Below are 72089 nucleotides of genomic sequence, written 5' to 3'. Positions count from 1 at the left end.
TAGCTGGGACTACCAGGAACCTGTGATTTCATTGTTGTTGTTGTTGTTGTTGCTGCTACTGCTTGCTGAACTCCTTATTACACTAAGACAAAATAAAAGAAACTAGACTAAGCTATGATCTATGAATTACAAGAATCCTATCTATATCTTCAAACTTGATCTTGCAGTTTCTGCTACCCTGCTGATTTGTACTTTCCAGGTGAGTTTCCTTTGTTGCTGATTTGAATTGTATTCTGAAGTGAATTCCTTTATTCTTCAGATGGCTCCTGATTGCCAGAATTTAAACTGTATTCCCTTGTTCTCTAGGCGGGCACCTGATTTACCAAACTTGAATTGTATTTGCTTTGTTACCTTAAACTGTGTTCCCTTGAAACCTGTGCTCTCTTCCTTTGAAACTTGAACTGCTTTCCTTATTCTCCAGGTGGGCTCCTAATTGCCAAAACTTTAACTGTATTTTCCTTTCTCTCTAGGTAGGTGCCTGATTGCCAAAACTTTAACTGTATTCCCTTGCTCTCCAAGTGGGCGCTTGATTGCCAAAAGTTTAACTATATTCCCTTGCTCTCCAGGTGGGCGCCTATTGCCAAAACTTTAACTGTATTCTCTTGCTCTCCAGGTGAGCGCCTGATTGCCAAAACTTGAACTATATTCTCTTGCTCTCCAGGTGGGCGCCTGATTGCCAAAATTTTAATCGTATACCCTTGCTCTCCAGGTGGGCGCCTGATTGCCAAAAATTGAATTGTTTTTCCCTCGAAACTTACACTTGTTTTCCCTTGTTCTCCAGGTGGGCTCCTGATTTCCAACACCTGCACTGCTTTTCTTTGAAACTTGACTTGCTTTCCCTTGAAATTTGAACTGTCTCCCCTTGTTCTCTAGGTGGGCGCCTGACTGCTGAACTTGAACTGCTTTCCCTTGAAACTTGAACTGTCTTACCTTGTTCTCCAGGTGAGTGCCTGATTGCTGAAACTCGAACTGCTTTTCCCTGAAACTTGAACTGTCTTCCCTTGTTCTCCAGGTGAGCGCCTGATTGCTAAGCTTGAACTACTTCCTTTTGTGACTCCTTTTCCTTTGAACTGTCTTCCCTTGTTTCTCCAGGTGGGTGCTTGATTGCTTGAACCTGAACTGCTTTCTATTCTTGAAACTCGTGTTGGTTTTCCTTGCTCTCTAGGTGGGTGCCTGATTACAACAGAATAGACAAAACAAAGAAAATTTTCTGCCCCAGTTTGGTAGCTGGGCACATCTGTGAGTGTTAATTGAATCATGTTACCCAATATCTCTAAGAATTCAAAAGCTAGATCCCGTTATCCAGGAGGGGCCTCAAAATTAAAATCTCATCTCATCTTGAGGGTGAAAACTTCAAAGCTAAATTCAACTTCCTAAAGGTAAAACTTATGCTAAATCTCATCATCTAATAGAGGTCTTAAAACTAAGTCCCATTATTCAGGAGGGTCCTGAAAATTTTAAATTGAATCTCATCCTAAGAAAAGAAAACTTTGAAGCCAACTTATATTTCCTCAAGGTAGAACTTATGCTAGATCTTGTTACTTGTGAATGTTTTGATTTTTAACTAGGTCCCATTATCTAGGAGGGACCTCAGAACTTTGAATTAAATTTAATTATCCAGGCGGCCCCTGAGAATTTAGGATCGAACCTGTCCGGTACATGCTTTCCTTACGACGGGTTTCTCCGAAACAAACGAAATTTTCTGCGCCTGTTTCAGTCAAAGAAAGGTCTTGTTAGTTTGAAAATGTAGTGGTTAGTTTGCAGCATTCTTGCTGAAGGTGGCCCTTTCGCTGCTGTGCTTTGCTTTGACTGGCCGTCTCGAATTGGCCAAGAATTGTTTGCCTTTCTGACTGAATTTCAAGCACATGACCCTGAATGACCCGAATGCTCTACACCCAACCCGTTGCTTTACATTGCTGTCCATACAATTTGAACCTCCGTGTCTTCCACAAAATTCACAAACCACTCGACCGCTTGAACTTTCACTAACACCTTATTTTTTGCTTTTGCATCATGCTATTTCTGGTATGCTTTGGCCGCACTTTGCTTTGTGCAATTTTGGAAGTTGGTAGTAAGCTTTGAAATCCTTTGTTACTTGCTTAAACAAGGCTGACATTGGAAAAGCCTTGGAGAGATAAACCCAAAAGAAATGAAATGCAATGACTTCGAGGGTAAAAAAATAAATAAAAGAAACTGAAACAGGATAACTGTTTGAGGGAGAAAATGAAAAGGAACTTATCTGAGTGAGGCAGCTGACACCAATGATCATGACATGCATTTCGAATTAATCAGCCCGGCCCGTTCAACCAATCACCTTTTAGTTGTCATACTTTGTGCCCCAGGATCTCCATAACCTAATTTCTTCGCCAACTCACTGACCTTGTTCGGCCTGCGGTGCCCTGGAGGGTTTTCACCAACAAACCTCTCTCATTTGTTCATCTCTCAACTCACTGTCTCCTTACGGTGCCCGTGAGGGTTTTCACCAATAAGACTCTCTCATTTTAATTTCTCTCATATTTCCATCGCCTTACGGTGTCCGTGAGGGTTTTCACCAATAAGACTCTCTTATTTTTCATTTTTCCTGCTTAAACTGGAGTGTTGCCCCTAATATGAATCACACCTCTACTTGCTTGATTTGGCATCTCTCGAAGACTAATCGGAAGGTCTTTCTTTGGACCGTAATGTGAGATTTTGGATAGGGTTAGAAAGAAAGGATATCACAAAGACTCAAAACAGCTTGAATGAGTTCAAAATTACAACTTTTGGAATCAGATCTATTACAACAACCACAACTTTCTGCCCCAGTTTCTTTGCTTGGGGACTTTTGGATTTTATTTTGATGGGACCGAACCGTGAGGCTGCCTACGTATCCTTAAAAGAAATCTAGTCGAACGTAGTTCATGACATAGGAATTGCTTTGTTGTTGCCTTTCCTTTTTTCTTTTTCTTTCTCTTTTTCTTCTTCTTTTTTCTTCTTCTTTTTTTTCATTCTTTTCTATCTCTCTTTTATCTTTTTTATTTTCTTTTTCCTTTTTTTCTTTACTTACCTTTTGCGTTCGTGTTTCCGAGTTTTGCTACTGATTCCAAAAGAGGGGTATGAAAGGAAATAAATAAGGCTCAAAGGGGTAATAAAGGATAAAATGTTTAGATAACCGAATAAAATGCCTTCGTCATTCCAATCTTCAAAATATACCAAGTACAAACAACAATTTAGACAAACGAAAGAAACCATACATAATATCTTTTGACTGCATCGGAATTGATAGCCATATCTACACATTTTCCTTCTATATCTGTTAAATATAAAGCATCATTAGACAATACTCTCGTTACGATGAATGACCCCTGCCAATTTGGGGCGAACGTGCCTTTCGCTTCAGCCTGATGTGGAAGGATGTATTTCAATACTTGCTGACCCACTTCAAATTTTCGCGGGCGCACCTTCTTGTTGTATGCTCTTGTCATTCTCTTTTGATACAACTGGCCATGACACACTGCTGCCAATCTTTTCTCATCAATCAAACTCAATTTCTCCAAACGGGTTTTGACCCACTCATCATCATCAATTTTGGCCTCAGCAATAATCCGAAGGTATGAGGTTTCAACTTCCGCGGGTATCACTACTTCAGTTCCATATACCAACAAATAAGGAGTTGCACCTATTGAAGTGTGAACAGTAGTGCGATAACCCAACAGAGCAAAGGGCAACTTCTCATGCCATTGCTTGAAACCTTGCACCATTTTCCGCAGTATCTTCTTTATGTTCTTGTTGGCTGCCTCGGCTGCTCCATTCGCCTTGGGGCAGTATGGGGTGGAATTTCGATGCGTAATCTTAAACTGTTGACATGTTTTCTTTATCATATGACTATTAAGATTAGCACCATTGTCTGTGATGATTACCTTTGGGATTCCGAACAGACAACAAAGTTGACCACCACCTTCTTGGTCACAGATTTGAAAGTTTTAGCTTCAACTCACTTAGTGACCACCAGAATGAACCTATGCCCATTGGATGCTGCTGGCTCAATTGGTCTGATAACATCTATACCCAAGCAACAAAGGGCCATGGTGCGGACATTGTGTGCAATGCAGATGGCAGATAATGAATCAAATCTCCGTGTACTTGGCATTGATGACACTTGCGCAGAAAACTGATGCAATCTCGCTCCATGGTGAGCCAATAATAACCTGCTCGGAGAATTTTTTTTGCCAGAACATATCCACTCATATGCGGTTCGCAGACTCCGGAATGTACTTCGGTCATGATAGTCGTGGCTTGCTTTGCATTGATGCACCTCAACAGCCCAAGATCTGGAGTTCTTTTGTACAAGACTCCCCCGCTCAAGAAAAATCCACTAGCCAAACGCCGAATCATTCTCTTTTGAGCACCTGTGGCTTGTACCGGATATACCCCCATCCTGATATACTTCCTGATGTCATGGAACCACGGTTCACCATCGAGTTCTTCCTCAACCACATTATAGTAGGCATGCTGATCACGAACTTGAATATGCAGAGGGTCAACATAAGCTTTGTCCGGATGGTGCAACATTGACGCAAAAGTAGCCAAAGCATCGACAACCTCATTATGGATCCCTGGAACATGCCTAAATTCTATTGATCGAAACTGTTGATAAAGATTATGCAGACATTGTCGATACGGTATAAGTTTTTAATCCTGTGTCTCCCATTCTCCTTGAATCTAGTGTACCAGAAGGTCCGAGTCTCCCAAGACCAAAACTTCCTGGATTCCCATATCTACTGTGAGCACGTGATTTTTGCCCTATGAGAACTACTCCCACAAAAATTCAAAATAAAATGGTTTTGTGTCGTTTGTGATTTATTTGTATTTTTTGTCTGTGCATGTTTATTTTTACTTTAATTACGAAAAATACAAAAATATGTGTTGCATGCGCATTTAGGATTTAATTTTACAATTTAGGAATTAATTAAACAAGTTTGTTTTACAAAAAATGGAAAATCACCAAAAAATATGTACTTTGCATTTAATGTCCGAATTGAGTGATTTCATCTTTATTTGATGATTAATTTCATGTGATAGCTATTATTAAGAATTAACATTTTAGCTAATTGTCAATTTTATAATTAGGATTTTTAGTTGGTAATTAGGAATTAAAAGAAAATAGAAAAAGGAAGAAATAAAGAGAAAGTTGGATTGGGCCAGTTTTGAATTAAATAGACGAGGCCCAAACCAAAATAACCCCTTTGCAGCCCAGTCCAAACATCCCTTTTTCCCGGACACCCAAACGGCATTGTTTTGGGGACGCCCTGATCAGGGCCGTTGATCTCACTGGATCAACGGTCCAGATCACTCCGCCCTTACCCATTCCCTGGCCCGACCCACTTGCACCCGGATCGACCCCGCCCTATTAATACTCCAAAACAACGCCATGTCTATTAAATGAATTGATCCAGGCCGTTGGTCGGGCTTGATCCAACGGCCAGGATTAAAACACCCCCTCCGTATATAAGTCCAATCCCTTACCCCACGCCCCCAAAGCCATACCCCCCTCACCTCTTCGTCTCTGAGCTTCAGAGACCAAACAGATCTGCCGCCTCAACCACCGTGCACTGCCCATCGAAAATTGCCTCACGGCAGTTCCGATGGTCCAAACGGCCCAAAATTACACCATAGAACCCCCTCACCCTCCTTTTTCCGAATCCCCACTCCATCGCCTTCGAATCATCCCTGAATTCTTCGAATCTTAGATTGAAGAACTGCCCCCTAACCCTAGTTTACCCAATCGCCTCCAGCTTCACACCACAGCTCTGCCCTGACCTCTTCTCCCCAAATCCACCCTCCCCTTCCTTCGAATCTAACCCCAGTCACTCGAATCTTAATTTTGAGCCAAGAACCCTAGAGCCGCCACAAGATCCCCTGGTGGCGCCGCCAAGCCTAAGCCAACCTAAACCTACACACATTGGACACTAGCCCACCCTCAACCCAAATCCCATGTTAGTCCTACTCAAATCATGCCGGAGCTGGACGAATCTCAAATCGAACCCCCAAGAACCCTAGAAGACCAAAGGCTGAAACCTGTCCCAAATTAAAGGATGATTTGGGGTCTAATTGACTTTAGTCGAAGTGTTCTCAGTTGAGAACACTCGGTTAAGGTCCGTTCGACCTCGAAAATGGTCCGAGTCAGGGTCCAAGTCAGGATCGTCCATGTTTCCAAGTTCTGGAGGTATTTTCCTTCCATTGTTTGTTCCGTTTTTGGGTTTGATTATTCTGTTTACTTTGTTGAGTGTAGTTTTATTGGTTTTTCAATTGTTGTCGATTGATTCTATCCTTCTCCACCAAGCCTTTTATTTGGTCCAATTCTATCATTGCTTTTATTTGCTGTAATTGTTATGTGTTATAATTTGTGTAATCGATCAAATAAGTGTCGTCGATTAGTCTGGGACGCTTGAATGTTAGATTAGCATGATAATAGTCTAAGTTGTGGTTCATTCCTGTCTGTTTCCCTCCTGCCTCGTTCATGTTCTAAAGTTGTACTAAAATGAGCTCGTTGTTATATTTGAACTTAGAATTGAGCCTGTTGGTATATTCATTTCATTGAACTGAAGTTATTGGTCATTGGCTATCCTAAATCATTGTTCTTATATTGATGCCATTTGATCTGATTTAAATCCTAGTTTGAATGGTCATTTGAATTCAATTTGAATTGGTTATAGCTGTTGTAGTTAATTGGATTCAGTTAGTGGGTGGATTCGAATAGGTTAGAGAGGTTCAATGTAAGGTGAAAGGGAGTGGATAGGGCAGTAATTTCAAGACTTTCAGGGGTAATTTGGGAATTGAAAACAGGGAGAAATGGGTGGTTTGAGTGTTCTGTTCACTAAGTATTAAAATACCATTAAACTAATGAATTGATTAGTATTAGTGGGGAACAAAACATAAGAGCATGGGGGATTAATGGACTATTATAAGCTGCCCATGCCTTTGGGAACAAAACACGTGATAATGGCTTGTAAGAGAATATCATGGGCAAAAGGATGGTGGTGATATTAGTTTAATTGCTTTTGAGAAGGGGGAAGGTCTGTTTTTTTGGTTATAAATAGAGCAAGGTTTAGTCATTGTGAGGGGACTTTTTTTTTTAGGGGAGAGGTTCTTTTTGGACAGAGAGAGGAATTGTTTTTGAGCAGAAAATCAATTCTATTTCAAGTTTTGAGTTTGGTCTAGTTGTTCTTAGAGGCAGATTTTAGAAAAAGAGAGAGCTTAAGAACTGGGGGAGGGTAACAAGAAACAAATACAACTGCTGTGCTCAAGTGTGTTCTGGGCTGAACAGGTTGGGCTCGTGGCTATTTGAACTCCAAGTTTACTGTCCTGTTTGCTGTTTGCTATTGCTGTTCCTTCTTCATTGTTGTGAATCCCAGTTTTGAATTAGAATGCAGTCCCTTAATCTATTTGCTTTGAGTCTGTGGGTTCGAGTTAGTGGATAGATCAGCTGACTGCTTATATTTCAGTCCCTGATTCATTCTTGGGTTTTGGCATTGTTTGAGTTTGGTCTTTCAACTCTGTTGGGTTTTCATACTGTTCTGGGCTTCGAACTTGGGTGACTTGCTGCTGATAAGTTGTTGTTTGATTGTTGGAATTGTTACCCGTTGCTGACCTCCTTCTCTTCTTCTTGTATTGCCATTTCCAGGTACACAACTGTAACCTTGGTCATTTGTAAGCTGAAAACATAAGCATGAATATACATGAAGATTTGAAGCTTTAAGTTTGATCTAGCTTTTCTACTGATTTGTATATTAGGATATCTCACTCATTAATATCATGTACATGCCCTCGGGATGTATAACTGGATAGTTCTTGTAATAATTTAATTTGTGAACTTTCAAACGAACTTTATATCATGTATCTGCCCTTGTCCATTTCGAATGTATAGCTGTAGTCTATAATATTTGGTTTGCTTTAGCTTGATTATTAGGTAGTGTATTTCGAATGCATGTCCGTTAGAATCCGGCCTAATAGACTATTTAATTAATACAACACTCTAATTGTAATATCAATGGCTTGAGTTTAGGATTAGGAATAGACATCTAAATTACCTCTTTCTAACTACTGTTCTTCTAAAACCTGTAGTAATATACCTAATTAGATATAATCACTTCACCTTTCTGCGTGGCAAATTATAGAAAATGTGTAGAATAGCTTAAGTAAGTTTCATTAAGTGTTTAGTTCATTTAAAATCGGAAGAGTGATGGTTTTGTCGAAAGAGATCGACTGCTCGTATTTAAGCGGATTGGGCCTCCGCACTTGAATAAGGTGGCCCAGGTTGATGAATAGCCATGCCCGTCGGTGTACTTAGGTTCTGATTTTAAACAGGTGGTGTTCATGACCCAATTATAATAGCTCTTAAACCATATAATTAACTAGGACTCCTCCTTTTATTTTAGAAACGAACTAAGTAGAACACTATAGATTACTTTAGGTTTGCCCTTTAAAGATAGTAAAAATGAGATGAGCCTCGCTGAATAAACACATAAATGGCGGGGCCCTCGTTAAATGTATACATTAAATACTTAGATTCCGGGACGGGCCGTCTAGCGAATTTCACGGCTCCGTCCAAAATAACAACGTGTTAGTCTCTTTAGGTGCGTATTTTAATAAAATTGCCTTCATAAACTCGGGTGCACATTTATGTGACCCAAATCCAAATCTCAACGAAAGCCGAAATGTGTCGCTAACCACGGGTACATTGATTGTGACGTGGTTCGAGGTGCATTTCCACGACGTTGCAAATTCCTTTTAAAAAAATAATGAATGGGACGAGCCTCGACAAACAAAAATACATAAGCTACGAGGCCCTCTATACGTGTTGGTAAAATTACTTAGACTTCGGGATGGGCCGTTTAGCAAAATTTTACGGCCTTACCCAAAATAATGATACGCTAGTCGCTTTAGGCGCATATTTAATAATGTTATCGTTTTAAACTCGGGTGCACATTTATGTGACCCAAATCCAAATCTCAACAGGGTTGAAATGTGTCAATAACCACGAGTGCATTGATGTGACGTGGTTTGAGATGTATTTTCACGATGTTGCAATTCTCAGTAAAAATAATAATAATAAAAGCGGTACACAGTTAAAATCTGCACATAGAGTCAACATGTATTAAAAATCAGATAAATAAGCCGAATATGATAGTTGAGCGACCGTGCTAGAACCACTGAACTTGGGAATGCCTAACACCTTCTCCCGGGTTAACAGAATTCCTTACTTGGATTTCTGGTTCGCGGACTGTAATATAGAGTTAATATTTTCCTCGATTCAGGATTCAATCGGTGACTTGGGACACCATAAATCTCCCAAGTGGCGACTCTGAATCTTTAAATAAAATCCTGTTTCGATTGTCCTTTAATTGGAAAAACTCTCTTCCGCGCCCCTTTGCGGTGGCGCGGGTAAAAAAGGAGGTGTGACAGCCCTGGCGACTCTGCTGGGGACCGAACCCAAAATCTCTGGTTCAGGGTTCAAAATTCGAGCTTAGATAAATTGTTATATTTGGCTTTATCTGATTTTGTTACATGTTTGGGCCTAATGTGCTAAATGATGCTTTTACCGCTTTGATATTGTCCGAACTGTATATAAACTGTGCCGAAACCCTTCTCTTCTTACCTCCGGGGAGGAGCTCGCTGGTCAAGACTCCCTATTCTGTTAGTATCATACCTTGAAATAAGAAAGAGGTCGGACAAGTTACAAAGCCGGACGATCCCGCGGGTCCCCGGTACGTAGCCCCCTCCTCGACTCGAGTTGTCTGCTCGGGTACACAGTCTAGAACAAATACCCAGGTTACGAACCTAGAATAACTTAGTTTCATGTCGGATCCCTAGTAGGAACGTTTGTTTGCATCACGTGCATTTGACTTTGGAGGCTCAACACAGGGGTTGAGTCTGTCTAGGACAGGTGTACCAAAAATGAAAATGACCATCCTCATGCATCCAACTTGCTACCTATGCATTTGTTGTTTCGAATTTGCATGCTGACCGGTTTTTGAATACTTTGAGGAAAGAGAGATAGAGATGGTTAACCGCCTGTTTTGAAAAAAAATCAATGTTCAAATGGCGTTGAAACTCTGTCGAATTTTGAGAATGAAAAAAAAAATGAAAAAGGGTTTTGTTTATGAAAAATGGTTTTATTTGCCGTTGAAAAGAGTCTTATTTTCAAAAGAAGTTTTATCTACCCGAACTACGCCGATTTGATTCTCATAAGGTGCGGGATACGTAGGCAACCCTCATCAGGTCCAACCTCCCCTTTTACAAAAATAGCCAAAAAATGTCAAATTTTAATTGTCAACACAAATAAGTCGGGTGATGCCGTTTTTGACAGGAATAGCCGAATGTTCCCGAAAGGGACGCCGGAATGCTAACTTTGCATAAACGACCACTTTTAGTCATTTTTTGGATTTTTGACCGGTTGACTCACCCAGCTTTAAAATCTTCGTTCCCGAAGTGCTGAAAAGCCGTGTACGGAACCAGTTCTTCCTCTTAATCTGTGAAAAATTAAAAATAGTCAATTTGTTGAGTCAAATAAATTTTATTTCTTAATCACCTAAATAAATGTGCAGGATGAGCACGATGCAAAATGAACCTTTTTCAATAATGACCAAAATCCCTTTCAAGTTGTGGTTGTGGTGGGATGATTTAGGCGGTGAAGGGCAAGACGAGGTCAGGAAATATCTGAAGGGTCTTACGGGTTTATTGGAAATCCAGCCTCGGGGGGATATCATAAGAGTTTTGGTCACCTACTGGGACCCGACGCACAATGTCTTCCACTTCTCTGATTTTGAACTCACCTCGACTTTGGAGGAAATAGCAGGGTACATCGAAAATGCTGAAGTTCCGTTGAGGCAAAAATACCTGGTTGCTCCAAGAGCTGTCACTGTGCATCGGTTCTTAGATTCGTTGAAAATACCTAGGACGGTCCACAACCCAGATTTGGCCGTAGGTTTTTGTAATCCGCACTTCATATACGACAGATACGGTCATGTCGGAGGATTCAACAACCCAGATAACAAGTTATGCAGCAAGAGTAACCGTCAGAAGTGGGACGAGCATAAACGAGTGGCTTTTATGATAACCTTTTTGGGCCTTTTGGTATTCCCAAGGAAAGACAGAAACATTGATCTGAAAATAGCCGGAGTCGTCAGTACTTTGCTCATTCAAGACAAAAGCACTCTTGCGCCTATGATAGTATCCGATATCTTCAGAGCTCTCACAGCCTGCAAAGCCAGAGGGAGTTTCTTCGAGGGGTGTAACTTGTTGCTACAAATATGGATGACTGAGCATCTCTGCCACCGTTCCCAGCTCTTGAGTTATGGTTCCTCGAAGAAAACTTGCATAGAAAAGTTCTACACAAGAATCAAGGGGGCCAGTCTACCCGAGGGAGTTACCGCATAGACATTATTCTTTCGGACCCTCACCGCCAGCCAAATATAGTGGACACTAGGATGGTTGCCCGTGGACGAGGTCATCCATATGCCGACAGCTAGGGCCCACTTTCTATTGATGGGGATCAAGAGCATTCATCCTTACGTGCCATATCGGGTTTTGAGACAACTCGGGAGATGCCAAACAGTGCCTCAGGAGGAAGATCTTAGTGCTCAAGTGATTGAGATTAGCCCTGACGGACAATTCCCTGAAGCAAGAGCCCGTCAGATCTGGAGTGAATGCCAATATCTAAAAGCAGATACTTGCGTGCAGGATCAGGCCAAAGGCGAAGTGGCGCCAGGATACCTTGCTTGGTACATGAGAGAACTTGAGCACGAAAGGCCGGCTAAAAGGCCCCATCTCTAGGAGTTCGTCCAGACGTCGCAAGAACAGTGGGGTTGGTTGGCTAAAGAAGAGAGCTACAGGGCAGAAATAGGCAAGTTGAGGCAACAGATCGGAGACCTGGAATTTAAAAACAACCTACAAGTTGATGCTGACCGGGGAGAAAAGAGCAAATTGACCCAAGAAAATGAAGCGCTGAAAGCCCAAATTCGACAGATGAGGAGAGATACCGACAAACAACAAAGGAGTCGGTCGGATGAGAGGCTAATAAAAGGGTTAAAAAGGGAAATCGGTAAGTGCCGGGATGATTTGAAGCAGTCTGAGGATACCATAGCATAACTCCGAACACAATGGGTAAATAAAGCAAGTAAAGATCATGAAAAGACTGTGGTCGGTCTAAAAAGGAAGGTGACCACCCTAGAGAGCAAGGCGGCTAAACAAGCCAAGGCTTTTGAAACAAAGAGTAAACACTGCTGTAATCTGATGGCCTCAATGGAAGGTGAAATACAGCAGTTACAGAAACAACATCTGCATGATTCTCGGGTTTTGAAGGCTAGAGGGGATCAGATAGAACGCCTACTCCTAGAGAAAAATCAAACCAGGAACAAGATTCTGACTATTGCTCATGCTATCACCAGGAAATGTCGAGAGTGTGAAGACATGACCCGCACTACCTTCATGTCAGCAGTAATGATTTTCGTCAAACGGACAATGTACGAACTGGAGCAACTTGAAAGGGATCTCGCACCTAAGCCCGCGGCAAGGCCGAACGATGCCTCGCGAGCACCAACTTTTGGATCTTTAATGTATTTATAGTTCGAGTCAGTGTTTTCATTTTTAGAGTCTGTTGTCTGTCTGTATATTCTCTCTTTCATCAAAATGTGTTAGTAGTTTTTTTTAGTCCGTAATTGGTTTTACTTCAGGTTTGTTCTCCTTTTCAAAAATTGTTTAGTTTGTATTATAAAGTTTAAGTAAAGAAAAAAGAAAATTCCCAAAATTTGCTTTCACATTTATGTGGCAGAACTACGCCCGGTCTGATTCATGCGGGGACATGATACGTAGGCAATCCACATAAGATTCGACCACCACTAAAAGGAAAAGAAAAGGCAAGGTGAATAAAAGAAAAAAGAGGGACATAAAAAGAGAGATAAAGAAAGTAAGCCGAAATGACGCATGCAATCAAAGCAAAGACATGTTAGAAATGGTTAAACTTCCTAGGAATGTTACACTCGCCAACGTAAAATTGCAATATGTGTTAAACTCTAACTCTAACAAGTTTGTTGTTTACCAGATAAAGATTTCGAAACAGTTAGCTCGTTAGAACGTTCTGGCAGATTACCATTTCCACACAAGATCTAAAGGGCCCATTCCGGAAAGTATGTCTGGTTCGGACAAAAGTGTTGAGGAGGAAAAAACAAAGATGCAGATGATGAAGGAGGAAGTAGACAGGTTGAGACAAGAGATAGCTGGGATGCACCTAGCCTGGGCTAGGGGACAAACATCACCAACCCTTCCCCATACTCCTACCCTCTCACCGGCTCGGACTCCGGAGCACCCTCCCACTGGTCCATCAACGAGCTTCCCCATTGCCCAATACTATCAAGGGGAAACTTCCTATAATCCCCAAGCTCCACCACCCAAACAAAACCCTCCTCCGCTAACTGTTCCTGTTTTCGTGGCACCTCCACCAGCCACGCTGCAAAGATCATCCAGCGAGCCGTTGTTTCAGGCTCACGATAACCAGTATTACCCCCCTGAACTCACCTTCAAAGCACCTGATCCATACACTTACACCCCTCACCTTCAACTCCCGGTAGAAACTGAGAGGCCGGCTAAGAATCCAGAGCAGGACGAAGTGATTCGTAAAGTAAAAAGCCTGGAGCAATCCTTCAGGAATATGCATGGATTGGGCAGCCAAGTTAGTGTGGCCTACAAAGATCTGTGTCCCTTCCCCGATGTTCAATTGCCGGCAAGTTTTAAGATGCCAAAGTTTGATCTATATGAAGGACATGGTGATCCCATGACACATCTACGAGGTTTCTGTAGTAAGATGAGAGGGACATGTGGAAAGGATGAGCTGCTGATAGCTTATTTTGGTCAAAGTTTAAGCGGGTCCGCACTGGAATGGTACACGAGGCAGGATCCTAGCAGGTGGTTTACCTGGGACGATTTAGCACAAGCATTTGCAGGTTATTTCTAGTATAACCTTGAGATCGTCCCCGACCGTCTCACACTGTTAAAACTTGAGAAAAAGCCTGGAGAGAGCTTTAGGGAATTCGAATTCCGTTGGAGAGACAAGCAGCAAGAGTCGATCCACCAATGAGGGAAAGTGAAATGGTGGACTACTTCTTACAAACTTTGGAGCCAACTTACTTTGGTCACCTGGTAACGTCAGTTGGTAAATCTTTCAACGAAGTAGTAAAAATGGGTAGTATGGTTGAAGAGGGACTCAGGTCCAACAAGATAATGAGCTATTCGGCAATTAAGGCCACAACTCAGGCTATCCAAAGCGACACGGGAGGTGTGCTTGGGAAAAAGAAGAGAGAGGAGGTCGCAACAGTCGAAGCAGGTGCTTGGTCTAGATCCAGAGGTCCTTCCCCTCGCTACCAACCCAGACCCCATTACCCAAATTATCTACACACTCCATACAACCCTCCACAACCCTATTATCCACCACAAGAGCCACATTTCTCCATCCATCACGCCCAAACTTTCACCCAGCCTCCGGCTCGCCCGCAATGGCGTGCACTGGCTCCCCAACATACATATCCACCTCCACAAAACACATATCCACCACCGAGGGACTACAGGAATCCTTCAGAGCCAAGCTTCCGCGGAAATCAGGCTTTCAGGAATGAAAGGGTGCAGAGGCCGAGAACATTCACTCCACTGGGAGAAACCTATACTACTCTGTTCCACAAATTGAGGCTGTTAGGCCTATTAAGTCCTGTTGAGCCCAAATTGCCAAATCCCCTTCCCAAAAATCTGGAACACTCAGTAAGCTGTGAATATTGTTCGGGGGCTCCCGGGCATGATACTGAGAAGTGTTGGAAGTTGAAGACTGCCGTACAAGATCTTATTGACACAAATAGGATCGAGATTTAGGCACTAGAGGCACCCAACATCAATGATAACCCGTTATTGGTGCACCATGAGGCCCACATGATCGAACTAGTGCACGAAGGAGGGAAGCCCAAGAAACCCTCACAAACGGTAATGATGATTCGTGCCAGTCCAAGCGAAAAACTGACCAGTGGAAAGGCAGTGGTACAGTTGGGAAGGGTAGATGACAAGCCAGTTGTGGTAATAGGGAAAGGTTCATCTGTTGTTGCGAAGAAGCCAGAGCCAGTCAAGGTAGTGCTGCAAGGAGTACCAAGCGCAACAGTGTTAGTTGTGAAGGCGGCCCGCGTAAAACCAGCTATTATCAGGCCAGTAATGCAGTTGCTGATAACAAGTGAGAAAGCTGTGCCATGGAGCTACAGTCAAGTGACGGTGATGCATAAGGGGAAGGAGGTTGTGGAAGAAGTATGCGAGGCCCAGGGGTTAACTCGTTCGTGAAGGTGTTTTGCTCCCGCAGAATTGAGAAAGGCCAATCCTATAACAATAAAGAAGCTGGTAATGGAGGAAGAAGCAGAGGAGATTTTGAAGAAGATGAAGGCACATGACTACTCCATTGTAGAGAAGTTGAGGAAGACCCCGACCCAGATTTTGTTGCTATCCTTGTTGATCCATTCAAGCGATCATTGTCGGGCATTAATGAAGATTCTGAATGAAGCCCATGTCCCGGACAAGCTCTCAGTGAACCATTTGGAGAAGATAGTGCACAAAATCTTTGAGGTAAACCGAGTGACATTCTCTGATGATGAGTTGCCAATAGAGGGTACAGAACACAACAAAGCACTCTATTTGACTGCGAAATGCGAAGACTCGGTGGTCACTCGAGTACTGATTGATAATGGGTCTAGTGCCAATATCTGTCCTTTGGCCACTCTGAACAAATTGAAAGTTGATGATGATAGGATTCACAAGAACAGCGTCTGCATCCGAGGTTTTGATGGGGGTGGTATTGACGCAGTGGGCGATATTATACTAGAATTGACAGTTGGTCCGGTCGAGTTCACCATGGAATTTCAAGTGATAGATGTGGCTGTGTCGTATAATCTTCTATTGGGGCAACCCTGGATCCACGAAGCCAAAGCAGTGCCTTCTACACTGCATCAGATGGTCAAATTTGAATGGGATAGACAAGAGATTGTGGTACACGGGGATGATGGTACACATGCCGTTAGTGATGCCATTGTGCCCTTCATAGAAACCGACGATGACAAAGGCCCATGGGTTTATCAGGTTTTTGACGCAGTCTCAGTAGGCAAAATTCCTGAGGGTGGGGGCCTTCCACTTCCCAGAATCGCAGCTGTGACTGTCATGGTAGCCACAGAGATGTTGAAGAACGGGTTTATGCCAGGCAAAGGTTTAGGGGTTGATCTCCAGGGTATTGTCCAGCCAGTTTCCTTGCCTAAGAACCTGGATACTTTTGGGCTATGATTCAAGCCTACTGCCGCGGATGTAAAGCAGGCCCGCAAGTTGAAGAAAAGAGTCTGGGTCCTTCCTAAGCCAATCCCGCGACTATCCAAGTCATTTGTCAAAGCAGGTATTAGAAAGTTGTCGGTCCCAAAAGTTCTCAGACCATTGATTGGGCCAGATGGAGATTTAAATGAAGGCTTTGAAAGGCTGTTCGCTGATGTCAACATGATAGAAGTTGGAGAAGGTTCTAGTAGGGCAGACATACAGTTTGTGGGGCCTCGGGCCAATATCAACAATTGGATGGCTACTCCCCTTCCTACTCGGAGGGAGTCTTGGTAGTGGGCTCTGATTTTTCTTTCTTGTTTTTGGATTATTCCAGGGTTGTAATCCAGTTTTATTTTGTATTCAGCAAAGTGTGAAACTCTGTTCTCCCGTATTTTAATAAAGTTAAAGCTTTTTCTTCTTATTTTGTTTTAACTTTGTTTTCTTTGTTTTTCTTTCTGAACAGTTCTCTTTATATTGGTTCTAATGACATGGCATGCACAACGGATCTTCAACTCGGTCTAAAAAATCAATCTAATTCCGAACTAATTGTACAAGAGGTCGACTATGATGATGAATCAGAATACGATGAGGATGAAGCCTTCGAAGAGATAAACAGAGAGTTAAGCCAGTTTGAAGAGAAATCCAAGCCCAACTTAAATGACACAGAAGCCATCAATTTAGGGGATGCAGATGATATCCGGGAAACTAAAATAAGTATCTACATTGCACCAAATATCAGGGAAGAACTAATCAAAGCACTTATTGAGTTCAAAGATATTTTTGCATAGTCGTATGACGACATGCCGGGGTTGAGCATGGATTTAGTGGTTCACAAATTGCCCACTGACCTGGTATGCCCTCCCGTCAAGCAGAAATTGAGGAAGTTCAAAACAGATATGAGTGTGAAGATTAAAGAAGAAGTAACCAAGCAGATGCAAGCAAAGGTTATTCGAGTCACTCGGTATCCTGATTGGTTGGCTAATGTGGTGTCAGTGCCGAAGAAAGATGGGAAGATCAGAGTGTGTGTTGATTACCGCAATTTGAATAGGGCAAGCCCTAAGGACAACTTTCCATTACCCAACATCCATATCTTGATCGATAATTGTGCTGGACGTGAGATTGGGTCTTTTGTAGATTGCTATGCTGGGTATCATCAGATTCTGATGGATGAAGAAGATGCGGAAAAGACGACATTCATTACACCGTGTGGGACTTATTGCTACCGAGTAATGCCTTTTGGCTTGAAGAACGCTGGGGAAACGTACATGAGAGCAATGACTACTGTGTTTCATGACATGATACACAAAGAGATTGAGGTATATGTGGACGATGTGATCATAAAATCTAAGCATCAGGAAGACCACGTAGCAGACCTAAGAAAGTTTTTCCAAAGACTTCGAAGGTACGATATTAAGCTCAACTCGGCCAAATGTGCATTTAGTGTTCCATCTGGAAAGCTGTTGGGATTCATCGTCAGTCGGCGAGGCATTGAGCTGGACCCGTCATAGATCAAATCCATCCAAGATTTGCCACCGCCGAAGAACAAGACAGAAGTAATGAGTCTGTTAGGAAGGTTGAATTATATCTGCAGGTTTATTGCTCAACTCACAGCAACTTGTGAACCCATTTTTCGGCTACTGAAGAAAGATGCTGCGGTAGAATGGACGATAGAATGTCAGGAGGCATTTGACCAAATCAAAGGATATTTATCAAATCCACCTGTGTTGGTTCCACCTGAGCCAGAGAGACCGTTAATTCTTTATCTAACGGTCCTGGAGAATTCGTTCGGCTGCGTACTAGGACAACACGGCATTACAGGAAGAAAGGAGCAAGCCATCTATTATCTCAGCAAGAAGTTTACAGGCTATGAGGTTAGGTACACTCAACTCGAGAAGACATGTTGCGCCCTAACTTGGGTGGCCCAGAAATTGAAGCATTATCTGTCATCATATACTACTTATCTCATTTCACGCTTGGATCCACTGAAGTATATTTTCCAGAAGCCTATGCCCACAGGGAGGTTAGCGAAATGGCAAATATTACTCACGGAGTTCGACATCGTCTATGTGACGAGGACGTCCATGAAGGCCCAAGCATTGGCTGATCACTTGGCTGAGAATCCTGTTGATAAAGAATACGAGCCGTTGAGGACGTATTTTCCTGACGAAGAAGTGATGCATATAGATGAGTGGGAATTACCTGAGGAACCAGGTTGGAAGCTCTTCTTTGATGGAGCCGCAAATGCGAAAGGAGTTGGAATAGGAGCGGTACTTATTTCTAAAACAGGACATCATTATCCTGTTACGGCACAACTACGTTTCTATTGTACCAATAACATGGCTGAATATGATGCATGCATTTTGGGCTTAAGGTTATCTGCGGACATGGATGTACATGACATCTTGGTATTGGGAGACTCGGACCTCCTGGTGCATCAGATTCAGGGTGAATGGGAAACAAGGGATTTGAAGCTCATACCATATCGACAATGTTTGCACGATCTGAGCAAGCGATTTCGATCAGTGGAGTTCAGACACATCCCAAGAGTTCACAATGAGGTTGCCGATGCTTTGGCCACTTTAGCATCAATGTTGCACCACCCAGACAAAATTCATGTTGACCCGTTGCATATCCAGGTTCGTGATCAGCATGCTTATTGCAACATGATAGAGGAAGAAATGGATGGCGAGCCATGGTTCTATGATGTCAAAGAATACCTCAAGATGGGGATATACCCGGATTAGGCCACCGAAGATCAAAAGAGAGCCATTCAGCGATTGGCAAATGAATTTTTCCTCAGTGGAGGAGTGTTGTACAAAAGAACACCAGATTTGGGATTGCTGAGATGCATAGATGCTAGTCAAGCCACGACAGTTATGACAGAGGTACATGCTGGAGTTTGTGGTCCGCATATGAGTGGATATGTATTGACAAAGAAGATTCTTCGAGCAGGGTACTATTGGCTCACTATGAAGCGTGATTGTATCTGTCTCGTGCGGAAATGCCATCAGTGTCAGATACACGGAGATCTGATTCATTCTCAACCGACAGAATTGCATACAATGTCAGCACCATGGCCATTTGTTGCATGGGGCATGGATGTCATTGGACCGATTGAGCCGGCAGCTTCCAACAGGCATAGGTTCATTCTGGTGACCATCGATTATTTCACTAAGTGGGTTGAAGCTAAAACTTTCAAGTCGGTAAGCAAGAAGGCAGTGGTAGATTTTGTTCACGCCCATATCATCTGTAGATTTGAAATCCCGAAGGTGATCATCACAGATAATGGTGCTAATCTTAACAACAATTTGATGAAAAAGGTATGTCAGCAGTTTAAGATTACACACCACAATTCCACCCCATATCGTCCCAAGGCGAATGGAGTAGTTGAGGCGGCCAACAAAAACATAAAGAAGATACTTCGGAAGATGGTAGAAGGTTCTAGGCAATGGCATGAGAAATTACCATTTGCATTGTTGGGTTATCACACTATTGTTCGTACTTCAGTAGGCGCAACTCCTTATTTGTTGGTATACGGAACTGAAGCAGTAATACCGGCGGAAGTTGAAATTCCATCCCTTCGGATTATCGCTGAGGCTGGGATTGACGACGATGAATGGGTCAAAGCCCGATTGGAGCAGTTGAACTTGATTGACGAAAAGAGATTGGCAGCTGTGTGTCATGGCCAGTTATATCAAAAGAGGATGGCAAGAGCATATAACAAAAAGGTGCGCCCCGGAAGTTTGAAGTGGGCCAGCAAGTGTAAAACGCATCCTCCCACATCAGGCTGAGGCAAAGGGCAAGTTCGCCCCGAATTGGCAAGGGCCATTCATTGTAACGAGAGTATTGTCCAATGGCGCTTTATGTTTAACAGATATCGAAGGGAAATGCGTCGACATGGCTATCAATTCTGACGCAGTTAAGAGATATTATGTATGATTTCTTTTAGTTGTAATTGTTGTTTGTTTGCACTTGGCATTTATCGGAGAATGAAATAACGGAGGCAATTCTTTCTTCTATCCAAACACTGTAACCTTTGCTTCCCCTTTTGAGCCTTATTTATTCTTTCATACCCCTCTTGTGGAATCAGTAATGAAAATGAAAGAAAAAGAGAAGAGAAAAATAATGATAATAAAGACAAAAGAAAAGTCACAAGAAAAACAAAGGAATTGGGAACTACGTTTGACCTGATTCCTCAAAGAAGGATACGTAGGCGCCTCACAGCTCGGTCATAGTGTAACATAGTGCGCGTAATGTAACATAGTATAACAAAAAATAAAAATCCCCAAGCAAGAAAAACTGGGGCAGAAGTTTGTGTTTGTAATTTTGGAAAGAAAGTGTGATTCCAAGAGTTGTACTGTTTTACCCGTCGAAATTATTTTGAACTCTTGATACCCCTTTTCTTTAGCCATACACGAAAACCCATATTGATGTCCAAAAAAGACCTCCCGATCAGTATCCGAGAAGTGCCAAGTCATGCAAACGGAAGTCGGGGATAGCACCCCGATCCCCACCAGAGAAGAGGATCATGAACTGGAAATGAAGTGATAGCCGAAAAGAGTCCCCAGCAAAGAGAGTCATATCGGCAGCACTCCAACCCCCAGCCGAAAAGTAAAATAAAATGAGAGAGTCTTATCGGTGAAAACCTTCACAGGCACCATAAAACGACAGAAGATGAGAGAAATAAAACAAGAGAGTCTTGTCGATGAAAACCTTCACAGGCACCATAAGGCGATGAGAGTTGAGAGAGTCTTATTAGTGAAAACCCCTCGAAGGGCACTATGAGGCGACAAAGCAAGATTGGCGGAAAGGGTCTGCATTTGGCAAAAAGTTGAATGTTTGTTTATCCCCGGCAAGATGAGGCCGTCCGAAAGATTGATTGATACAAATAGACTAGGTTGATTAATCCGAAATGCACGACATGCTCGTTGGGATCGGTTATATCATTCAGATAAGTTCTTTTCTTTCTTTTTCCCCGGCATTTGTTTAGAAAGACTTCTTCTTTTTCTATTTTTGAAATCATCACTTTTTCATTTCTTGGTTTAAAGACTTTACCTCCCCAACAGTTTGTTTTTGAAAAGGATTTTCAGAGCTTACTACCAGTTGCCAAAATGGTGCAAAACAAAATGCGAATAGGATAGGCCAAAGATAAGGCGACAAAGCAAAAAGAAGTTGGTCGCAAGACCAAATGATGAATGAGTCTAGATCCTAAGAGGACCAAATTTCCAGGGGAAGTTGGAGAAAAACGGAAAAGCAACAGTTAAAAGGTTATGAGGATCCCCAGCAGATTTGCGAGATACAGGAACAACTCCAATAGATTCTCGAACAAGTTCCGCAATGGTTGGACAACACAGAGCGGGGAAGGAAGAGAAAAGAAAAACCATCCCCAATAAATAATATCATCCCCAACAAGTTTTGTAGTAAAGCAGGGAAAGGAAAAAGGGAAAAACCATCCCCAGCAGAAGTGGCACGACCACTCACCACGTTTTAAACTAACAAAATTTTCTTTGATTTGAATCAGAGAAAGGAAATATTATTGACAGCAGGAAGACATGGCCACAAAGAAGATTATTAAACTGAGGCAGAAAATTTTTTCTCATTGCAAAAATTTTCTTGAGATCAGATAGCCACTTGGGGAAGAGGGAAGATAACACAAGTTTTGAAGGAAGTAAAATCCCTAGCAGTATATGAGAAAAGGCAATACAAGTTTTAAAGAAAGCAATCTTGGAAGAAGCAAGATAACCCAAAGTTTTAAAGGTACTGGCCTTTGAATCAGTATCATCCCCACCATTGTTAAAAAGAGGAGAGTATCTGGTCTTAAAGGAGGAAGATAATTCCCTAGCAGTGTTATCCCCAGCAGTTTTCGGAGGAATAAGACACCAGTTTTAAGGGAAGCAGTTGAAAGAAGATGATTCACGTTAGAAGGAAAATGGTTTGGGAGGCAGGAAGGAACAACATCAATAAAACGCATATTTTGAAGAAGTAGTTGAAGTCAGGAGCCCGCCTGGAGAATGGAGGTGTTATATTTTGAATAAGTAGTTGAAGTCAGGAGCCCGCCTGGAGAATAGAGGTGTTATATTTTAAGAAGTAGTTGAAGTCAGGAGCCCGCCTGGAGAATAGAGGTGTTACATTTTAAGAAGTAGTTGAAGTCAGGAGCCCGCCTGGAGAATGGAGGTGTTACATTTTAAGAAGTAGTTAAAGTCAGGAGCCCGCCTGGAGAATGGAGGTGTTACATTTTAAAAAGTTGTCGAAGTCAGGAGCCCGCTTGGAGAATGGAGGCTGAATTATTTTTAAGTTGTTGATGAGATCAGGAGCCCGCCTGGAGAATGGAGGTGTTACATTTTAAGAAGTTGTCGAAGTTAGGAGCCCGCCTGGAGAATGGAGGTGTTACATTTTAAAAAGTTGTCGAAGTCAGGAGCCCGCCTGGAGAATGGAGGCTGAATTATTTTTAAGTCGTTGATGAGGTCAGGAGCCCGCCTGAAGAATGGAGGTGTTATGTTTTAAGAAGTAGTTGAAGTCAGGAGCCCGCCTGGAGAATGGAGGTGTTATATTTTGAAGAAGTAGTTGAAGTCAGGAGTCCGCCTGCAGAATGGAGGTGTTATGTTTTAAAAAAGTAGTTGAAGTCAGGAGCCCGCCTGGAGAATGGAGGGGTTATGTTTTAAGAAGTAGTTGAAGTCAGGAGCCCGCCTGGAGAACGGAGGTGTTCCATTTTAAGAAGTTGTTGAAGTCAGGAGCCCGCCTGGAGAATGGAGGTGTTGCATTTTAAGAGGTAGTTGAAGTGAGGAGCCCGCCTGGAGAATGGAGGTGTTATATTTTAAGAAGTAGTTGAAGTCAGGATCCCGCCTGGAGAATGTAGGTGTTATGTTTTATGAAGTAGTTGAAGTCAGGAGCCCGCCTGGAGAATCGAGGTGTTACATTTTTAAGTTGTTGATGAGGCCAGGAGCCCACCTGGAGAATGGAGGTGTTACAATTTAAGAAGTTGTCGAAGTCAGGAGCCCGCCTGGAGAATTGAGGCTGAATTATTTTTAAGTTGTTGATGAGGTCAGGAGCCCGCCTGGGGAATGAAGGTGTTATATTTTTAAGAAGTAGTTGAAGTCAGGAGCCCCCCTGGAGAATGGAGGTGTTATATTTTTAAGAAGTAGTTGAAGTCAGGAGCCCGCCTAGAGAATGGAGGTGTTATATTTTGAAGAAGTTGTTGAAGTCAGTAAAGCAGAGGAATACAACAAAAATCCCCAGCATCAATTCAAGTTCGGAAATCAGAAGGAAGGCAATAGTGGTCAGAAGAAGGCAGTTCAACCTTCAAGGAAAAATGATTCGAAGCTCACAAGAAGGGAATAAGCAGTTCGAGGTCGGCAATCAAGGGAGAATACAAGTCAAGTCAGAAGTAAAAGCAGCATCAAAGGAAACACAAGGCAACAAGGCAACACCAGTCACATGACCAAGTTTGAGAATAAATCTTTGTAATGAATAGATCATAGCTTAGTATAACTTCTTTATTTTATCAAGGTGTAATAAGGAGGTCGGAAAGCAGTAGTAACAGCATGCAACAGCAGTAACAACAACATTGCAGTCCCATGGTGATCCCAACTACCAAAACTTCCCGAACTACATTAACCTGATTCCCTTCTAGCCAGGGATATGTAGGAAACCTTTGAAGCACAGGTTCGGTTAAATCTTTTCAAAAAACAAAATGCTTCACACGGAGTATTCTAAAGGGCAAAAATCGCTCGTATCCGCTCACTTTATCTTTGCACGAAAACCTTTTGTGTTTTCGGACAAAGAGGGGCAGCTGTGAGCACGTGATTTTTGCCCTATGAGAACTACTCCCACAAAAATTCAAAATAAAATGGTTTTGTGTCGTTTGTGATTTATTTGTATTTTTTGGCTGTGCATGTTTATTTCTACTTTAATTAAGAAAAATATAAAAAATATGTGTTGCATGGGCATTTAGGATTTGATTTTACAATTTAGGAATTAATTATACATGTTTGTTTTACAAAAAATGGAAAATCACTAAAAAATATGTACTTTGCATTTAATGTCCGAATTGAGTGATTTCATCTTTATTTGATGATTAATTTCATGTGATATCTATTATTAAGAGTTAACATTTTAGCTAATTGTCAATTTTATAATTAGGATTTTTAGTTGGTAATTAGGAATTAAAAGAAAATAGAAAAAAGGAAGAAATAAAGAGAAAGTCGGATTGGGCCAGTTTTGAATTAAATAGACCAGGCCCAAACCAAAATAACCCCTTTGCAGCCCAGTCCAAACATCCCTTTTGCCCGGACACCCAAACGACATCGTTTTAGGGAAGCCCTGATCAGGGCCGTTGATCTTACTGGATCAACAGTCCAGATCACTCCGCCCTTACCCATTCCCTGGCCCGACCCACTTGCACCCGGATCGACCCCGCCCCAGTAATACTCCAAAACAACGCCGTGTCTATTAAATGAATTGATCCAGGCCGTTGGTCGGGCTTGATCCAACGTCCAGGATTAAAACACCCCCTCCGTATATAAGTCCAATCTCTTACCCCACGCCCCCAAAGCCATACCCCCCCTCACCTCTTCGTATCTGAGCTTCAGAGACCAAACAGATTCGCCGCCTTCAACCACCATGCACCGCCCACCGGAAATCGCCTCACGACGGTTCCGGTGGTCCAAACGGCCCCAAAATTACATCATAGAACCCCCTCACCCTCCTTTTTCCGAATCCCCACTCCATCGCCTTCGAATCATCCCCGAGTTCTTCGAATCTTAGATTGAAGAACTGCCCCCTAACCCTAGTTCACCCAAAAGCCTCCAGCTTCACACCATAGCTCCGCCCTGACCTCTTCTCCCCAAATCCACCATCCCCTTCCTTCGAATCTAACCCAGTCACTTGAATCTTAATTTTGAGCCAAGAACCCTAGCGCCGCCACAAGATCCCCTGGTGGTGGTGCCAAACCTAAGCCAACCTAAACCTACACACATTGGCCACTAGCCCACCCTCGACCCAAATCCCATGTTAGTCTTGCTCAAATCATGCCGGAGCTGGACGAATCCCAAATCGAACCCCCAAGAACCCTAGAAGACCAAAGGCTGAAACCTGTATCAAATTAAAGGATGATTTGGGGTCTAATCGACTTTACTCGAAGTGTTCTCAGTTGAGAACACTCGATTAAGGTCCGTTCGACCTCGAAAATGGTCCTGGTCAGGGTACAAGTCAGGATCGTCCATGTTTCCAAGTTCTGGAGGTATTTTCCCTTCCTTGTTTTTTCTGTTTTTGGGTTTGATTATTCTGTTTACTTTGTTGAGTGTAGTTTATTGGTTTTTCAATTGTTGTCGATTGATTCTGTCCTTCTCCACCAAGCCTTTTATTTGGTCCAATTCTATCATTGCTTTCATTTGCTGTAATTGTTATGTGTTATAATTTGTGTAATCGATCAAATAAGTGTCGTCGATTAGTCTGGGATGCTTGAATGTTAGATTAGCATGATAATAGTCTAAGTTGTGGTTCATTCCTGTCTGTTTCCCTCCTGCCTCGTTCATGTTCTAAAGTTGTACTAAAATGAGCTCGTTGTTATATTTGAACTTAGAATTGAGCCTGTTGGTATATTCAGTTCATTGAACTGAAGTTATTGGTCATTGGCTATCTTGAATCATTATTCTTATATTGATGCCATTTGATCTGATTTAAATCCTAGCTTGAATGGTCATTTGAATTCAATTTGAATTGGTTATAGCTGTTGTAGTTAATTGGATTCAGTTAGTGGGTAGATTCGAATAGGTTAGAGAGGTCCAATGCAAGGTGAAAGGGAGTGGATAGGGCAGTAATTTCAGGACTTTCAGGGGTAATTTGGGAATTGAAAACAGGGAGAAATGGGTGGTTTGAGTGTTCTGTCCACTAAGTATTAAAATACCATTAAACTAATGAATTGATTAGTATTAGTGGGGAACAAAACATAAGAGCATGGGGGATTAATGGACTATTATAAGTTGCCCATGCCTTTGGGCACAAAACACGTGATAATGGGCTGTAAGAGAATATCATGGGCAAAAGGATGGTGGTGATATTAGTTTAATTGATTTTGAGAAGGGGGGGGGGGTCTGTTTTTTTGGTTATAAATAGAGCAAGGTTTAGTCATTGTGAGGGGACTTTTTTTTGGGGGAGAGGTTCTTTTTGGACAGAGAGAGGGGGTTGTTTTTTAGCAGAAAATCAATTCTATTTCAAGTTTTGAGTTTGGTCTAGTTGTTCTTAGAAGCAGATTTTAGAAAAAGAGAGAGCTTAAGAGCTGGGGGAGGGTAACAAGAAACAAATACAACTGCTGTGCTCAAGTGTGTTTTGGGCTGAACGGGTTGGGCTCGTGGCTATTTGAACTCCAAGTCTGCTGTCCTGTTTGCTGTTTGCTATTGCTGTTCCTTCTTCATTGTTGTGAATCCCAGTTTTGAATTAGAATGCAGTCCCTTAATCTATTTGCTTTGAGTCTGTAGGTTCGAGTTAGTGGATAGATCAGCTGACTGATTATATTTCAGTCCCTGATTCATTCTTGGGTTTTGGCATTGTTTGAGTTTGGTCTTTCAACTCTGTTGGGTTTTCATACTGTTCTGGGCTTCGAACTTGGGTGACTTGCTGCTAATAAGTTATTGTTTGATTGCTGGAATTGTTACCCGTTTCTGACCTCCTTCTCTTCTTCTTGTATTGCTATTTCCAGGTACACAACTGTAACCTTGGTCATTTGTAAGCTGAAAACATAAGCATGAATATACATGAAGATTTGAAGCTTTAAGTTTGATCTAGCTTTTCTACTGATTTGTATATTAGGATATCTCACTCATTAATATCATGTACATGCCCTCGGGATGTATAACTGGACAGTTCTTGTAATGATTTAATTTGTGAACTTTCAAACGAACTTTATATCATGTATCTGCCCTTGTCCATTTCGAATGTATAGCTGTAGTCTATAATATTTGGTTTGATTTAGCTTGATTATTAGGTAGTGTATTTCGAATGCATGTCCGTTAGAATCCGGCCTAATAGACTATTTAATTAATACAACACTCTAATTGTAATATCAAAGGCTTGAGTTTAAGAATAGGAATAGACATATAAATTACCTCTTTCTAACTATTGTTCTTCTAAAACCTGTAGTAATATACCTAATTAGATATAATCACTTCACCTTTCTGCATGGCAAATTATAGAATATGTGTAGAATAGCTTAAGTAAGTTTAATTAAGTGTTTAGTTCATTTAAAATCGGAAGAGTGATGGTTTTGTCGAAAGAGATCGACTGCTCGTATATAGGCGGATTAGGCCTCCGCACTTGAATAAGGTGGCCCAGGTTGATGAATAGCCATGCCTGTCGGCGTACTTAAGTTCTGATTTTAAACGGGTGGTGTTCATGATCCAATTATAATAGCTCTTAAACCATATAATTAACTAGGACTCCTCCTTTTATTTTAGAAACGAACTAAGTAGAACACTATAGATTACTTTAGGTTTGCCCTTTAAAGATAGTAAAAATGAGATGAGCCTCGCTGAATAAACACATAAATGGCGGGGCCCTCGTTAAATGTATACATTAAATACTTAGATTCCGGGACGGGTCGTCTAGCGAATTTCATGGCCCCGTCCAAAATAATAACGTGTTAGTCTCTTTAGGCGCGTATTTTAATAACATTACCTCCCTAAACTCGGGTGCACATTTACGTGACCCAAATCCAAATCTCAACGAAAGCCGAAATGTGTCGCTAACCACGGGTACATTGATTGTGACGTGGTTCGAGGTGCATTTCCACGATGTTGCAAATTCCTTTTAAAAAAATAATGAATGGGACGAGCCTCGACAAACAAAAATACACAAGCTGCGGGGCCCTCTATACGTGTTGGTAAAATTACTTAGACTTCGGGATGAGCCGTTTAGCAAAATTTCATGGCCTTACCCAAAATAATGATACGCTAGTCGCTTTAGGCGCGTATTTAATAATGTTATCGTTTTAAACTCGGGTGCACATTTATGTGACCCAAATCCAAATCTCAACAGGGTTGAAATGTGTCAATAACCATGGGTGCATTGATGTGACGTGGTTTGAGATGTATTTTCACGATGTTGCAATTCTCGGTAAAAATAATAATAATAAAAACGATACACAGTTAAAATTTGCACATAGATTCAACATGTATTAAAAATCAGATAAATAAGCCGAATATGATAGTTGAGCGACCGTGCTAGAACCACGGAACTCGGGAATGCCTAACACCTTCTCCCGGGTTAACAGAATTCCTTACTTGGATTTCTGGTTCGCGGACTGTAATACAGAGTTAATATTTTCCTCGATTCGGGATTCAATTGGTGACTTGGGACACCATAAATCTCTCAAGTGGCGACTCTGAGTCTTTAAATAAAATCCCGTTTCGATTGTCCTTTAATTGGAAAAACTCACTTCCGCGCCCCTTTGCGGTGGCGCGGGTAAAAAGGAGGTGTGACATCTACAGCTAGCCTTAGTCCCAGAATGCATGCCTTGTACTCAGCCATGTTGTTGGTATAGTAGAAACGCAGCTAGGCCGTAACAGGGTAGTGATGCCCTGTTTCAGAAATAAGCACTGCCCCTATCCCGACACCTTTCATGGAAGCAGCTCCATCAAAGAAAAGTTTCCAACATGGTTTTTCAACCTGCTCCACCTCGTCAATATGCATCACTTCTTCATCCGGAAAATAAGTTCTCAATGGTTCATACTCTTTATCGACTGGGTTCTCGGCCAAGTGATCGGCTAAAGCTTGGGCTTTCGTCACTGCCCGAGTCACATATACGATGTCAAATTCTGTGAGCAAGATCTGCCACTTTGCGAGCCTTCTTGAGGGCATGGGCTTCTGAAAAATATACTTCAAAGGATCCAGGCGAGAGATGAGGTAAGTAGTGTAGGATGACAAATAATGCTTCAACTTTTGTGCTACCCAAGTCAGGATGCAACATGTCCTTTCAAGGGGAGTATACTTAACCTCATAAGATATGAACTTCTTGCTGAGATAGTAGATGACTTGCTCTTTCCTGCCAGTGATGTCATGTTGCCCCAACACACAACCAAATGAATTATCCAAAACTGCAAATACAGAATCAAAGGTCTCCCGGGTTCTGGCGGGACCAATACAGGTGGGTTTGATAAATACTCTTTGATCGTATCGAATGCTTCCTGACACTCATCAGTCCATTTGACCACATCATCCTTCTTTAGCAGCTTAAAGATGGGCTCACAAGTTGTCATGAGCTGAGCAATAAACCTGCTGATGTAGTTTAGCCTCCCTAACAGACTCATCACCTCGATCTTGTTCTTTGGCGATGGCAATTCCTGGATAGCTTTGATCTTTGACGGATCCAATTCAATGCCCCGCCGACTAACTATGAATCCCATCAATTTCCCCAATGGAACCCCAAATGCGCACTTTGTAGGATTGAGCTTAAGATTTTACCTGCGGAGCCTTTGGAAAAACTTTCTCAAATCTCTGACGTGGTCAGACTACTTCCTGGACTTTATGATCACATCATCCACGTAAACCTCAATCTCCTTGTGTATCATGTCATGGAATATGGTCGTCATTGCCCTCATGTAAGTTGCCCCAGCATTTTTCAAACCAAAAGGCATGACCCTGTAGCAATATGTTCCCCACGACGTGATGAATGCTGTCTTTTCCGCATCTCCCTCATCCATTAAAATCTGATGATACCCCGTATAACAATCCACAAAATACCCAATCTCGTGCTTGGAACAATTATCAATCAAGATGTGGATATTCGTTAGTGGGAAATTGTCCTTTGGACTTGCTTTGTTGAGGTCACGGTAATCAACACACACTCTGGTCTTACCATCTTTCTTTGGCATAGGCACAACATTGGCTAACCACGTGGGATACCGCGTGACTCGAATGACCTTTGCATCAAGCTACTTTGTGACTTCCTCTTTAATCATAACGCTCATGTCAGTTTTGAACTTTCTCAACTTCTGCTTGACGGGGGGATGCTGGAACAATTAGCAATTTATGGACCACCAAATCGGTACTCAAGCCTGGCATGTCATCATACGACCATGCAAAAATATCCTTATATTCAAACAATGCTTTAATTATTTCTTCCCTGATTTGCTGTTCAAGATGGACACTTATCTTAGTTTCTCTGACATTATCTGGATCCCCTAGATTGATTTGTTCCGTTTCATTCAGATTAGGCTTGGGTTTTTCTTCAAAATGACTTAGTTCCTTACTAATCTCTTCAAAGGCCTCATCCTCATCATATTCTTATTCATCATCATACTCTATTTCTTGGATTATTATTATTTCAAAATTAGATTGACTTTTAAGATTGGGCCGAAGATTCCTCATACATGTCATGTCATTGAAACCAACATAAAAAGAATTGTACAAAGAAGAAAAGAAAAACAAAAATAAAACTATCAGGAATGATGGAAAAGGGAAATTGAATTTTATTGTAAATAAAGGATAACAAGGTTTGTACATCAATAAGCGGAAAATAAAAGTTTGGGTCACAACCATGGAATGACCCAGATAGAAAGGAAAACAAAATAAACTACCAAGACTCCTTTCAGGTAGGGAGAGGAGTAACCTTCCAATTGTTAAGCTTTACATTCGGCCCGACGAACTGCACGTCCGCTCTACTAGAACCTTATCCAACTTCTACCATGTTCACATCATCAAACAACCTTTGGAACCTTTCAAGTAACTCTTCATCAATGTCAACCACAGAACTTGGAACTGTTGTCACTGGGTGTTTCCTGGCATCGGGCTTGACAAAAGACCTGGAGAGACACGGGATAGGCTTCGAAAGTGCCCACGCCTTCTGTTTTGACCTTCTAGCCCTTCTTACCTCTGCCGCTGTAGGTTTGAATCCAAGACCAAACGTGCCCAAGTTTTCAGGAAGGGACACTGTCTGTATTATACCCTGCAAGGATACACCCAGACCTTTACCTGGCACCAAACCATTTTTCAGCATTTCAGAGGCTACCATGACAGATGCAGAGGCTATCTTTGGAGTTGGAACACATTTCCTTTTTGGAACTTTCTCGACCGGAACTGTTTCAAAAACTTGATAGACCCAAGGCACTTTGTCATCTTCAGCCTCAATGAACGAGACAGAGGCATCACTGTGAGCACACAAATTATCCTCGCCATGCACGACGATCTCCTGTCTATCCCATTTGAACTTGACCATCTGGTGTAGAGTGGACGGGACTACTTTGGCGGCATGAATCCAAGGCTGACATAGCAGCAAATTGTATGAGACAGCTACATCCAGTACCTGGAACTCCATGGTGAATTCCACCGGTCCTATTGTCAACTCAAGGACTATATCACCAATTGAATCTTTCCCTCCACCATCAAATCCCCGAACGCATATGCTGTTTTTGTGAATCCTCTCATCATCAACTTTCAACTTGTTCAGAGTAGAGAGAGGGCATATGTTTGTACAGGACCTATTGTCAACTAATACCCTGGTGACCACAGAGTCTTCATATTTTACCGTAATATAGAGAGCTTTGTTGTGTTTAGTCCTTCCACAGGCAACTCATCATCAGAGAAGGTGACCCTGTTCACCTCAAATATTTTGTTGGCGATCTTCTTCAGATGGTTCACTGAAATTTTGTCGGGGACATAAGCTTCATTCAAAATTTTCATCAGGGCTCGACGATGCTTATCTGAGTGGATTAACAGTGATAACAAGGAAATCTGAGCAGGCGTCTTTCTCAACTGCTCCACGATGGAATAATCTTGTACCTTCATTTTTCTCAGAAACTCCTCCGCCTCTTCTTCAGTCACTGCCTTCTTTACTAGGACTGGATTATCTCTGGATGTTTTAGCTTTCCTTAACTCTTCCGGGGCAAAGCATCTCCCCGAACAAGTTAATCCCTAGGTCTCATTGACTTCTTCTTTCACTTCCTTTCCCTTATAGGTCACTATCACCCGTTCATAGTTTCATGGGGTAGCCTTGCTGGTGATTACTGGCAACTGGGTTACATGCTTGATGATGACAGGATTCGTACGGGCACCTCTACAATTATGATAGACTTATTTGCCAACCCTGGCATGACCACTTTTGACTTTTCTTGCTTTGCTATAGCATCACTTGGGGATCCTTTCTTAACTACTTCAAATGGTTCACCATTTGTCATGCTCAATTTGTTCACCAATCCTCCAACCATTGGTTTTTTGACTGGCTTGACCTCACTGGACCGGATCATCATGAAGGACTACGAAGGCTTCTTGGGCTTCTCCCCCTTGTGTACTATCTAGATCATGTTCGTTTCTTGATGGGTTGGCAATGGGTTCTGGTTGATGTTGGGTGCCTCTAGGGTTTGGACTTCAATCTGGTTTGTGTCATTGAGCTCCTAGATGGCATTTTTCAAATGCCAACACTTCTCTATATCATGCCCCGGAGTACCAGAACAATATTCACAGCTCACGGAGTAATCAAGATTCTTTGGAGAAGGGTTTGGCAATTTTGACTCAATTGGCTTCAGCATATCTAGCTACCTCAATATATGGAATAAACTGGTGTAAGACTCCCCCAATGGGGTGAAGGTTTTCTTCCGCTGCAACCTCTCATTTTTGAATGCTGGATTGGGTCGGAAACCTGAGCCGACAGGGTTTCGGTAGGCTCATGGGGGTGGGTAAGCATTTTGTGGAGCTGGGTAGGTGTTTTATGGGACTGGGATACGCCATTGTGAGTAGGCAGGAGGCTGAGTATATGTTTGGGCGTGATGGATAGAAATATGAGGGTCTGGTGATGGGAAGTAATGTTGGGTAGATTATATGGGGTTTGGGTGTAGGTTCGGTAATGGGGTCGAGGTTGGGTATATTGGTGTGATGGGCCCCTGGGTCCAAACCATGATCCTGAATCAACTGTTGCCACATCTTCTTTCTTCTTCTTTCCAATCACTCCCCAGTACCATTCTGAATGGCTTGGGTAGTTGCCTTGATAGCCGAGTAACTCATGATTTTGCTTGATTTAAGCCCTTCTTCCACCATTCCACCCATCTTCACTACCTCGTTGAAAGACTTGACTATGGCCGATATCAGATGGCCAAAATAAGTAGGCTCTAGAGCCTGTAGAAAGTACTCCACCATTTCGCTCTCCTCCATCGGGGGTTAAATCTTGCCGCTTGTTCTCTCCAGCGAAAACCATATTCTCTGAAACTTTCACTAGGCTTCTTCTCAATCTTAGTCAAAGACAAATGATCTAGAACAATCTCGATATTGTACTGGAAATGACGAGCTAATGCTTGGGCCAAATCATCCCAGGTATACCATCTGCTGTGATCCTGACGAGTGTACCACTCCAATGCCGAGCCACTTAGACTCTGGCTAAAGTATGCCATCAATAGCTCATCTTTCCCACCGGCTCCTCTCATTTTACTACAGAATCCCCTCAAATGGGTCACCGGATCTCCGTGCCCATCATATAGATCAAATTTGGGCATCTTGAATCCCACAAGCAACTGGACGTCAGGGAACAAACACAAATATTTATAGGCTACGCTCACCTAGGCTCCTAATCCCTGCATGTTTCTGAATGACTATTCCAGGCTTCTTACCTTCCTGAACATCTCTTCCTGCTCTATGGTTTTAGGTGGTTTCTCAGTCTCAACTAGGATGTCAAAACGAGGAGTGTAGGAGTAATGCTCTGGGCCTTGAAAGTAGGCTCTGGGGGATAGTATTGGTTATCTTGGGTCTGGAATAAGGGATCACTGGAGGATCGATGGAGTGTAGTGGGTGGGGGTGCCACGAAAATAGGGGTGGTTAGTGGAGGAGGGTACGAGACTGGTTTGGGTGGTGGTGTTTGTGGGGTTTGGGAAGTGGTGCCTTGGTAGTGGTGGTAAATGGGGAAGCCTGGAAGCTCCAAGTCATGGGTAGGGTAGTTCTTTTCATGATTCTTTAACTACCTGGAAGCATAAGCAATAACTTTTCCATTATGCATAAGAACATAACCAAGGCCCACTCTGGAGGCATCACAATACACTGTGAACCCACTCGAACCTGTCGGCAATGTTAACACAGGTGCAGTGGTCAACCTCTTCTTTAACTCTTGAAAACTCTGCTCACAAGCGTCTGACCATTAGAACTTAACTGCTTTCTGAGTCAACTTAGTTAATGGAGCTGCAAGTGAGGAAAACCCCTCTACAAACCTTCTATAGTATCCAGCTAACCCCAAAAAGCTCCTGATTTCGGTTGGCGTTGTCGGCCTAGCCCAATTCTTGACTGCTTCTGTCTTCTGAGAGTCTACTTTTATTCCTTCACTAGATACCACATGGCCTAAGAATGCCACTGACTGCAACCAGAACTCACATTTTGAAAACTTGGCATAAAGCTCATTCTCCTTTACAGTCTGCAAGGCTATTCTGAGGTGTTCTGCATGATCTTCCTTGCTCTTACAGTATACCAAAATATCATCTATAAACACGATAATAAAAGTATCAAGGAATATCTTGAAAACTCTGTTCATGAGGTCCATGAATGCAGCTGGAGCATTTCTCAACCCGAAGGACATCACTAGAAATTCATAGTGCTCGTAACGAGTTCTAAAGGCTGTTTTAGATATATCCTCTTCTTTGATTCTCAACTGATGGTACCCCGACCTCAAGTCTATTTTTGAAAAGTACTTTGCAACCTAAAGTTGATCAAATAAATCATCAATTCTTGGCAGTTGGTACTTGTTCTTAATTGTAACTTTATTCAACTGTCGATAGTCGACGCACATTCTGAGGGACCGATCTTTCTTCTTGACAAACATGATCGGGGCACCCCACGGTGAAACACTCGGCCTGATGAAGCCCTTGTCAAGAAAATCTTTCAACTGCTCTCTCAACTCATTAAGTTCTGCTGGAGACATTCTATAAGGAGGTATAGATATGGGCTGAGTGTCTGGTATGAGATCAATGCCAAAGTCTATGATTCTTTCAGGAGGAAGTCCGAGAAGGTCATCTGGGAAAACTTCTAGAAATTATCTAACAATTGGCACAGACTGAAGAGTTGGTGGTTCTGATTCTGGATTAATGAAGTGAACCAAATAGACGAGACACCCCTTACCGATCATTCATTTTGTCTTAAGGTAAGAAATAAACTTACCTACAAGCAATGCTGAACTACCCTTCCACTCTAAGACTTATTCATTTGGAAATTGGAACTTGACTATCTTGGCACAACAATCTAACATGGCATAGCAGGAAGACAACCAATCCATACCCATGATCACATCAAAATCCACTATTTCTAACTCTATAAGATCGGCTTTGGTGTTGCGACCTTGGACTAAAACTATACAACCTCTATTGACTGTGGTGACTTTCACTAACTCGCCAACTGGAGTAGATACTAGGAATGGCTCACTAAGTTGTTCTGGTTCTAGTCCGAGGTTAATTGCAAAGTATGGAGTCACATATGAAAACGTTGAACTTGAATCCATTATGACATAAGCATTATGTGAGCAGACTAAAAGTATACCTGTAATAACTTCTGTAGATGCCTCTGCACTCTGACGATCAAGTGTAGCAAACAAACGGGGTTGTCCCCCTCCTTGAGTAACTCGATCGGCACCTCTACCTGCCCCATGCCCGGTCTGATTATGAGAACCACGAGCCTGAGGTTATGCAACTGCAGTAGCTGAGGAACTAGAAGGACGAGTTGATCCCCTACTGAAATTACACCGCAACTTTGGGCAGTTGACCTTTATTTGACAATGTCTCCGCAATGATAGCAACCATGAAACCCGAGCTTGTACTGGCCTGAACGTCTTACATGTTCCACAAAGACCTTGTTGGTGTGAATGTTGCTCAACATGACTCTGGCTATGTGAGGATGATGTCTTAAATTTTTGATTCTGGCGAGACTGGTTTCCATAACTTTGAGTATGTCTAAAGGAAGACCCACTACCAGAGTGATGACTGGACTGAGCTGGTGCTAATGACTCCTTATTAGAGGAATCTCTTCCACCCCCGCTGGATGTACCATTAAACCTGCCTGTTGTCGGGGCTTTCTTGTTATGCTCTTTTTCTTCTCTCCTTTGTTGTTTGTCTTTTTCTAAGTACTTGGCAAATCCCACAATAGAGGAGAAGGTTGTCATCCCTACCGCTATAGTCGATGTTGTATCCTTAATGTGGTAAGATAAACCGCCAACAAACCTACGAATCTTTGCTTTTTCTATCTTAACCGTGTGAGGAGCATGCTTAGCTAACCTTATGAATTCCGTGTAGTACTCTTGCACACTTTTATTCCCTTGCTTGAGCTGTTCGAACTCTGTAGCCTTAGCTTCCCTATCCTCTTCTGGGATAAAGTTAGCCATGAAGGCCTCTTGAAATTCTTCCCAAGTAGGTGGACCATCATCTTCATCTCTTTCCTTTTCCCACATCTCAAACCATGCGTCGGCCACATCTCTAAGCTGGTAAGCAGCCAACTCTACAGCTTCATCATCAAATGCCTTCATCGCTCAAAGGGCTTTCTTGACACCCTCCAGCCACAACATTGGATCTTCATCAACTATAGAACCATGGAACACTGGAGGACTCAACTTCAAAAATTCATTCACTCTTGAGGACTCAAAATTGTTCTGTCTATTTGATTGAGGTGGAATCTCATCTCTTCTCTCGTTCTGGTTAGCCATGAAGGCTTTAAACATATCCATAGCACTATTGACTGCATTAAACATCTGACCCACCCCTGGAGATATAGTTGTTTGAGTCGGAGCTGCTATTAGGGGCTGTACTGGATCCTGAGGTACTAGATCATTATGCTCCACCCCTTCTTCATGTTCAGCCCGGGGTACTTGAACCCCCTTTGTGGATTTACCCTTCCTTTTCTGAGTTGAAACCTTTTTAGTTCTGGCTTGAGCCACAATAGTAGCAATAGTTTCGTGAGAAGCATCCTGAGTGTCGGTGTCAAAGTTGCGAGTACGAGCCATTTCTGCGAGTTTTGGAGAAAATAATACATTAGATAATTTCTTAGAGGTAGGCTCTACTGTACGATCTAAAGTATAAAAAAATGAGACTTTTCCTAAATGCTTATAGCCTCCTGTTTATAAGTATGACGCGCTTCATACACATAAACAAGACTCTACTAACACGGCTTCATAGACCCCTAGGACTCCATAAACCTGAGGCTCTGATACCAAGTTTGTCACGACCCATTTTCTGAACAAGCCGGGACTGGCACTCGATCACTAAACATGACCGAGCGAACCATCTCTGCTTATCAAATCTATTATAACTTCAAACTTTATATGCAACAAGGCAATACTCTAACCAAATACTTTTGATTAATTTAAATATTTAAATAAATCAACTCCAAAACTTTATTCGTAGTAACTACTAAATTACTGCTAAGTTATTATCAAAAACATTTGAATCTTAACTCAACGACTATGTCTATGAAGCCTCTACTAATAACTGACGCACTACTCAGGACATGAGATTTCCTGGCCAGTTCTCTAAGTAAATAAAGAAATAGCTAAATAAAGATGACTCTAAGAAATTCTCCATGAACAAAAGCGGAGCTCACCAATAGCACTGGAAGAGAAGGAAGTTCTAACCAGTAGTCTGCTCGCCTGCAAAACCGATTCCTAAGTTGTACCGCAGACCAACGTAGGTTCCCAAAAGAGAACATTAGTACCATCCATTGTACTTAGTGAGTCTCAATAACATGGGGAGAAACTTTAATAACGTATACATTACGAGCAAAGGTTCTAAATGCATGTAAAACATAAAGCTTATAAGAATAATTCTAAAATAATTGCATAATAGCAGTTTATGAATATTCTAAAAGAAATTCTTTTTTTCTTTCTTATAAAAAAATACTTCACTTTATACTTTGGGAGTTCCAACTATCCTGACTTAAATTTGTTTCAGTCACCGTGTGATCGGCACAGGTTCGGTCCCAACCTGATCGAATAGGACCAATTCACGAGGTGCCTCTCGCTTCATGGTTCTTAGTGCTCATGTATCATACCTTAGCATGACTAAGTAAATTCTCAACAACGAGACCCTCGGCTCGTGTGCTCCTTACTTTGGCACAAGTAGTTTCAGGAAGTCAACGCCTTGGTCAGGACCCTCGGCCTGGACGATGACCCCTTCTCAGAATAAAAGATACTCCCAAAAATCTTTTCTTTCTAAAACTTCTTCTTGTGACTTTTCAAGTGTAGATCTTTTCTTTATAGAACATCATGTACATGCTCATGTTGGTATCCTTAAATGTAAAGCATGACATAAGAATGAAATAAACTTGTAAAAGTATTTCTAAAGATTCTTGCTTCTTCATAATTTTCAACATGAAAATAGCATATAAGAATAACACAAAAATCTAAAAATTTGTGCATGTATATTGTAATAAATCGTTGTGTACGGTGAAATCAGGGGGACCAATTTCTCTTTGGTAAAGTACTTCAAGAGATCGCCTCGGAAGCTCGAGACCTCGAGCCAGATACTTCCCTCAAGATCTGTCGACACCCGGCCCAGGGATAATGTTGGCTGAAACCCCAACGAGCGTAGAAGGCTTCCGAAGAATGCATCCGGGGCCGATCAAGTCTACCAGGGCAGTCTAACGACGGTCTACGTCTACGTCATGAAGCTAGTTAGCTGTCCCATCCTGCCTCCTTTATCATTTAACGTATTTTGTACTAAGTTTGGATTCCCCCTCTTGTAAAAGGGGAATCATTGGCACTCTGTAAGCAAGTTGCTCCATCTATTCTACAAAAGATCAATAATATCTCTCTCTTTTCTCTCTAACTTACACGCCCGAGATTACCTCTTTCATTTATTGCTTTCATACTTGTTCCTCATTTATTGCTTGATATTGGCCATAAAGAGCCTCCTTCAATTATATATTAATTGTTATTCCCTTCCCGTTTACCCTCGATAGCTCGAGCTCGAGCCGAGGCATCGACCTTGAGGAACCTCACCGGCCAGTTCGAGGCCAGAGTAACTGATCTCTCGGTTTGATTATAACTCTGTTTTAGCTCGCATTTCATCTCTTATCTTCATATGCCTAGCATCAACTGCTCTAGCAACTAGCATAAAAATAGATCACGTATTTTTAGAGTCCCATTAACAAATTTAATTATTATTACCATTTTCACGGTAAACAGTTTGGCGCTCACCGTGGGGATAAAAATAATAGTGATTATTTTCTTGCTGGTTTCGCTACACAACGCAAGTTATCTTTCACATTTTTCTTGTCCAAGATCTTTGATTTCAGGTCAAAATGTCTGGCTCGGTAAATAGAGTTGAGAACGACAACCTTGAAAACCACGGAGAAAATGGTGTGGCTGTTCCAATCATTGGCGCTCCATCGTAGAACCCCGATAACGCACCTGGACCGATTCCAGCGGACGCAGATTCTCAAGACACACAGCAGGTCGACGAAACCTCGCACACTGATAGAAGCATACGGCATGGCGACCAACAGGAAACCCAAAAGACCCCAGCTCGGGAAGAACAGGTAGTTAGTCTTCATGTTATTTTTGAAATGTTGCAGGCACAACAGTTGGTTATCGCTCAGTTGAAAAGCCACCCCAAGACTCCCAACACAACAGTACCGGAAACAGCTCCCCAGCCGAATAAGTACCCGAGATATTGAGCAATAACGGATCGATAGCTGACCCTGCCATAGTAAAAATGCTTGAGGATCTCACCAAAAGTATCGAATCGAGCGAGAAAATGATAGCAGCCAATGACAAGAAGGTCGGGACCTACAACTCTAGGGTTGACCAGATCCCGGGTGCACCCCCGGTCCTCAAGGGTGTGGATTCGAAGAAGTTCATACAAAGGTCGTTCCCCGAAGAAGAAGCCTCGAAATCCATTCCAAAGAAGTTCAGAATGCCGGAACTCCCTAAGTACAACGGGACCACAGACTCTAATGAACATGTTATTGCCTACACCTGTGCGGTAAAAGGCAACGATATAAAGAATGACGAGATCGAGTCCGTATTGTTGAAAAAATTTGGGGAAACACTCTCGAAGGGGGAAATGATGTGGTATCACAACTTGGCTCCTAACTCCATAGATTCATTCGCCATGCTAGCAGAATCCTTCGTAAAGGCAGATGCCGGTGCCATCAAAGTAGCGACAACGAAGCCCGACGTTTTCAAAATCAAGAAAAGGGAGAACGAGATGCTGTGGGAATTCGTGTCTCGCTTTCAGATGGAACGGATGAAGCTACCACCGGTCTCCGACGACTGGGCAGTGCAGGCCTTCACTCAAGGTCTGAACGAACGAAGCTCGGTGGCTTCAAAACAGCTGAAACAGAACCTGATCGAGTACCCAGTTGTGACCTGGTCAGACGTCCACAACCTGTACCAGTCAAAGATCAGGGCCAAGAATGGCCAGTTGGGAGCCCCTTCGGGCTCAGTATACCCGAGCAGGCTCCTGGCAAAGGAACCAAATCCAAACAAAGAAAGGTATCAGTCGTACCTCGAAGATAGGAGGAACGCCCCGAGGCGCAACCTACCTCGCAATGATCGGGGAGTGGATAGAGGACAAGATCCTCGAGGCAGGGGCGGCCCGACAAATTTTGGGGCCTAAAGCCAAACTTTATGAGGGGCCTTAACTTTTTAATTTTTTATTATTTATTTGAAGTCTATATTTTACCTTTTTTTATATGCAAAGTTATTAATAATTTTCTTATAATCAATAACTCCTAATAAGTATTTCTCAATTGACAGTATAACTAATCCATTTAATCTTTCTTGTGTCATTGTTGTTCTTAGGTAAAATTTTATCAATTTGAATTTTGAAAACGTCTTTTCGTTGAAGCAACAGTAACATGAGTTACTAAAATTATTCCATAAGCAATTTAGGCATTTGAAAAAGAATTAAATCTTTTTATTTGATTAAGTGTATTAATTAAACTATTATCTTTTAATTGTACTATTTTCCTTAATAACTTGTATCAAATTGTTACTTCCTATATATCACATGTTTTTTACAAAATTCAGGTTCGATATTCATTTCAAGTGCAATTTTCTTGGTAGAAAGAAATCAAACTTTTTCACTGTACAATTTTTTTTAAACTTATACATAGTGTATTAGGTGTAATAAAAAATGGGCCGCCCATAAATACGGGGCCTAAAGTGGTTGCTTTATGGAAGGGCCTCCACTGCCTCAAGGGCTTATCAACATAGCCAGTTCGATCGGAACGTAGTGCTAACGGGTGCGCCCCACTTGTCAGAGTACAACTTCAACATCGATGCGTCGGACATCGTGTTCGCCATAAGTAAAATCAGAGACACCAAATGGCCCAAGCCTATATAGTCGGATCCATCACAAAGGAATTACAACTTAGTATGCGAATTTCACAACACGCACAGCCACATGATCGAGGACTATCATCAGCTACGAGAAGAGGTAGCTCGACTGCTTAACAAAGGCCATCTCTGGGAATTCCTTAGCGATCGAGCCAAAAATCAGTTCCAAGAAAGGGAGGCAACCAGGAAGAGCGAGGCAAACGAGCCACAACATGTCATCCACATGATCATGGGGGTGCGGATGCCCTGCAGGAACCCGTAATGAGAAGAACGAAAATATCCATCACTAGAGAAAAGAGGACCCGGGGATATATTTTCGAGGGCGCCCTCACATTCAGCGAAGAAGACACCGAGACCTTTTCTCAACCTCACAATGACGCACTGGTAATCTCCTTCCTTGTAAATTCTTTTCAAATAAAACGTGTACTCGTGGATCCAGGTAGCTCGGCCAATATTATCAGATCGAGGGTGATAGAGCAGCTCGGGTTGCTCAACCAAATTGTGCCCGCCACTCGAGTCCTCAACGGATTCAACATGGCAAGTGAAAAAATGAAAGGAGAAATCATCCTTCTGGTCACCTGGCTGGCACGACCCAAGACGCCAAATTCCATGTCATCAAAGGAGACATGAGGTATAACGCCTTATTTGGACGGTCGTGGATACACTGCATGAGAGTGGTACCGTCCACCCTTCATCAGATGATGAAATTCCCAACGAAAGATGGAATTAAAATCATCTACAGGGAACATCATGCGACAAGGGAAATGTTCGCAATACATGACGTGGCACCAACGCTCGTACCTCCGTCCTCGAATAAACCAAAGGGCGATCGGGCCTCACCCTCGATCAAACTTGACGAAACGAAGTAAAGGACCATACCGCATCCTCACCTCGGGCAATTGAAATAAATCAGCCCTCGTGATTGTAGCGTATCAATCCTCGAGGCATCACCGACATATCTCACTTGAAGGTACGACCATCTCCTTTTTCTTATTTTGAATTTATAACTAACCCTTATGCAGGCACTCGATCGGAGTGGTCAAAACGCTAACCCTGCTCGAAGACCTTAAGGTTCTAAAAGCACCCGTTGCACTCTTTTCCTTCGACCGAGTTTTTGTCCCGAAAGAAGGGTTTTACCGGCAAGGTTTTTAACGAGTCAACGTCTGCGTGCTGCCTAAGGGAAACTCAAAAAATGCTCAAAACTTCTTTTGCAATCAACTCTGAGCGCTGGGGGGCATTCCCCTTGGGAAGCCACCCGCTTGGAAAAGTCATGAAATGCCAAATGGGTCCCTATAGAAAAGTAATGTACCGGGCCAAACGAACCGTGTACATATAGCCGGGCTTCCGTCGGCGAATACGTGTACTATTGTACCGAATAATCAAAGAATCTCTTTTGTCAAGACACTTTTGCAAGATAAGGCAACAATTCCTCTGCCTGAAATGTCCCGAACACTTGGGGACTGTCATCGGCAATTCAACACTTAGACGATCTCAGGGTCGAAACTCCGAAATCATAAAAGCCTTTAGGTAAGGGAATGCAGAAATTGCTAAACATCTCCAACATCAAAGGTATCTCGAGTACTCGGGGACCAACGTCAAAAGCTCTAATGAGAAACGCACGGCCCCAAGGGTCAGAACTCCATGCTCGTAAGCCCTCAATGAGGCAACTCCGAACTCACGAGTAACGACCTTCGAGCCTAAGCAAACTCGATGACCCAGAGACTATCGCCAATCGCCATTCACTAAAAAATCCGAGGCCGTAAGACCCCGAGTGGGCGAACTCGATCTAGCAAGATCTATTTTACATAACAACAAAAAACTGTAAAACCTCAATGGCATGAAAAAACTATAAGACCTCAACAAGCATGAAAAAACTGTAAGACCTCAACAAGCATGAAAAAGTTGTAAGACCTCAACATGCATGAAAATTTCGTAAGATCTTACTACAAGCATAAACTCGATCCCGAAGTTTAGGCTATATGTCACATTTGTAAGACTCCTGAAAGGGCATACCCTCGATAGAGATGCCTAAACTACCACACTCGGGATAAAAAATGGCTCCGGCTAAACACAAATGATTACGGTCAATACAGCTGCACCAACCAAATTAACGCGACTCGAGGACGCCCGACCGTCACTATAAAATCACAGGCCATTACTTTGAATCTACTTCGAAAAGAACCGATTAGAATAGGCTATCCTTGACAGGCAAACAATCTTCAACCATGTCAGCTCCAAATCACAAGGCTTTGAGCTACTCAGCCTACGAGCTAAACCTTCCGAGGTGCTCGAACATCGCTGCTAACGACTTGAAATCGAGGTTCTTCCTGAACCAATGATGGGTCAGGCAAAATTATTTCAAAAAGTCTTTAATTAGGGGAAAACAAAGCCTACATATGCCTAAGGGAAAAAGAGTAAGAGCCATTGTCGCCAGCCAAACGAGCCTCGAGGCCACACACTAAAAGGTCGCAATGACCAAAAGCATAAGTGCCACTATTGCCAGCTTAAATTTTGAAAACTTGAGGGATAAAATGAACTCGAGTCGTAACCCGATTCGGAGACCGGATCCAAAATAATTAACTATACATGCCTAAGGGCATAGCGTAAGAGCCATCGTCGCCAGCTGTACGAGCCTCAGGGCCACACGCCCAAAAGGTCGCTTCAACCCAAGGTGTAAGAGCCATTGTCGCCAGCACAAAAACAAATTGGGGGTCAATTGAGCTCAAGTCGCAACCCGACTCAGAGACTGAACCCAAAATAGTTAAAGTGCAAATGCCCAAGGGCAAGGCGTATGAGCCATTGTCGTCCGCCCATGCAGACACAAAAGCTTGAGGGTCGAGTAGGCTCGAGTCAAAACCTGACTCAGAGACTAAACCCAAAATAGTTGGGCAAAGAATAAGAGCTCTAACGCCAGCTTGCGCTAAAGGCCGCATCGACCGAGCGTGTAAGAGCCTTCGGGCCTGCCTTATGAGCCCCAGAGCCATATTACAAATCTAAGGATTCTCACCAACTCTGAAACCGGTCCTCCTGGTCGAGAGCAAAGCAGAAAGGGGTACAAAAGAAACAAAACCTCGAGTTCTTTGTTATTTACAAAGTGTGAAATGGTACATTCCCCATCTACAAACTAGAAGGTATTGCATGTGAAGCAGAAAAATCTATGCCCCGTACCCAAGGGCTACGACCTGTCAGCCTCGTCTTCACTCTCCTCAACATCAGGCAGAAGTGATCAAGCGTCACGCTCGTCCTCCCTCGCTCGAGCCGACTCTTTCGGAAGAACAAAACCCCTGGCACCGATCTCTTCAAGTACCCTTCTTCGGGACTCGCAATGAACATATTCCTCAATCCTCCCTTTGTGATTAAGGGCCCTCTTGAACTCGGCTTGGGCATCAGTGGCGTCTTTCAAATAAATCGCCATCTCCTGATCAGCCTTAGTCCGATTTACTGCTGCTTCAGCCCGAGCATCAACGATCTCAGTCCTGACCTTAGAAAGTTTGAACTCAAGCTTCGTGATCATATCCGCTTGAACTAAAGCGTTGTCACGAGCCAAGCGGAGTTGGGCTTCGAAGGCAGGAACTTTAGCCAAGGCACCTTTCTCCTCTAAAGCTTGAGCTTGCGCCTGAGCTCTTGGCTCGCCATAGTCATTCCTGACTCGATCGTCTTCACCTCTAAGGCGCTCCAGAGCCTCCGTCTTTTTCTGCAAATGGGATAGTCAAATAATTAACCCGAAAGGTTAAGAAGCAAAACGCATACCCGCCCAGAATGAGAAATTACATGTCCCATCAAGTAGCTCTCGTAATTCAAGCTCCGGTACGCCTCATATCGCCAGTGCATCAACTCAACTTCCTTCTCCTCGCAAAGGAGCCTAATGGACATGCCCTCATCCAGAGCCCTCCAGAGCCTAGCTCAACAACGAAGCAGTCCAGACTCAAGCTTGTCGGAGGCCTACAGGAGAAAACCCAGTAAGAAGTATAAGATGATAGCAAGGAAGGAACAACGCAATGTGTCGCGCCCCCTTTTTTCTCGCGAAAATCGGGTTTGTGACATTTGGGAGACAACTCGTTCCCGTTCGGGAATTGGGTTTTGAATTGAAGAGTCGCCACCTGATGAAAAAAGTGCATTAGGACACTAGGAGGGGTTTGTTTTGAGTAACCAGAGATTGGGTAAGAGCTTGAAATTATCCCAAGGGAAGGTGTTAGGCACCCCTCAGGATCCACTAGTGTGGTTCCCGGCCAAACTATTATTGTGACTTAAGTGCAAATAACACATAGGCAAATAAAAGCTTCAAATAAGAGGGGATTTTCACATAATGGTTACAAATAAACAAAAGTAAGAAAAAGGAACTAAAAAGAGTTGATTTTCTTAAAAGAAATGGTTTAAAAAGATTTAAAAGAAACCAAGAAAACAAAGGAAAGGGTGGGGGGGTCCTTGGTTTATTAATAATATGGATCACCCCACACAACATCCGATAATCACTCCTCAGTGAGGGACTACACGTGATGTTATCGCGTGGTCATCATATCCATATCTACCCTTTCCCACCCCATTGAGGTATAAAAGCGCAGAATGGTCTCGCTTACTTATTGCATGCTATTACTCGTCCCCATCTTATCAGCCCCGGAGGCACTTGGGACTACTAATCCTAAAGAGAGGAGGTATTGGGCTTATTTGTGGTTTCAAAAAGGTAAAATACTAAGGCGACAATCAAAACACGTATGGCAAGTATGGGGAAGCATATAAACAAATAAAAGGGCTCAAACAGACCTCATTTAAACCAAAGAAAGCTCATAATGTAGCATGACTTGCATGTACTGTTTAGGGTCTGATTAAAACTTAAACGGTAGAGGCAGATTGATTTATTACATAGTTCAGATAAGAAGCCTGAATCAGGACTACCTGCTGGTTGTAGCTGATAAAAAAAATCTGATTTAGTTTATAAACATTCACCCTATAGCTTGCCTAAGTGTTAGACGAAGACCCCTATAGGCATGATATCTACTGATTCCAAAAACAATGAAACAAACATAAATACATACTGATTTTGAGAAAATCATCTGTTATTAAAGAAAGGAGAGTTTTAACAAAAGAGCATGCATTATTGTTACTGGTTTTAGACCTATAAGCGAGTGAAATGATCAGATTCGATTAAGGCTCCTATAGGCATGCTTTCTATGTGTTGTCGATTTTGGACACTCTTATAAACGTAGTAAAAAATGCAGAAACCTTATAGGCATGACATTTAGATGCCGAATTTTGTTTAAAGCCTATGAACATGATATCTAATTGCAGTTGATTATTTAATACCTACAAACATGGTTGCCTGATGAGGAATGCATATGCAAGATTCAGAAAGAACCTATAGGGAGGATATCTACATGATGTGCAGAAATTCAGAAATTCCTATAGGAAGGATATCTATATGCTATGCAGAAGTTCAGAAATAAACTATAGGCATGGTACCTGCATAAGAATGCAAGATTCCTATAAACATGGTATCTATGCAGAAATTCTTATAGACATGGTATCTAGATGCGAATGCAAGATTCCTATAGACATAGTATCTACATGAGAATGCAGAAATTCATAAACTCCTATAGGCAGGTTATCTACCCCTTTTGCATACATAGTTACCCTCCCTCTTTACTGACCACCCCCGAGAGTTTTATTACAAAATTATTACAACCCAGAAAAAGTAAAGTAAAGGAAAAATACATCAGAAATTAAAAAGTACAACCAAGGAGAGCCTGATTCAGACTTCCTGTCTGAAGTATGAAGTAAATTAACTCCAAGAGATCATATTTCAAAGCCTTTCTCCTATTTGGGGTGTGTCAAAGTTCCCTAAGAGTCTCATATGAACTCTGGGCAGTGCTTACACCCAAATGTATCATGGATTGAGCCATAGTGCAGTGTGGAAGGGCCAACCCTCAGGTGTCCAAGTTCAGAGGGAGCTCGGGGTCCCAAGGCAAGGCTCACAAGAGGGAGGGAAAACTTAGGGACTAAGAGAGAGTGCAAGCGCAAAAGTAGGATTCTGAAAGGGGAAAAGGGAAAAGGGAAGCAACTCACATCATTACACATAAGGGTATAGGCGAATGGGAAGTTGTAAGAGGCAATAGAAAAGCGGGCTGAAGGGCATACCCAGCAATGGGAGATGCTAGCACACCCTCTGGCCTATTTGCTTAGAGGTCAAGACCCCAGTGGTTCAAACTTAATTCACGGACAACAACTTACATTGCCATGCCTTAAGTCACCACTCAAAACACATAGGGGGGATAGAGGAATGGGGGTTCATAACAAAATACACATAAGGAAATCAGCATGCTAATTTAAGTGCTGAGATATACGGAAATAGCAAATGAACATGGATACAAAAGCAGTGATTACACATTGTTGTGGTGCTAAGAATTAAATCAGGACATACTAGTTTTCAGGGAAACAAGTAAAGGAAAGCAGTAAGTCTTGTAAAACATCCCACAGTGCAGTCAAGAAGAAAATATTAGTATGAGAGAGTGTGAGTTCAAAAGGATTCTGATGTTGCAGTGTGTGAAAAGGGTCGTGTCTTTTATAGTGTAAAAATAAGGCAGAAATAAGGCAAGAAAAATAGTTAAGGAACTGATTGTCAATCAATTACATAAGGCTTCCCTTAATTAAGGGATTCAGATTCAAACGATTGAAAACCATTTAAGGAAAGAAATTGAGTAAGCACTTTGTGCACAACATGCAATCAAGGACAAATACATAAAAGTTATTTAAGGACAAGGTTTTGAAATACACGGTTTGTGCAAATAAAGTAAGCAAATTAATTAACAAACAGTAAATCAAAAGAGTCTGAGACTTTGCATGAATGAACCGAGTCAGAAAAGATGAAGAAGGGTTTTAACTTAGGCCGAGTAACAGGGAGAATCAGCAAACAATGGAAAGAAATCAATCAAGCCATATTCAGAAGGAAGTTTGTACTAATTGCAAATTTGAAAACCATTTAGAGGAAAATTCATCATATATAAGGAGCATGTGAGCATGAAAGAAGACTGCCATGTAATCAGTAGAAAAAATCCAGTGTAGAAGAGTTTAGCAAAAAGTTCAGGATTGTATGAAAACAAAGATGAACAAACTTAGTTCAGAGACTTAAAGTCAGTCTAAAAGAGTTAAGGGTTCTAAAATAAAACCCTAGTTCAATCAAACCTCAGCAGAACACCCAAATTCTAGGGTTTCCACCTTGAATCAAGTACAGAGATGAGGAGGCAAATAGTCGGATCGAAACATGTTTAGAGGTTTTAGAAAAGAATTGAAACTTCTAACATGCTTCTTCCAGCAATAGAACTCATGAATACCATATAAATACAGTAGAAGGGTTCAAGGCAAACAAAGTAAAGAGACTAATTCGAAACATGATGAGAAAAGACTAATAAGAATAGTAGAAGAAATCATGCTTAAGAAGATTCTTTTAAAAGAAACTTAAACAAAGTTCAATAGAAGAAAAATAGTAAGAACACTTAAGAACACGGTAGAATAATAAACATAGTAGAAGAAAATAGCAGGACATAGTAGAAAAGCATACAAGAGCATAGTATAGAAAGCACGGTAGAAGAACATACAAGAATGGAACATAGAAAGCACAGTAGAAGAACATACATGGTAGAAGGAAAACATAGAACACAATAGAGGCAAATACACGCAAAATAAAAGGAAAAGAAAGTCAGAGAAACACTTAAGCATTTTCAGAAAACCCTAAATCGTAAAAGAAAGACTATGAAAAGTAATTTTCGAAAGAAAAGTTAGGGAGATCATTTGAAAACTCAAAGAGAGCACAGATACACAACGGATCTAAAGAGATCGGAGAAAACCTCGAAGGGTTAGGGTTTCAGAAGAACCCTAGAAATGAGAAAGGTTTTGAAAAGGTCATCGATCTGAGTCGGAGAGGTCAGAACCAGGCTCAAAACACCATGGTACACCGGAGCAAGGCCGACGATGACTTTGGAACCTTGAATTGGCAGAGGTCTGGGTGCAAACCTTCGAGGCCAGGCCTTGAATCTTCAGAGATAAGTGTGTAAGAGCAACATGTGGTAGGTATAAGACTCCCAAAGCCTTGGAAGCCATGGATTCCGGTGGCTTTCAGGGTGGAAGCGGTGAGAGGCGGCTAGGGTTCTGAGAAGACTCGAGAGAGTTTGAGAGAGTGCGGGGTTTCAGAGGCAGCTGGGGTTGTGAAATGGTTAGGGTTAGGGGTAGGTCAGGTTTAAAAAGGAAAGGGTATTTGATGGTCGTTGATCATTTTGATCAACGACCTGGATTAATTGAGTAGGTGGGGCGGTTTAACAAGGTTGGGTTTGGGTCGGTTCAAACAGGGATTGGGTCAGGGTAATTGGGTTTAAAATTGGGTTCAATTGGAGGTTCAAATAAGGCTAAAATTGAAATAAACGGGGCTAACATTTAAGTAGCCATTTTTCCCTAATTTATTTTATACAAAATAGTAAAATAATTTTTGGAAATAAATTAAAGGTACTAAAATGATTAATAATACGTAATTATCAAATTAAAAATACTGGAGTCAATTTTATAATTATGAAAATAATTAAATATTAAAATAGGCTAATATCGCAGTTATACGGAATTTAGCTTTAAAAATACTAAACAAATTTGTAAAAATATGCAAAAATTATGCCAGCTATATTTTAATATAAATATGAGAATCCAATACGTGAATCACCAAAAATGATAATTTTGGGGACAATTATTGAGTTGTTTTGATGATAAAATAGGGCAATAAATAGGTTTAAAAATCTATAAAAAATTAAGAGAAAAATGGTAAAACTTTGGGACATACTTATATATGCATATACCTGCTATTTTGAAAGTATTTTGCATATAAAAATATATAGGGAAAAATTGGGTATCAACTGCTGCCCCTCTTTACCCGAAAATGATGAAAGAGTTATCGAGTAAAGATATGATGGCCAATTTTGACCGAACGGAATGGTTTGAAGAATTTGACCGAGCTCTGGCTCCTGAGCTGCCTACATATCCCTAGTCTTACAGGAATCAGGCCATATGTAGTCCAGGATCCGTCGGCGGAATATGCCGATGGAGATTTTTCCAAGACGGACGCGACATTTGGGTTAGGATGGATGGTTAAAGTCTAATAGGGCTGCATGAACTGGAGCGGGATTGCTCCTGCTGAGACAGCCGTTGCTTGCCGGTTAACCTGCAAATGAACCATATGTTGTGCGAAAATTTAAACATGATGCAAGTTCCCGTCGGACCATGAAATGTTGTCTTTGGACGGTTAGGATGACGTCCTCAGACCATGACGTCCTGGGCCATGAAGCGTATAATAAGGATTTGCAGGCCATGAAATGGTTCTCTCAAGCTATGAGAATGATGCCTCCGAACTATGACGCCTTTGAATAATGATATGCAAAAGATAAAAAGGGTCCTCAGGCCATGACATGGCGTTCTCGGGCTATGAAAATGGTGCCTCCGAACAATGACGCCTTCGGATGATTTGGCGATCTTTCAGCCTATGAGATGCAGTAGGTGGGGATCTTTCAGCCGATGCAAGTGACGATCTTTCAGCCGTGCAAGATGTAAATGAAGTGGCGATCTTTTAGCCATGCAAGATGTAAATGAAGTGGCGATCTTTTAGCCATGCAAGATGTAAATGAAGTGGCGATCTTTCAGCCATGCAAGATGGAGGTAGAGCTTAACCTCGGAAGGCAGAATGGTAGCCCTATGCAATGCAGAGAATGCATATGGAGACAGAGCTTAGTCTCGGAAGGCAAAATAGTAGCCTTATGCAATGCAGAAAATGCAGATGGAGGTAGAGCTTAACCTCGGAGGGCAGAATGGTAGCCTTATGCAATGCAGAGAATGCAAATGGAGGTAGAGCTTAACCTCGGAAGGCAGAATGGTAGCCTTATGCAATGCAGAGAATGCAGATGGAGGTAGAGCTTAACCTCAGAAGGCAGAATGGTAGCCTTATGCAGGAAATAAAAATGGCAATAGAGTTTTCTTAGCTGATAACGGATTGAGGTATCATGATTGTTGGGGATATTGTGCCTGCTGGGGACACTGTTGTGCGAATAGCAGTTGCGAGCAAGTGCAACAGTTCGGAGAGTTGTATTCCTGAACTTTGTGAGTGAGCGTATAGTATATTTGATGATTTTGCAACTCAAATGCCTGCATCCAAAGAAAAATCGTGAGTTTGTAAAGGGGGAAAAGTTAGTTCGTATCCCCACTGGCCTTGCTTGACCTGCTCGGCTTTGATCTGGTGATACTGTTCGTATCATTGGGGTAGCATTGCTAAACAAGGCAATTTTAGTAATAAACATGCATGATCTGGTAATAGCATAACATAAGTGCATAATTAAGAATAATTTTATTTAGATGAACCGACGACTGCGATGTGGTTCAAGACATTGCAACTTCGCTTGCTCCGAAATTTTGAGGGTCCTCCTCAAAATTCTACCCCAGTTTACTGGGCTGCTGCTCCTAACGGCTGTTAATGATAAATGGCTGGAATCGACTTCAGAATTTTGAGGGTCTTCCTCAAAATTCTGCCCCAATTTCCAATAGCGGGGGAAATGGAAATTTTATTGAATTGTGACCGAACCCATAGGGCTGCCTACATATCCCCTCTTAAACGGGAATCAGGTCAGGCGTAGTTCAAATTACATCATAAAAGAAAGCATAAAGGTTAAACATAGTATCGCTTGACTGCGTTTGAATTAATCGGCTTTGGCCAGACTTCTCCGTCCATTTCTGCAAGTATGAGGGCTCCTCCTGTTAGAACCCGGTGAACCATGTACGGACCCTGCCAGTTGGGAGAGAATTTTCCTTTGGCTTCATCTTGATGTGAAAAGATTTTCTTTAACACCAGCTGCCCCGGTGTGAACTGTCTCAGCTTGACTCTTTTGTTGGAGGCTCTGGACATCCTATTCTGATAAAGTTGACCATGGCAAACTGCATTCATTCTCTTTCCATCTATAAGAGCTAGCTGCTCGTAACGATTCTTCACCCATTCTGCATCATCTAGCTTTGCTTCCTGAATGATTTTTAATGAGGGAATTTCCACCTCGGCAGGAATGACTGCCTCTGTACCGTAAACCAGCATATAGGGGGTTGCTCCTGTCGATGTGTGGACTGTGGTGCGGTATCCCAATAAAGCAAATGAGAGCTTCTCGTGCCACTGCTTATGCTTCTCTATCATTTTCCTTAGTATCTTCTTGATATTCTTGTTGGCAGCTTCTACGGCTCCGTTCATTTGAGGTCTGTAAGGTGTAGAATTCTTGTGTTTGATCTTGAAGGTTTCACACATGGATTTCATTAAATCACTGTTGAGGTTGGAGCCATTATCAGTAATGATTGGCTCTGGAATTCTGAACCGACACATGATACAGCCGCAGACGAAATCCGTCATGACTTTCTTAGTCACTGTCCTGTAAGATGCTGCTTCAACCCATTTGGTGAAATAATCAATTGCTACTAGGATAAACCTGTGCCTGTTTGATGCGGCGGGTTTGATTGGTCCGATAACATCCATTCCCCAGGCGGCGAACGGCCACGGCGAGCTTGCTGCATTAAGCTCATTTGGAGGTACCTTTATCATGTCTGCATGTATCTGGCAGCGGTGGCACTTTCAGACATACTGGATGCAGTCTGTTTCCATAGTCATCCAAAAGTAACCAGCTCAGAGTATTTTCTTTGCTAAAACAAAGCCATCCATATGTGGATCGCAGGTCCCTGCATGAATTTCCTTTAATAGCCTGGATGCTTCCTTTGCGTCGACACACCGTAATAATCCCAAATCAGGAGTCCTCCTGTAGAGGATTCCTCCGTTGTGAAAGAAATTGTTGGATAACCTCCGAAGTGTGCGCTTATGAATAGCGTTTGCGAGCTCTGGGTATTCTATTTTTTCCAAGTATTCCTTGATATCATGAAACCAAGGCTTTCCGTCTGCTTCGTTTTCGACATGAGCACAGTAAGCTGGCTGATCATGGATCTTTACCGGAATGGGATCAATGAAATTCTTGTCTGGATGTTGTATCATGGATGATAGGGTGGCCAGTCCATCGGCGAATTCATTCTGGACCCTGGGAATATGCTGGAATTCTATCTTTGTGAACCTCTTTCTCAACTCTTGTACATGATGCAGATTAGGGAGTATCTTGGAGTTCTTGGTTGCCCATTCTTCTCGGACCTGATGTATAAGCAAGTCTGAATCCCCAATTACTAGCAACTCTTGGATGTTCATGTCAGTGGCCATTTTGAGCCCTAAGATGTAGGCTTCGTACTCTACCAGGCTCAGGCGGAACTAAGACTGGTGGTGTTGATAGGTACTCCTTGATTCTGTCGAAAGCTTTTTGGCAATCATCAGTCCATGTAGTAGCAGCGTCCTTCTTTAACATCTTAAGATCGACTCACAGATGACCGTAGATTGTGCTATGAACCAACTGATGTAGTTAAGTCTTCCCAGGAAGCTCATTACGTCCTTCTTGTTCTTTGGCGGTGGCAGTTCTTGAATAGCTTTGACCTTAGATGGATCCAGTTCTATCCCTCGGTGACTCACAATGAACCAAGTAGTTTTCCGACAGGAACCCCAAATGCACATTTTACGGGATTCAGTTTCAGATTGTATCTTCTCAGTCTGTTGAAGAAATTCCTCAAATCTTCCATGTGGTCAGTGGCTTTCTTGGACTTTATGATGACATCATCTACATACACCTCAATCTCCTTGTGTAACATATCATGGGAAATAGTAGTCATGGCCCTCATGTAGGTGGCCCCTGCATTCTTCAACCCGAATGACATCATCTTGTAGCAGTACATCCCTCACGGTGTAATGAAAGCTATTTTGTCAGCATCTTCTTCGTCCATCCAGATCTAATGATATCCAGCGAAACAATCTACAAATGATTGCAACTCATGCTTGGCATAATTGTCGATCAGGATGTGTATGTTAGTCAAGGGGAAGTCGTCCTTTGGACTGGCCCGATTTAGATCCCGGTAGTCGATACAGACTCTGACCTTCCCATCCTTCTTCGGCACCAGCACAATATTGGCTAACCATGTCGGATATTCTACTACCCTGAGGACCTTAGCTTTGACCTGCTTAGTGACTTCTTCCTTGATTTTCGAATTCATGTCGGGTTTAAACTTTCTGAGCTTCTGTTTTACCGGTGGACATGTCAGATCAGTTGGCAGTTTGTGGGCCACAATGGATGTACTTAGACCATTCATGTCATCATATGATCAGGCGAATATGTCCTCATATTCCTTCAAAAATTCTGTGTATTCTTCCTTTTCTGGCGGTGACAAATGAACGTTGATCCGAGTTTCTTTGATATTTTCTGCATCTCCCAGGTTAACAATATCGGTCTCGTCCAGGTTGGACTTAGGTCTGTTCTCAAAATTTTCAACCTCTTTAACAATCTCTTCTGGTATATCATCTTCCTCTGAATCTATGCCCATTTGTTGCGTTGTCTCGTTGCATGTCACAGGCATTGGTTCATCAAGATAGGTAATAGTAATGTTGTGTAAGTAAATTAATGAGAGAAAATAGTAAGAGTAAGATTTGTAAGGAAACCGAAATGCTTTGATAAATTTCATAACTGTTTTGAACATTGGAAGATCTTATTGTGAAAATTCAAAAATGCGAAAAGAAAATCAACTAGTAAAAATGAAAGATAGTGCATGATGCTTTGTTCATCCTTGCTACCCCGAGGCTTTCCGAGCTCTGGTTGTTCTGATGGTCCAATTATTGACGCATGCTCCTCGGCTTACGGCCTGTATGGAAGGACCTTCCTCCCCCTCCTCCTCGAAAATGACACAACAATCCATGTCATCATCTTTTAAGAACAAATTCCTTACTGCTGCTAGTACTTCCTCTTCTTTCGACCCATTGATAACATCAGCCGGCTGGAAAGTCTGCTCCAAATGTGGTATTGGCTGCTCCAGCGGGTAGTATGGACCGCGCCATGGTGGCGACCAGTTGTTGAATTCCTCCCAAGTATACTCGTATCCCAGACCGAAAGTGGTGCCATGTTTCTTCAGTTTGATCGGCTTGGCGATTCCGTGGAGGTTCTTGCCAAGTCCCTTGTCAGGCTCATATCCGCTCCAGTTCAATATGCTTTCAATTTTGTTGTCCCACCATTTGTCTTTGTCAACGGCGTTGACTCGCTCGATGTGGTAATAGGTTTCCCCGCCTATCTTTCTCCTTCTTCCAATCGCTGAGATGGTTTGGCGACTGTATATGGGATTGCTACCGTCGCCGTGAATGATCACCTCTTGGTGGTTCCACTCAAATTTCACCGCTTGATGCAGTGTCGATGCTACAGAACCAACGGCATAAATCCACGGCCGTCCCAACAGCAAGTTGTAAGATGTCGGCACGTCTATAACCTGAAAATCAACGTCGAACCAAGTGGTGGATCTTTGGGAACCGTCGAAAGCTTTGACGTTGATGGGCCCGTCCTTGATCTCATGCAGACCCTTTCCCAATGTTTTGAGTGTTATCAACGGACAAATATTGAGGTTGGACCCTCCATCAATCAGGACCCTAGTGATAAAATAATCTTTGCAGTGCACGGTGATGTGCAACGCTTTGTTGTGACTCAACCCTTCTGGTGGCAGCTCATCTTCATAAGAATTGATCTTGTCACTTTCCAATACCTACCCTACCATGTTTGCCATTTCTCCTCCGGTGATGTTGCTTGGTACATATGCCTCACTCAGCACCTTCAACAAGGCATTTTTATGTACGTCGGAACTTTGCAGCAAAGCTAGGATAGAAATCTATGTCGGTGTTTTGTTCAGCTGATCAATGACCGAGTATTCCTTAGCTTGTATCTTTCTCCAGAGATCATCGGGCCCAGTTTCTGTAATGGTCGGCCGACCAGAGGACTGCTTACTCGACTCAGCTAAATGCTCCGGAGTATAAAACTTGTCGGTTCTTGTCATACCCTGTGCCGCAACTGTTTCCCCGAATTTAGCTTTCCCTTTCCTTCTCGCCTCGGCTGTGTAATTTCAAGGTATGGCATTTGTATGGAACGGTGTTACGGCTGACATTGTTACTGGGATGGTCACCTTTACTCCAAATGGAGCATGTATTTTGAAAGGTAAAACAGCAACTTCAAACGGTACGGGTGCGTTTGCTGAAGACCCAAACTCGACTTCAATTGGTGTTGGCGTCTGGGTGGTACTTCAAATTCAAGTGGTACAACCATGTTTACCTCAACATCCCTAGAAGGCTGAGTCTGGACTATGATCGGATTGAGGGTGACTATCGGCTTCTTTGGTTCGTCACCTTCTGTGATTAAACCGATCGATCCTTTGGGATCCCAATCATTCTCTATTTCAATCATGTGAACACCTCCACCCTTATGGTCTTGTAGAGGGTTGTTGCGGACATTCGGAGTAGGCTCCTTTGCTGTAATGATCTTGTTATCGATTAGAGTCTGGATCTTATCTTTCAGAGAGCGGCATTCATCAATGGTATGTCCGTTCATGCCGGAATGGTATGCACATGATTTATTTGGATTGACCCACTAAGAAGGGTTTTCAGGGGTTACAGTAGGGATAGGGGTGACATAACCAGCAGCTTTGAGCCTTTCGTACAGCTGGTCAATCGGTTCAGCAATGGCGGTATACTGTTTAGGGGGTCTGCGGTCGAAATTTGGTCGAGGTCTAGGAAGGTTTTGACGTGTTGGAGGTGATTGATAGTGGGATGGCTGATCATTGTAGGCTTGGTAGACATGTGCAGGTTGGGAATATCTTGGTTAAGTAGGTTGATATGTAGGAGGTGGGGGTGATTGGTAAGTAGGTGATGGAGCTTGGTAATTCGGGGTAGACTGATATGTGAGTGGAGGTATCAGATAGGCTTGGTATTTGATGATTTGGCTCTTTGTGCAACCATTACGGCACCTACGCCCCTTTTCTTGGACGTACCACTAGACTGTAAAGCCTTATTGGTAGCTTGCAAACCTTCAAAGTTTGTAACCATACCATTTTTGATGCCTTCCTCGATCCTTTCTCCTAACTTGATGATGTCGGAACGTTTTTGGCTCTCAATCAACATCAGCCTTTCATAGTACTGCGGGTCTTGAGCCCGGACGAAAAACTTGTTCATTTTTTCTTCTTCTAAAGCAGGTCTGACCTTAGCAGTTTCTGATCTCCAGCGAGTGGCATACTCGCGGAATGTTTTCATGGGCTTCTTCTTTAAGTTCTGGATGTAAAACACATCTGGTGCATTTTCTGTGTTGAACCTAAAACTGTCCATAAAGTCGGACGCCATACTCACCCAGTTCGACCATTTTTTCGGGTCTTGGCTAATGTACCAAGACAAAGCATCTCCCTTCAAACTCCTCATGAAAAGCTTCATGCGAATCCTTTCGTCTTTCCCTACTCCGACCACCTTGTCGCAGTATATTCTCAAGTGGACTCTCGGATCCCTTGTACATCAAACATCTCGAAGTTAGGAGGTTTGTACCCCTCGGGCAGTTCGACATCCGATTGTATGCAAAGATCTTCGTAGTTCAATCCTTCAATCCCCTTACTTCCTTCGACACCCTAAATTCGACTAGTTAATCTCTTGAGTTCCGCAGCTAGGTTCCTGATGAGTGAGTCTTTATCATCAGACTCGGGTGTGCTTGAGACAGGTTGGGTGGAGGGTGGCATGGTTTCCACATAGATGGGGGTGTTATGGTGGAAATGGTCATTTGTGGAATTAGAGGTTCTGGGAAGAATAGTGGAGTGTGGAAAGTATTGCAGCGGTGGTGAGGAGCGGGATGGTTTTGTGGTTTTGGGATGTTTTGTGGAGGCGTGGGGTTCTGAGCGTTTGGAAAATTGATATCTAGAGTGGTGAGGGAAAATGACAAGTTTGCCAGATTCTGAACCTGATCAAGTTCCTCCTGAAATTTCACCAGTTTCTGCTCGAGTTGGGACGCACTTTCTTTGGAGACCTGAGCACCATGAGTGACCTCTACCCATTCAGTTGAGTTTTCCTTTCTTGTGTTATTCAAATCTTCCATCTTTCCTTTGTTCCTGCTTTTGATAGGACTAGGGGGAGGAGTGGGTGTAGGGCCCTTTGATCTTGTAGAATATGATGACGATGTCAGAGTGCACGAACTAACCTTTGGGGAGGGGAGTAAATAAAAAAGTAAAAACAAAAAGGCAACAAGTCAGTGGGGATTATAAGAAAGTGTTGCAATATTTAAACACATAGCGCAAGAATGTAAATCGCGTCCTAATTTGGGAGCCTCGTTGTGCCCGAGGTAGGCCTAGCGACAAATTGATTTGGAGAACTTAGAATGCTAAATGCCTCATTTTATTGATAAAAAGTAGACGAATCCCAAAACGACACTAAATAACAAGGAATAAAATGTCACTAGTGGCCATTGGCCTTATTACATTTCACAAAGTAAAAGAAAACTCCTATCTATTTGGTCCCAAAAGGACCTTCCCCAGACTCGGCATCTTTGGCTCCATCGAACAGCTTCACCAGTTCGCGAAGTCCCAGCAGCAGGTAGGCTCTGGCCAAGTGTCCTCCCTCGTTTTCTTCAGCATTCTGGCAGTCCTCGATCCTCTTGAGAAACTTCCTTTCCAGCACCACTTAACCTCGTTCTAGTATCATAATCGCTTGTTGGCACTGATAGCCATGTTTTTCCACTCTTCAATCAGTTTTTGGTGGGCTTCTTGAATCTCACGGTGCTCACTTTCACATTCCCGAATCATCTTGCGCAGTTGGTTGTATTTGACCTGTGTTTTAGCCCTTTCATCGATGATTCTGTGACGTCGAACAAACCCGGGTTGGCCCAGACCATTGTGATTATCCTCCAGCCAGCCTGAATAATATGGGGTGCAGCCAGCATGGTATCTGTCTGGTTCGATAGTATCTCTTCCCATGATGATCTTGCAATGCCACATATGCTGAGCTTGGCACTTATGAGGACTGTCATCAGCTTGGAAGTCAGCCTGGAAGTGACTCATCTTGTCGACCCTTGGTATAACCTGCTTCCTACCAGCCTGTCTCATAACTCAGAGAGGGACATAAGGGTAGGTTCCTCTCAAACCGATCAGTATCAGAAATGGTGCATCCCTGGATCGGGCGATGACCTCTTCAATAGGGAACCACTCGAACATCCATTGTATTTGATCCTCAGTTAGATTTTCAAACAGCTCCACCTACCCCTTGGCATCTTCTGGCTGAGCAAACATATTGGGCATGTAGTTCATTCACCTTGGTTGATGGAAAGCTATATGATCGTCCCAGTCTCTATGCTGAATCGCTTACCGATATTCACCCCTTGAAGATGCTCCATGAGCCAGAGCTGGAGTAGCAAGTTGCAGCCCTCGAAGTGTGGGGCTCCTTGTTGACACTTTTCCAAGGCTCGACATATCTCTACGATGATCATGGGCACTATGCTAAATGGTTGTCCACCAATTCCCTCCATCAAAGTTTTGGTGACCATGACTAGCCTGGTGTGGATCCTTGCTTTCTTTATTGGAAAAACTATCATCCCCAAGAAGCAGAACATGAAGACAAAGACCCTTCGATGAATATGCCCCAACAATGTAAGGGCAAACTCATCCGGATATGTAAGGTAGGATTTGTTGTGACCGTACCTCTCGTACAAATAATAAAAGGGAATGTAGGACTCTTTCAAACATGTCAAGTCTGGATTCTTCTTTAGGCCCATCATTTTGAGAAAACCTCTACCCTTGCGATTTTCCGGCATTAACAAACCCGAGGTCTCCCATGGTATACCAGCCAATCCTTCTATTTCCTCTAGCAGAGGTGTCATCTCAATCTCTCTGAAGCGAAACACAGACCTATCACAATCCCAAAACAGAGTAGCAGCTTCTATGATTTTGTTGTTGGGTTGGACCTCCAGGAGGGAAGGTAGATTTCCTAGGTATTTTCGGACAAGAGTCTGATCACTGGAATGAAGATCCTCCCACCAGCTTAGCAACCTTGGGTGGATGTTTGTGACCATGCTGAATCTGGGGACTTCGTGCCTCATGTTTCTGCAAGACAAAAGGGTCAGGCCCTTACCCCCACCAAGCTCGACTATTAAGTACCAATAATTGGCATAAAAGCATTTAGTTCTCCAAATAAATGCAAAAATCGTGGTAGTGTCCATTTGGGTTTTTGGGAAACCCAGTGGACTTTGGACAAGGCTATTTTAAAGAGTCATTATGCGGACAACATAACTGACTCAGCTAGGTTTGACCATGATGCATGCACATTTTAAACAGAGTAAGATTTCTACGAGGTTTTAGACTGGTACCCTTGAGAGGACAACTCAAGAGGGAAAGGCACGGAACCATCGACTACACCATTGATCGACTAGTTTTACCGCAAATACACCTTTGCTGGATTTAAAGTGTGATAATATCGGAAGAGCGCAACCACTCATTATAAGTGTTGCTCTGGTATTTGTTTGGCACGAGTGGAATATGATGTTGGAAACATGCATATGCAATAATTAAAACAAGTCGTCACGTATTTGCATGTTCATAAAGTAATAATTACAATAATTTAAACAGTAATAAAGGAGTGCAGTAAAGAAAAGCAATGAAAGAAACAAGGGAAAGAAACAAGAGACAAGTTAGTTTTTGCAGTAGAAGAGGGAATTAAATGCTTAAAGGTATTAAACGAATAAGGCACATAAGAAATGTAAAGTCACGGTAATAGCTTGAAATGGTAGAAGCCTAAAAGATATCCCCAGCAGAGTCGCCACGCTGTCGCACCCCCCTTTTTCTCGCGAAAATCGGGTTTTGTGACATTTGGGAGACAACTCGTTCCCGTTTGGGAATTGGATTTTGAATTGAAGAGTCCTAATGATTAAAGTGCATTAGGACACTAGGATGGGTTTGTTTTGAATAACCAAAGATTGGGTAAGGGCTTGAAATTATCCCAAGGGGAAGGTGTTACGCACCCCTCAGGATCCACTAGTGTGGTTCCCGGCCAAACTATTATTGTGACTTAAGTGAAAATAACACATAGGCAAATAAAGTCTTCAAATAAGAGGGGACTTTCACGTAATGGTTACAAATAAACAAAAGTAAGAAAAAGGAACTAAAAAGAGTTGATTTTCTTAAAAGAAATGGTTTTAAAAGATTTAAAAGAAACAAAGAAAACAAAGGAAAGGGGGGGTCCTAGGTTTATTAATAATATGGATCACTCCACACAACATCCGGTAATCACTCCTCAGTGAGGGGCTACACATGATGTTATCGCGTGGTCATCATATCCATATCTACCATTTCCTACCCCATTGAGATATTAAAGCGCGGAATGATCTCGCTTACTTATTGCATACTATTACCCGTCCCCATCTTATCAGCCCCGAAGGCACTTGGGACTACTAATCCTAAAGGGAGGAGGTATTGGGCTTATTTGTGGTTTCAAAAAGGTAAAATACTAAGGCGACAATCAAAACGCGTATGTCAAGTATGGGAAATCATATAAACAAATAAAAGGGCTCAAATAGACCTCCTTTAAACCAAAGAAAGCACATAATTTAGCATGACTTGCATGTACTATTTAGGGTCTGACTAAAACTTAAACGGTGGAGGCAGATTGATTTATTACATAGTTCAGATAAGAAGCCTGAATCAGGCCTGCCTGCTAGTTGTAGCTGATAAAAAGTCTGATTCAGTTTATAAACTTTCACCCTATGGCTTGCCTAAGTGTTAGACGAAGACCCCTATAGGCATGATATCTACTGATTCCAGAAACAATGAAACAAACATGAATACATATTGGTTTGAGAAAATCATTTGTTATTAAAGAAAGGCGAGTTTTAACAAAAGAGCATGCGTCATTGTTACTGGTTTTAGACCTATAAGCGAGTGAAACGATTTCAGATTCTATTAAGGCTCCTATAGGCATGCTTTCTATGTGTTGTCGATTTTGGACACTCTTATAAACGTAGTAAAAAATGCAGAAACCTTATAGGCATGACATTTAGATGCTGAATTTTGTTTAAAGCCTATGAACATGATATTTAATTGTAATTGATTATTTAAGACCTACGGACATGTTTGCCTGATGAGGAATGCATATGCAAGATTCAGAAAGAACCTATAGGCAGGATATCTACATGATGTGCAGAAATTCAGAAATTCCTATAGGCAGGATATTTATATGCTATGCAGAAGTTCATAAATAAACTATAGGCATGGTACCTACATGAGAATGCAAGATTCCTATAAACATGGTACCTATGCAGAAATTTTATAGACATGGTATCTAGACGCGAATGCAAGATTCCTATAGACATGGTATCTACATGAGAATAAAGAAATTCATAAACTCATATAGGTAGGTTATCTACCCCTTTTGCATACATAGTTACCCTCCCTCTTTACTGACCACCGCCAAGAGTTTTATTACAAAATTATTACAACCCAGAAAAAGTAAAGGAAAGGAAAAATACATTAGAAATTAAAAAGTACAACCAAGGAGAGCCTGATTCAGACTTCATGTCTGAAGTATGAAGTAAATCAACTCCAAGAGATCATATTTCAAAGCCTTTCTCCTATTTGGGGTGTGTCAAAGTTCCCTAAGAGTCTCATATGAACTCCGGGCAGTGCTTACACCCAAATGTATCACGGATTGAGCCATAGTGCAGTGTGGAAGGGCCAGCCCTCGGGTGTCCAAGTTCAGAGGGAGCTCGGGGTCCCAAGGCAAGGCTCACAAGAGGGGGGAAGAACTTAGGGACTAAGAGAGAGTGCAAGTGCATAAGTAGGATTCTGAAAGGGGAAAAGGGAAAAGGGAAGTAGCTCACATTATTACACATAAGGGTGTAGGGGAATGGGAAGTTGCAAGAGGCAATAGAAAAGCGGGCTGAAGGGCATACCCAGCAATGGGAGATGCTGGCACACCCTCTGGCCTGTTTGCTTAGAGGTCAAGACCCCAGTGGTTCAAACTTAATTCATGGACAACAATTTACATTGCCATGTCTTAAGTCACCACTCAAAACACAGGGGTGATAGAGGAATGGGGGTTCATAACAAAACACACATAAGGAAATCAGCATGCTAATTTAAGTTCTAAGATATACGGAAATAGCAGATGAATATGGATACAAAAACGGTGATTACACATTGTTATGGTGCTAAGAATTAAATCAGGACATACCAGTTTTCAGGGAAACAAGTAAAGGAAAGCAGTAAGTCTTGTAAAACAGCCCACAGTGTAATCAAGAAGAGAATTATTATGAGAGAGTGTGAGTTCAGAAGGATTCTGATGTTGCAGTGTGTGAAGAGGGTCGTGCCTTTTATAGTGTAAAAATCAGGCAGAAATAAGGCAAGAAAAATAGTTAAGGAACTGATTGTCAATCAATTACATAAGTCTTCCCTTAATTAAGGGATTCAAATTCAAACGGGTGAAAACCATTTAAGGAAAGAAATTGAGTAAGCACTTTGTGCACAACATGTAATCAGGGGCAAATACACAAAAGTTATTTAAGGACAAGGTTTTGAAATACACGGTTTATGCAAATAAGGTAAGCAAATCAATTAACAAACAGTAAATCAAAAGAGTCTGAGATTTTGCATGAATGAACCAAGGCAGAAAAGATGAAGAAGGATTTAAACTTAGGCCGAGTAACAGGGAGAATGAGCAAACAATGGAAAGAAATCAATCAAGCCATATTCAGAAGGAAGTTTGCACTAATTGCAAATTTGAAAACCATTTGGAGGAAAATTCATCATATATAAGGAGCATGTGAGCATGAAAGAAGATTGTCGTGTAAATCAGTAGAAAAAATCCAGAGTAGAAGAGTTTAGCAAAAAGTTCAGCATTGTATGAAAACAAAGGGGTCCAAACTCAGTTCAGAGACTCAAAGTCAGTCTGAAAGACTTAAAGGTTCTAAAATAAAACCCTAGTTCAATCAAACCTCGGTAGAACCCCCAAATTCTAGGGTTTCCACCTTGAATCAAGTACAGAGATGAGGAGGCAAGTAGTCAGATCGAAACATGTTTAGAGGTTTCAAAAAAGAACCGAAACTTCTAACATGCTTTTTCCAGCAACATAACTCATGAGTAGCATGTAAATATAGTAGAGGGGTTCAAGGCAAACAGAGTAAAGAGACTAATTCGAAACATGATGAGAAAAGACTGATAAGAACAGTAGAAGAAAGCATGCTTAAGAAGATCCTTTTAAAAGAAACTTAAACAAAGTTCAATAGAAGAAAAATAGTAAGAACACGGTAGAAGAATACCGTAGGCGAAACATATTAGAACATAGTAGAAGAAAATAGCAGGACATAGTAGAAAAGCATACAAGAGCATAGTATAGAAAGCACGGTAGAAGAACATACAAGAATGGAACATAGAAAGCACAGTAGAAGAACATACATGGTAGAAGGAAAACATAGAACACAGTAGAGGCAAATACACACAAAAGAAAAGGAAAAGAAAGTCAGAGAAACACTTAAGCATTTTCAGAAAACCCTAAATCGTAAAAGAAAGACTTTGAAAAGTAATTTTCGAAAGAAAAGTTAGGGAGATCGTTTGAAAACTCAAAGAGAGCACAGATACACAATGGATCTAAGGAGATCGGAGAAAACCTCGAAGGGTTAGGGTTTCAGAAGAACCCTAGAAATGAGAAAGGCTTTGAAAAGGTCATCGATCTGAGTCGGAGAGGTCAGAACTAGGCTCAAAACATCATGGTACGCCGGAGCAAGGCCGGCGATGACTCTGGAACCTTGAATCGGCAGAGGTCTGGGTGAAAACCATCGAAGCCAGGCCTTGAATCTTCAGAGATCAGGTGTGTAAGAGCAACGGGAGGTAGGTATAAGACTCTCATTGCCCTGGAAGCCATGGATTCCGGTGGCTTTCAGGGTGGAAGCGGTGAGAGGCGGCTAGGGTTCTGAGAAGACAAGAGAGAGTTTGAGAGAGTGCAGGGTTTCAGAGGCGGCTGGGGTTGTGAAATGGTTAGGGTTAGGGGGTAGGTCAGGATTAAAAAGGAAAGGGTATTTGGTGGTCGTTGATCATTTTGATCAACGGCCTAGATTAATTGAGTAAGTGGGGCGGTTTAACATGGTTGGGTTTGGGTCGGTTCAAATAGAGATTGGGTCAGGGTAATTGGGTTTAAAATTGGGTTCAATTGAAGGTTCAAATAAGGCTAAAATTGAAATAAACGGGGTTAACATTTAAATAGTCATTTTTCCCTTATTTATTTTATAAAAATAGTAAAATAATTTCTGGAAATAAATTAAAGGTAATAAGATGATTAATAATACGTAATTATCAAATTAAAAATACTGGAGTCAATTTTATAATTATGAAAATAATTAAATCTTAAAATAGGCTAATATCGCAATTATACGCAATTTAGCTTTAAAAATACTAAACAAATTTGTAAAAATATGCAAAAATTATGCCAACTATATTTAATATAAATATGACAATCCAATAAGTGAATCACCCAAAATGATAATTTTGGGGATAATTATTGGATTTTTCTTGATAAAATAGGGCAATAAATAGGTTTAAAAATCTATAAAAATTAAGAGAAAAATAGTAAAACCTGGGGACATACTTATATATGCATATACCTACTATTTTGAAATTATTTTGCATATAAAAATATACAGGGAAAAATTGGGTATCAACACAATGCTCACCATAATAATTTGCTTCCCATCTATCCCGGGACAAAGCTCGCCACTCGCTCTCCTCGAAGGACGAGTGGGCCGCCAAATCCTCGGTCCGAGCCTGGTAGGTCAAGGACATCGCCCGACGCCCATAGAACCACTACATAAGAAGGAAGGGAAATACATCCACTAAATCTGCTCTCGCCAGCAATCAGCACCCAGGCGAAGCGACTTGTCCATACCCGGTCTCTGTTGCCCTCAACAACAGGAACGAAGGGCGTAATAAATCGGCACCATGAAGTCAGCAGACCCTGGTGATCCCGAAGACTAGGGGCGGATCTCTCCCCCCCCCCCCGTCAGATAAACCCCGACATAGCCGGCATAGCGGTCGCAAAATTGAAGAACTAGAAGGTGAAAAGATGTACAGGCGTGCTAATGCCGGAATACTGAAAACATGGCGCGGAAAGAAAACGGCAACTGCTTAAAACGGGGTAACCCATGAGAAGGTGAAATCAACCTCATATTATATGTGGGAAAGGCGGCTGCGACTCGCCTACCTCAAAATCGGTCGGGAACGCTAACCGATGACACTCTCTCCAGTCCTGAGACGGTACCCGACCCCGAGGACCTCCATCGAGGTAAGGCTGCGCGCTAAGGAGCCAACAACGTCTTTTCCAACACAAGGGTGGCATCCGATTTCGAGGACCTCCATCAAAGGGAACTAGAAATAAACATTTTTGAATGTTACCTGCACGGACCTGGCTTCGGGAGCCGTCCAAGGTCGGACAAGCACTCCTTCAGAATCTATCTATAGCACCATAAGGCTATTCACACTAAAACATGCTTCCAGGTGCGCGAGCAAGTCTTCGCTCAGAAACTGCTTTCAAGAGATCAAAAGCACCCCGGTCCACGGGTCCACGGGTCCCCGAGCAAATTCCTTCTCAAGGGTTACTACGGAACCCAGCTGGTAAGTCACGACTCCGAGGCTCAAAACATTATTCTCATTTTTGCACAAAGTTAGGGTCCCGGCGGCCCGGGGTTATCGGCCTTATTCCGGGTTCAATCCAAGGAATCGCAAAAGACCCCGTGCGAAGCCGTTTTCATCAACCGAAGGCCAGAAGGAATACTCGCATCTGGGTTCAGTATTAGCAACAACAAACAAGATCATGCATTCGGAGTTTCCGCAAACATAAAGAAATACGGCAAGTATCAAAGGCAGGAGTCAAGAAAATATCTTTGTATTCACAAACGTTTGCTTACAACGGCCCTCGGGGGGTCCTTACATATGATTACAAAAGCCCGCAAGGGGATCCTTGCACAGGAACAAAGAAGAGGAAGGGTGTACATAAAACAAAAGCCTAAGAATCTAGCCTATTCCTAGAAGCGCATCCTCAATAGCGGCATCTTTGGCATCATCTCCTCGGGCGCGGACCTCAAAGACAATATCTTCCAAGCCCAGTCCCCTCGGGAGTCTCATCTCGACCCTTCCGGAATGGCATCTTCAAAAGGGAAGACATAGAAGAGGAAAGCGACAGAGAAGAGCAAAGTGACGAAGGAGAAGCCGAAAGGAGACAAGAAGTGGCTGGACGAAAAATCTGGCTAGTATGAACTCTGCCAGTATTACTGATATAAAGCCACTTCTTGAGACGATGCCTCGACCTGGGAAGCGACAGTTAGTAGAAAGCGCCGCCATACCCCAAGGAATCCAAAGGGGGTATAATGCGCCAAGCCGAGGAAGAAGGGTGAGCAACGGTGTATAATCCGAGCCCCCTCTTGTGCAGTGATGTATAATTTAAATACTTCTTCGGGTCGGAGGAAATCGGCCCTCTATTTCATCGCCCCGAGCTAGCAAAGACAACAATAATAACAACAACAACAACAACAACAACAACAACAACAACAACAACAACAACAACAACAACAATAGCATCAAGGCAGCACGGCTTCGCCCGACCAGAGAAGATTCAGGAGACAGGCCGTAGCATGCTTGACGTCGCCATAAAATCTTGAGGCCATGGGCCTCAAACATAGTAAGACAGCAAGAAAGGAGGAAATGATAGATATCGGAGGATACCTGGATAAAAAACTTGTCACAAAGAGCCCCATTTATAGAAGAGAAGGGCAAAATAACCGACGACGCCGTTATCGCCCTTGAAAAACGTAACGACAGGCGCATTCAATGCGTTCATGGGAGCCGAATCAACGGCAACATTATGGCCCCGAAGAACAAGAAATCACGACATGTCGAAATGGCCCTGAAAAAGCGAACCGGTGAAACGTTTCGGCACTCATAAAGGATTGCGTCATCGGCATGACGTCATTATGGGAGCCCATAGAGTGGGATGTCAAAATCGTTTCTTGTCGCGCCTCTCTAAGAAACGCGGAGACTATCTGTGTACGGTGAAATCAGGGGGACCGATTTCTCGTTGGTAAAGTACTTCATGAGATCGCCTCGGAGGCTCAAGACCTCGAGCCGGATACTTCCCTCAAGATCTGTCGACACCCGGCCCAGGGATAATGTTGGCCGAGACCCCGACGAGCGTAGGAGGCTTCCGAAGAATGCATCCGGGGCCGATCAAGTCTACCAGGGTTGTCTAACGCCGGTCTACGTCTACGTCATGAAGCTAGTTAGTTGTCCCATCCTGCCTCCTTTATCATTTAACGTATCTTGTACTAAGTTTGGATTCCCCCTCTTATAAAAGGGGAATCATTGGCACTCTGTAAGCAAGTTGCTCCAACTATTCTACAAAAGATCAATAATATCTCTCTCTTTTCTCTCTAACTTACACGCCCGAGACTACCTCTTTCATTTATTGCTTTCATACTTGTTCCTCATTTATTGCTTGATAATGGCCATAAAGAGCCTCCTTCAATTATATTCTAAATGTTATTCCCTTCCTGGTTACCCCCGATAGCTCGAGCTCGAGCCCAAGCATCGACCTCGAGGCCCCTCACCGGCCAGTTCGAGGCCAGAGTAACTGATCTCTTGGTTTGATTATAACTCTGTTTTAGCTCGCATTTCATCTCTTATCTTCATATGCCGAGCATCAACTTCTCTAGCAACTAGCATAAAAATAGATCACGTATCTTTAGAGTCCCATTAACAAATTTAATTGTTATTACCATTTTCACGGTAAACAATCGTCTAAACTTTTGCTAGAACAATTCTAAGTTAATAGGTACTCACTCACTCCAATTAAGTAAATATAAACTCTTTTAAGCAATTCATCAAACACCTTGTATGCGTGCTTTTGTGAGTTAAACCACTTTAGTAATGGGTTGTATCAACTCACCTCAAAACTTCTCGAGCCAATATGTAGACCCCAGTCCAATTGACACCAGTCAAACAATCAATTCTACAACAATCAGTACATTTTAATCAATTTTAAAGTTTCACACCTAAACATGAAATTTATTGTTAATATAGAGGAAGAAGGAAATTAACTATTTTATTCTTACCTACTACTACTTTAGGATAATTGAGAATAGGAAATTCTATGTACCTGAGTTCAAGAATTAGTAATTGGTAAGAACCCTAGAATTTTCCGTTGCTTGTGTGAGTATTTTCGCTGGGACGTGCGTCTGTTTCTTATACGCAGAAGTCTGCTTGGAATTTCTTTTTCGTTCGAAGGCTTAAGGCTTTAAGCCTGCCTTACGCTTTTCAACAACCCTTTTTATGGGCTTAAGGGCTTTGGTTATTTTGTCCCTTTTTTTTGTTTTTTGTTTTTTAATTATTAATGATACCCACTTTTAATAATTAATAATATTAAAATTATTAATATTCCCTAATTGTATAGCCAATTATTTATAAATATAGATGTAACTCAAAATCACTCACAAGGATTTAAATCCGTAATAGAAGTATAATTTAAGGGGGAAAAATTAAATTCTATATTTAGCGTGTCTTGAAACTTTTATAGATTTGAGGAGTGTTACACAAATGCTTATACATTGTTGGGCAGGCAGCAATGACTACATCAACTACCTTATATATGCCAGAGCAAGTCGTTTCTACACACCAAGTCAATATGAAAGAGCAATATTCCCATCAACTACAGGTTCGGATTCATTAGTAGAATCTTCCTATACTTTATGCATGAATATTTTCTTTAGGCTGGATTTTGTTTGACACTAGCTAGACTTTATATGGAGTTGAAGCAAGGAAGATTGCACTGTTTGGATTGCCCCAAATAGGTAAGAGTTGCAAAAACACAATACCAGAACATGTGAAATGAGGCAATTCAACTATTCAACAAGAAGCTAAATACCAACACCCCACAAGCAAAATTCACATGTATAACATTTCATCAGTTATGAGTACGTTAATCAAATCTTTAGTTTCCGCTAACTTTATATACAACTAATTTTCTAGTTCTTTTTTCTTGGTAAGTCTTAGTTTTATGAATAATCCTTGTTGCAAAGGTTTGGAAAACAGGAAAATGCAAAAACTCCGTGTCTCCTTAGGGCAGTACAACTATTTTGGGACAACAGAAATTGCAAATTTGATTGCTGTTGAGAGAGCGTACAATGCTCTTCTACCTTCAGATACGGATATTCGTCAATTGGTCATGGACAATAATTTTGCCGTTTATGAAGTTGAAAATGGAAAAGGGCACTGAAATTTCTCAACTATCTATTTCTCGTACTGCACCTATTTCAAAACAACAGCTGCATTTCTGAGAGACAAATACCTCTGAACATAGTCATTAGGAAGCGATCTTATTATCTTGAAAACCTCGGTGTTAGCATAACGGAGTTTAGTTCTTGGGTCAAAATATGGTGCCTGCATGTCAAACATAAGAATTTTTTTACCATCCAAAAACGTTTGTGCAGCAAAATAATTTCTCGTGGCATAAAGGACTAAGAATGCACACAACCCCTATTCAGTGAGAGGATGTGACAGTAAGACAGCACAGGAAAGCAAGCAGAAATTTAGACCATATCATACAAGGCACTCTGGGGCAAAGGTACCTCGAATCCTGTTACGTCGCATATCTTTTTGCATGGATGCATAGAAGGTGGTGATTCAATGTTAACATCTGCAGGGATTGAGCAAACAAAGTCAAAACTTTGAAATATTCATTAAGCTACGAATGATTAAAAGGAATATCTGCAAAAAAATGTCCCTAAACTGGGAAACAAATAGACTGTTGCTAAATCCACACTACCCTAAACCCACACCCTCTCCTCTCTCCTTTCCTCTACGGTGACATGGAGTGGTATTGGCTGCCATGGACGTGCAGCCCTCTCCCCAGCTTCAAGCTGTGGGAGAGACGACCAAAAACCCTATTTCTAACACAACATATGCTACTCAACTAATTCCAAACCAAACAGTCCAAAAACTACAAAAAACGAATCTGAAACCTATTGAGTTTACTCGTGGAGTTCCTACTATCAAGTTTACCATGGAAGAAGTTGATCAATACACAAAGGAAGAAGGTCTTCATCAAGCTGTAGTGCTCAAATTCTCGTATGGACAGCCTGAAATTCTGGAATAACGCAAGTTACTGTCCAAACTTTTTGGGACGACAAATCGATGTTTGATCGGAGTAATGGCTCGTCGACATATTTTGGTTAGGTTTGACAAATATGAAGATTTTGTTTTAGCCGCATCTAAATCTTTGTATTATTTGAAGTGCAATGGTGAAGAGTTCCAAATTAGAGTTTTTCCATGGTCGTTTTTGTTTAATCCTAAAGAAGAGTCATCTAGAGCTTTTGTTTGGATTTCTTCTGCCGCCTAATCTATTTGCTAGGCAGTTGCTCTTATCTATAGCTTCTGCTGCTGGTAAACCAATTGCAATTCATAGAACAACAACGGTGAAGTCAAAACCTAGCAATGCTAGGGTAAAGGTTGA

General features: G+C 42.1%; 3 protein-coding genes across 3 annotated transcripts in view; 1 reads left to right on the top strand and 2 right to left on the bottom strand.

Annotated features, from left to right (window-relative positions):
* Window positions 1–15006: 15006 nt before the first annotated feature.
* On the top strand, window positions 15007–17523 carry LOC138877353 (uncharacterized). Its single transcript, XM_070156957.1, has 4 exons — window positions 15007–15244; window positions 15797–16137; window positions 17148–17378; window positions 17494–17523. The coding sequence occupies exons 1-4, from the start codon at window positions 15007–15009 to the stop codon at window positions 17521–17523; spliced, it is 840 nt and encodes a 279-aa protein (XP_070013058.1).
* Window positions 17524–34468: 16945 nt separating this feature from the next.
* On the bottom strand, window positions 34469–36832 carry LOC138877352 (uncharacterized). Its single transcript, XM_070156956.1, has 4 exons — window positions 36727–36832; window positions 36077–36672; window positions 35596–35989; window positions 34469–34803 (listed from the first exon to the last, which is right to left on the bottom strand). Exons 1-4 carry the CDS (start codon window positions 36830–36832, stop codon window positions 34469–34471), a joined length of 1431 nt encoding a protein of 476 aa, XP_070013057.1.
* Window positions 36833–70512: 33680 nt separating this feature from the next.
* The window catches only part of LOC104229714 (protein EIN6 ENHANCER), a 5104-nt gene continuing 3527 nt past the window's right edge, over window positions 70513–72089 (bottom strand). Inside the window, exons 2-3 of the mRNA XM_009782401.2 lie at window positions 71206–71273; window positions 70513–71017 (exon numbers count right to left, since the gene is read on the bottom strand). Of these exons, the coding sequence (XP_009780703.1) occupies window positions 70886–71017; window positions 71206–71273 (200 nt within the window). The 3' untranslated portion in view covers window positions 70513–70885. The remainder of the gene's footprint in view (window positions 71018–71205; window positions 71274–72089) is intronic.

This window comes from Nicotiana sylvestris, chromosome 9 (genome assembly GCF_000393655.2).
Source record: "Nicotiana sylvestris chromosome 9, ASM39365v2, whole genome shotgun sequence".
In the NCBI taxonomy this organism is placed as follows: Eukaryota; Viridiplantae; Streptophyta; class Magnoliopsida; order Solanales; family Solanaceae; genus Nicotiana; species Nicotiana sylvestris.
The sequence above is the reverse complement of the archived record's forward strand: the minus strand, read 5'-3'. Positions and strand labels throughout refer to the sequence as shown.

Bases quoted from the DNA above. Each gene is read 5' to 3' on its own strand.
- LOC138877353 (XM_070156957.1), top strand. From the start codon at position 15,007: ATGATGATTCGTGCCAGTCCAAGCGAAAAACTGACCAGTGGAAAGGCA. The intron at 16,138-17,147 runs GTTTTTGACGCA...ATTTTTGCATAG, and splicing joins AAGGCCCATGGGTTTATCAG to TCGTATGACGACATGCCGGG. The intron at 17,379-17,493 runs GTGTGTGTTGAT...GGTCTTTTGTAG, and splicing joins AGAAAGATGGGAAGATCAGA to ATTGCTATGCTGGGTATCAT.
- LOC138877352 (XM_070156956.1), bottom strand. From the start codon at position 36,832: ATGAAGGCATTTGATGATGAAGCTGTAGAGTTGGCTGCTTACCAGCTT. The intron at 35,990-36,076 runs GTCAACTGCCCA...GCATAACCTCAG, and splicing joins GGAGACATTGTCAAATAAAG to GCTCGTGGTTCTCATAATCA. The intron at 34,804-35,595 runs GTATGGATTGGT...TCGTGTTTATAG, and splicing joins GGATTTTGATGTGATCATGG to ATGATATTTTGGTATACTGT.